This window comes from Perna viridis, chromosome 4, assembly GCF_037379345.1.
Source record: "Perna viridis isolate PV_CMFRI_1.1 ecotype Kerala chromosome 4, ASM3737934v1, whole genome shotgun sequence".
NCBI classification, from domain to species: Eukaryota; Metazoa; Mollusca; class Bivalvia; order Mytilida; family Mytilidae; genus Perna; species Perna viridis.
In genome coordinates, this window is record NC_142448.1 from 41,009,845 (window position 1) to 41,081,933 (window position 72,089).

General features: G+C 31.9%; 2 protein-coding genes across 3 annotated transcripts; one reads left to right on the forward strand and one right to left on the reverse strand.

Annotated features, from left to right (window-relative positions):
- The first annotated feature begins 353 nt into the window (after positions 1 to 353).
- LOC148620099 (uncharacterized) lies at positions 354 to 11,160 on the forward strand. 2 transcript variants are annotated; one of them, XM_088580680.1, is made up of 11 exons: positions 354 to 589; positions 1,540 to 2,121; positions 2,789 to 2,857; positions 3,780 to 3,944; positions 4,798 to 4,879; positions 6,013 to 6,197; positions 6,686 to 6,868; positions 7,372 to 7,496; positions 8,326 to 8,503; positions 9,021 to 9,188; positions 10,989 to 11,160. In XM_088580680.1, the coding sequence occupies exons 1-11, from the start codon at positions 526 to 528 to the stop codon at positions 11,084 to 11,086; spliced, it is 1,899 nt and encodes a 632-aa protein (XP_088436806.1). In that variant the 5' UTR covers positions 354 to 525; the 3' UTR covers positions 11,087 to 11,160. The 2 variants fall into 2 exon arrangements, with proteins under 2 accessions (XP_088436806.1, XP_088436807.1); XM_088580681.1 differs by having other exon boundaries at positions 354 to 583.
- An 866-nt stretch (positions 11,161 to 12,026) lies between these two features.
- LOC148620100 (uncharacterized) lies at positions 12,027 to 28,348 on the reverse strand. The gene is made up of 13 exons (XM_088580679.1): positions 28,201 to 28,348; positions 27,234 to 27,350; positions 26,068 to 26,235; positions 25,103 to 25,687; positions 22,805 to 22,873; positions 21,707 to 21,874; positions 21,059 to 21,140; positions 20,061 to 20,239; positions 19,629 to 19,808; positions 19,093 to 19,217; positions 14,943 to 15,114; positions 14,308 to 14,469; positions 12,027 to 13,435 (listed from the first exon to the last, which is right to left on the reverse strand). Exons 1-13 carry the CDS (start codon positions 28,247 to 28,249, stop codon positions 12,426 to 12,428), a joined length of 3,066 nt encoding a protein of 1,021 aa, XP_088436805.1. The 5' UTR covers positions 28,250 to 28,348; the 3' UTR covers positions 12,027 to 12,425.
- Positions 28,349 to 72,089: the final 43,741 nt, after the last annotated feature.

Genomic DNA, 72,089 nt, shown 5'->3' on the forward strand with positions numbered 1-72,089 from the left:
TGTCGCGATTCTAATTAAAATGTCATAAAACAGTTGCAGCGTTAATAAAACAATTAAAGTACTGCTCCGTTTAATAATCGTGGAGGGTTTTTGATTGTTATAAAATTTAGACTATCTATATTATATGAGATACATGTACGCTCGAACAAGAAAAGGTGAACATTTATGCAAATCTTACAAATGCATTTATCTTAAAAACAAAATATGTTTTATTTTTACAGATTGTTGCTTTCTGCGTAGACAACAATCGACAATAACTTTTCATGATCTCTATAAAGACCGATTACTGTTTTATATTTTAACTTTAAACCATGACTCCATACATGTCAAATCGTTAAGTTATTACGTCCAACTTCAACCAGTACAAAATTAGTCACAGTTCTATTATTTAGATTTGACCAGGCACTAAAATATCATTATCATGTTTATTTCAACGTACCCTTCCTCTTACAGTTCGATTGGTTATGATTTAGAGCTTTCTACCTGAACCAAACATCAACAATTCTGTGGATTGGATTTTTACAGATGGAATATTTATTACGTTACATTGTTCTCCTCCTCTGTCATGCTGAAATTTTTTACTGTACGGGTATGCAGAATCGAAAATTTAATATTTTATTCATTCGATTTTTTTCTCATTATTTTGTTAATTGATTGTGTTTTCAACGAATTTCTGATATTAAATTATGAATATTAATTACCTAATTAAATTGTATGTCAGTTGCTTTGTAAACTTGAAATCAATATGTTTTGCGGGTTGTTAGAATACCTCAACTATAATTTAAAACTTTATTGATCTATTCCGCATTTCATTATATGTTATTTTTATCAAGGATGGTGAGTTTGTGTATTGTTTTCAGTTTTTAGTATGGAATAACATAAAATAACGAAGCAAATTTTCGTCGTTCCCTCCGCGGGACTCGAACTCATACCGCTGTGACATCTATGGCAACACCGCCTGCACTAAGTCCAGCGCCCTAGAACACTCGGCCAGCTAAGCTATATAAAAATATAGCATTCGCTGGCCGGGTGATTCTTCCTCGTAGGATTAATCTAGGGCTGTAACTTAGTAACTGTAACTATATTTTTATCTGGCCGAGTGGTCTAGGGCGCTGGACTTAGTGCAGGCGGTGTTGCCATAGATGTCACAGCGGTATGAGTTCGAGTCCCGCGGAGGGAAAAACAAAAATTTGCTTCGCAAATTTGACAGTTCTAACATCGTTGGGAATTTTTCAGACCCTTCTATAAGTTTACGTTATCTTCCCTATATCAAATTGATCCGATGGAGCAGTGTAGAGAATAGAGTCGTCACATTCTGAGACGTTATATATATATATATATATATATATATATATATATACCTGAATAAAAACACATGTAAACAATACATTTTTTATTGTTGTAACACCTTCTTCTATTTTTTTTTCTATTGTTTGTGTATGTTTTGTTTTGCATGTTTTTTCTTTTTTTTTTGCGATGACCTTAATAGAATAAAGGAACGATGTACTCATCTGTTTCATGTATATAAATATCTTTCAGAGAGATGTGCCCCAATTCGTTATGACATTGCATTTTACTTCAATCGCCATCGACAAACAGGGTCCTATACATATTATATCAGACAAAAAAGTTTTGCAGAGGTAATAATCGACAAATTTCCAGTAGGCTACATGCAGACTAGATTTGCTGCACATATATACGGGGGAACTCATTCTAGATTGTTCGACTTTAAAACCAAAACAACTAAAGATGCCGTAAAAGCAGGCTTTCCAGAAAATGCAGATAAAACAGGGAATTCCGAAACTAAAGAGAACATCAGAAAGATCTGGAATTCGATATTTCTCGAAAGAGAAGGAGACAGAAGCGATGTTCAAAATTACTGTTTCATGTTCGCTTCTGTTGAAACCAATCTGACGTACGAGTCCAAGGGAGAGAAACCAAGCTCCATAGATCTATGGATAATGGATGCTCAGGATTACTTTAATCCTGATGAATATTCTGATGATAGAATTGATGAGTTTGCTAATAAGTACAAAGTCATTTCGGACGTTTTTTCCACGACAGTATATAACGATATTGCTGCGGAATTTACTAGTAACTCGGCTTTTGATTGCAAGACAAGTAAATACATAATATGTAGAAACCTTTAATCAATCACTTTCAGCCATTCTTTACGTACAGGTGATTATTCCCTTAGATTGTTGCCTTTTCACAGTTTGATAATTTAGTATTATCCCCTTCACCTTCTTTCAGGTTACACAAATGTTTTATAATGCTTATCTTCCAAAAATGACCATATTACGAACTGTAACTGCGGCTTTTTTTTTTTTCAAAAGTACATTTTTTTCAGTTTTTCAAAATACAAAAAAAACTACATGTGTATTTAAAAAACGATTAATGTAGTAATTGCAATTCTTTTATATTTGTGTAAACAATCGATTAGTCAAGTTGAAATTCAATGGCATATTCAGAGAATCACCTACATGTAAGGGGTTCCACTAGGGGCACAAAGCAACCTTGTATCTCTCGCAGAGGTGGTTTTACGTCATCAGGTTCTGAGGCCCGCTCAGAGCAAAGTATACGATATTACTGATAGAGCCGATATCATAAAAAATTGTAATATTCTTTTTTATTTATAGTAACCTAGATAACGTATAAGTAAACGATACTTTAACTCCAAAGAGTGTTATCTTTTTACAGGTTATTGCATACATGCAGTAAAGAATTATTGCAAATTATGTGTTACTATTTTAGATCGCCACAAACTGCACTTTAAATGTCGTTGTAGTGTGCGGCGAGAACTTCTTTGCATATGACTACCCGTCAGAAATAACCAGCACTGCTGATACACAGCAAGGTACATTCCGGGGGTTAATGTTTGGATAACAAAATACATCGGCATCATGCAAGCAATGCTTTTCTATAATTATTTATCATTCTAATCATGAAATGCAAAGTAGGCTCATATTAATATTTTCTCCTAAAAATATAAATCTAAAACATAATAAAACGGTGTTTAATCAATGATTTAGGTCAAGTCCTATAATTAAAGGATACATGTACCAGGTGGTATCAAAAACGTATTCATCTCAATTGAAAACATGCAATGTTGTAGTAAGTGGAAATTAAGGAGGAAGACGTAAGGTATGGGACACAACTCTTACAAATCATTGGAACGTTTGTATTCTAGCTGTTTTTTTTTTTTATAAAAATCTCATGTAAGCATCTGATACTGTTCTGTTTTAGAATGAAAGTCTTGTGAAATTGAATATGACACAAACATATCACTGATTTCAAGAAATGTGTCCCCTACCTTAGGTCTAACCCCTCTACGTTGTCTGTGAACTGTATGTAACACTCGGACGTACAGTAAACGTACTCAGTTGTAAACGTACTCGGTTGTAAACGTACTCAGTTGGACTCGATAAGTACATGTAGGCCGACATTATGAAGATTGTGTAATTTAAAGATCAAATTAAATACATGTAAATGGAAAGAAATTTAAGATATAGGTTAACTTTTATGTTAATATTTACGATAATATCGTAATTAGTTCAATTCACTCAAAGCTTGGAGATGTTTCGCCGAAAAGTAATCAAGCCACCGTGACAGCCTTGTAATCATAAAGATTGATATTTTACATTTGCGGACTGTTCTCCATTTAAAGACTTACATGTAAAAAACACATATAAAACCAGTCCAATACTTCAATTAACACGTTATAGGGTGTATTTAATCTGGTGAAGTAACATAATTTTATTTCTGTTCGTTATCTTAAGGGGTCATGACTGTTTTGATGGATACAGCCTGGGATATATCCTGCTGTGCAGTGGTTAAACAGTGGAGTTTCTGGGTGAAAGCCAGTGGTTTATTAAATATTGGAGTTTTAAGACCTAACGGAACAAACTATTATGTTGTCGGTTTTAATGAAATCATCATACCTGGTAAGTAAATGCATAACTGCAACTCTACAATGGTATGAACTTTCCATTTATACATGTGCCATATACTATTCCCAATTCCACACTATCGAAACACCTCAGCCTTTCTAGTTACATGAAAGAAAACTTCGGAGGCACTTGGCGGATGGATGTGTTCGGAATTTGACCGATCCGATTCTAAAATTATAGTTAAACTGGTAGAATTTTTACCATATACTTTTTTTCTTAGCTCCTCGCTTAGCGCCAAAATTCTTCAAAGTTGGAAGAGATGTTCTTTATTTCTAGTGATATCCAACCAAAATTTATAGCGCCACCTGTTGGATAGAACTACTTTGATTTCGGATATGACTACAATGCTGGCGAATTTTTCAAGAAGAAATTCTTTCTGTCTAAGAGGTTATTTTAAGTGTATCGGAAATGGCCGAGTAGTTCCGATTGCATACCCAATAAAATCCCATGTCATTTTCTTTCAAAATAATTTTCATTATGGTATGAAAAAAAAATCATTTATTTTGATTGTGTAATTTGACTTTTTGCACCATCAGAATAAAGGAAAACGGACAATATTTCCCTTATCATGCTGGATCATTTTGTTGCAATTTCATTGAATGCACTGAAAATGAACATTTCAAGGGCAGATAACTATGTCAAAAAACCTAATTTTTCTAACATTCTATTGGAAAATTTCTGAGCAAAGCCAATAATGCAGATATTAAAAAATGACTTTTCAAACAGAGAAAGTATCTTTGAGTGATATTACATTGTCAGATCGGTGGTGTTTTGACATGCATGTTTCTGATTTTTCCCATTTTGCCTGATTCTTACACACACTTACACTTAAATGGCTTTCAAACAGATTCATCAATAAACAGAGAAGTTGTTTTTAAAAATGGAGAAGAAGAAAGGATTGCAATAAAGGATGGAGATAAGATAGCATGGTAAACATACACAACTGTACTGATTGGTCTTTGCATTTGCAAAACAAGAGCAAAGTCATTAATAAAACGAGCAAGCTAAAGATAACACGCAAACAGAAAATAAATCAAAGCAATATAGGTATAATTTGTTGTCAAGAACTTTCGTGTTATTACAGAAATCGGAGTTCAAGATACAAATTATTTCATTTGTAAATAAAAACGCAATACCGCATGGTCGCTAAAATTGTCGATTTTAAGGCAAACAGTTATAGGATGAATTTTTGTTTTTCTAATTGGGCGGATGCGTAGTGGTGTTCTGGTAATTAAACCACCACTAAATATCTTGCGAAATTTATTTTTGCGCTTTTAGCCTGACCGATAAAATACATGTAAGCCAAAATTAACATCACGCGAAAATAACCCGCAATACTTTATATGAAACGACACAACCATAAATATGAGTATAATTGATTAAGGTTAAATGCTTGTCTTTCAAACTTCGTAACTTACGGTTCTTAGCAAATTCTTGTATATATATATCCAGGAAATGTCTGTATTTTATTGCTATGTTTTCCGAAAAGTAGGAATTGGGCCATATGTATTTTGTTTGGTATTATTTGAATTGCAAGTAACGGTGAAAGCGCACTTGACGTCACCTACACATGCTCATGTGAAAGAAAGTTCCTACTTTTTCTTAAAGACATCGTTTTCGAAAAAAAACATAATTGAAATACTGTGAATGGGAAACACAAACGTGTGTCCCGATTTTGTTTTCTATTTTTCACAATAAAGTTGTATTTAAACTAGTATAAGACATCGACCTTTTTTATTAGCGAAGAGGGAGGGGTTGATTGGATCATTTTGAGAAAAAAATGTTCAAAATTTTAAGGAACAATTCTTATTTACTTATAAATTGCAAAAAAAAAAATAATAATAATAAAAACAAAGATTCTTTATTTTTCTCACTAACTTACAACAAAGATTTTCAAATAAAAACATTGATTTCAGTTGCTGATGAACAACACACACAACTTTTGCGCTTGCACGAACAAAATTCCTCTCCGAGATTAATTCCCAACCTCCCCCCTCCTCAGGATAAAAATTGATAGGTCCATAACTGCTGATCGGAACTTTGCTTTGCTTCATATTTTCAGGTATTCCTCTGGTCAAAATATCATTGCATACGAGAGCTGTTCGACGTCGGATCGGTCAGACTGCCCACAGAATACAAAACAGTTTTTTCCGGCCACTGAACCACAAGCAGGCGACAACATTGACTTATCAACAGCAAATACTATCACTAATAAGGCGTATTCCATCATGTTGACAACAACTGAGAGTATGTAGTATTGTAAAAAGGGATTAATTTTAGGACGTATGAAAATATTGTATGGTTCCATTGAACAGACAACAAGAAACAATATCCATAAAATAATCCTAAAAGATAATTAGTCTCGAAGTTTATTGAGTTGGGAACAATACTAAACACTTCCATCGTAATATAAAAAGCTTGGGATATGTCTGTATTATTTGGAAATGTTAAAAAGGATAAACACATGGACCAAGCTTGTTCATAAACACACATTTTGTGTCAAAGATAGACAACAGAAATGACGAAAAATGCACACAGAGACGAGAATCACGAATCTCACTAAGAAATAGGGGCTGGGGGATTTGCTCTGGAAGTTTCTGCTTATTGCAGCGGCTGTTTCAATTCATTTATTTCTTTTGATATAATATATATGTTCAGAAAAGAGATGAAAACAACACAGAAAGTCATAAGTCATAATATAATATATTTTAAATAAAATCTCTTAAAACTTAAAGATTCTGCCCAGACACTAACTTCCGGTGAGACAGAGACGGATTTGGAATGGAACACTGAGATTGGTACTACAGCTATCTTCCTTACTAATACGGATTTGGATGCTTTCGAGGAGTTTACATATACCATGACGGAAACCACATCTGCTGGTGCTACCTCTTATTTTGAGTTGAACATTCCAAAATGTATGTTTTTGATTTATTTAGTTTAAGACTTAAATGTTTTAAAAAGGTCAACAGGTAGATTAATATTATTTTAGTTTTCCTGGTAGTGGAGGTGCTGCCTAGACTTTTGCAACCATAAAACTGGCAAAATATCACAAATAATCGCAAACGGATAATAGGTTAAGCTTTGTTGTAGCTAACTGAACACGTACCTTTTATTTTTTTTTAATAGGACATAATGTATTGGCCATTTTCTTTGAACAGGTATAACGTCTTCAGGGGACAGTCGGAGACTGACCCCAGCTTACGATTTTTTCTGACCGTTTATGGACGGCATATAGTTTGCCTTATGCTTAATGTTGTGGAATTAATTTTACCCCTTTTGACACAATCCCCGTTTTCTCTTTCTTCTCTGTTGCTCGTATAAAATTGACAGGTTTTCCAACCTTGATGTATGTGCTTACAACATGTAGGGACATGTTTAAGGGGTTATTGTTTTAAATTAGAAGTTTGTTTTGTTACAGTAACAATTGACCTGAAAGCAAAGCTCCCACTGCAGGACAGTGGACCATATATTATAACTGTTACAAATGTGGATACATGTGAACATACTTCAAGTGTCACAGTTACTATAGGAACTTACAATGCCGTGAGTACCAGATAAGTCTGCATTTGTATCGATAAGCTCATAATCTTAAAAAATATTGAAGTCTAAGCATAGTTCATAAGATTTGTTTCTACATGTAGATTCCTCATGCACATTGAGAAACAAATAACTCGATGAGCATTGTAAGTTTGTGATTTTATTTTTTCCTTTTTTTTGCTATTGTCGTGCTTTTAAGTAGCTGTCTTTGTAAGAATCATGCAAAATCTGAAAAAAGTGATACACCCCAAAAAAGGCTACATTTTTTTATTTTTGTAATAAAGTTGTTTTATAGGTCTATACTATGAAATGTGTAATTATTCATTCAAATGTTCCTGCTCTTAGGAGATAAACAACATTGAATATCCAATAGATTCTATTGTATTTGAGTGTCATTCACAGAGTTATCTCCCTTAATTTTGAATTCTACAGTGCATTCTATACGTTCTTTATCTCCTATGAGCACAGGTTATATGAAAAAACCAAATGTTAACTTGGGTTTACTAAAGCATTTTAAACAAAATATCAAAAATAAAAATATGTAGGCCTTCCAACCATGTATCACATTTTGCATGATTCTTAGCTGGAGTGCTACTTAAAATAATCTTTTTTTTTTATTCGCTTATTCCAACTTGGTTTATATACTACTTTATGTCTAAAGGTTTGTTTTGTTTTTTGTTTTTTTTTTTTTGGCACGAGAACATGCTCAAATATCTTCCAGTATAACTTACCGTTCGGACTACAAATATATTTTCGATGAGGGAATAAAATGAAAAGTATTTCTAAAATTTAATGCATAAAATATAGAAGTCATATTTTAAACTTGTATATGCAGCCGCCAATTGTTACCAATTTACCATACATCTTAGAAATTATTGAGACTACAAGAGAAGCACTTCCGTTGTATCAAATCAACGTAATTGATGCGACAAATGACCCTATATGTTGTACGATGCCCTACTCGGTACCGGCCTCCTTCAACTTCGAATTAAAACAATTCAATAATTCAGAAGGTAAGTCCAATACAGGGGGCACTAACTTCCTGGAGTTAGAGGAAGAGTCAGGCGAAATGATAAATAAATGAAACAAATAGTTAAAGAACACTGTTAAAATGAGGTAAGTTTTTTTTCTGACAGTGTTTTCTCAATTGCCAGATTTTGATTAGGACTGGTACTTAATTTATAACAGTCATTCTGAGCCTAGACAAAATAAAAATGACTAAATATTTATATATGTCAGTGTTTCATATTTAAATGTGATTTTCTTTGATCTTAAGAACTGCAGTTATTTTAAATATTTAACTGCTTCTCAACATAATTGCAAATTCAGGACAATTCCAACCAAAACTAAACATTTAATGAAACTATTACACGCAATTAATCAATTCATCTTTGATTTCCGAATTATATACAGATAGAAAATCAGTAAAGTATGCAATCACGCAATACACAAAGCGAGGAATCTATATATATCTAAAATTCAATTATTCAATATTTGTCATTGCTCTATTCTTTGTTAATCATCGTCTAGGAGGTATAGATCTCTGGCTGTATACACGTGACAACCCTGTGTTTGAGTACAGTGATATTGACTCGTTTAGAGTTTTTGTCTGTTGTCAGGATGCTTATGGGTCATCATTCAGTTACCTCGTTCTGAGATTGATAGAAGTCAAACAGGAAACTCCATACGTACCTCCAGGTAAGGCACAACTGCACGTTATGAAAAGAGTATGGTTTCATTTTTTGTGAAAATGACAAATACAAGGACATACATAAAGTAGGCACACGATAGACAGGTATTTTTGACATGTACATGTAACAGAATATATCTTCCCCACATCGATTCCTCATTACATTTTTGCCAAAAAGGGACGAAATCCAGATAACTTTTCATTTTGGAGTTTCATATTGAAACGCAGGTCAAAAATTCGTGCAATCGCACAAGACAATAAATACATGTACATGAATGGAGTTGCTAGTTTGAAAACTATAGAATATTCCTTGAAAAGCGACTGCAATGCAATCATAAATTTGATAGTTTTAAAGAATTACTACATGTTAGTAGAGTAACCAACGTCTTATCTAGTTCTACTGCATAATGGTATTTGCACACGATGTAATTTTAGTTATACATGCATGTACTGTAATATTGTACATTCAAAAGTGTAGGGTACACATTTCCTCATATACATTTATTTGATGTCCGTATAAAGTTTTGGATCAAACCATGTCATAAATGTTGCATTTTAATATGACGTGCTTCAAAGTTCCTTAGACCACAGTAAAAAAAGTGATGAACACACGACCAACATTTCGTGCAACTCAGGCTGCGTCTGTTAAAAAAATGAAGAAAGTTATCTTTTTAGAATCGAAATAAATCACGTTTGTTTTCTCATTGTTTTACCACTGACTGGCAATTTATGTCGTTATTTAACCTTTATCGCTTGGAGTAAAACAACGCGATGTAAATGGCCCACTCGACATGGTAAAACAATGATAAAGTATACTGTCCGTGATTTATTTGTGAAATTAAAAATTGGATGTGTATGGAATTGTATTTTAAGTGTAGAAAAAAAAATGACAAAAAGAGTATGCATTGGTGATATAACACCCATTATGTAACTTTCGAGTTGAGGATGACTTAGTCTAAAATGTATGGTGCACCGGTTCGAATGACTACCTGTACGTACACTGAAGACGACTCCAGCATCTGCATAATCAAGTTGCAATAATTTACGTACGGTTCGACTAGTAATTGGGTTGTATAAATAAATAGCATAATTGAAAGTAAGATATGATATGATACAGGTGTATTATAACCTGTAAGAGGACGAAATTGAATACATACATAAAATGTAGATATTTATCTAAAAAAGAAATCATATTGCTATTTTCCTCCTCTTGTCGTTTTTTCTAAGCAATTTGATGGCTTTTCTTGACCCTTCTTTACACCTTTTGGCGATATTATTTATATTAGTGTTCGTATTTCGGACTTCCTGGCAAAAGCCACAAAGGCTTACTCTCACATCATGGAAACGAAAAAAGAATCAGAATTAAGGAGGTAGACCTAGGGTAAGGGACATAACTCATGAAGTCAGTGATATGTTTGTATCATATTCGATTTCACCAAAGCCTATCAAGCTTTCATTTGACACAGAATGAAATCAGTCTAAGTTACTTTGACACTTACATGACAGTGGTGTAAAAAGCTGAAAACAAACATTCCAATGATTTTTAAGAGTGATGTCCCTTACCCCAGGTCTACCTCCTTAAAATGTATAATAAACGCTTTTTAGTGTAGAAGAATTGAAAATACCAAAGTTTGTACATATATGAGATCTCCCACTGACGCGACTTTCTGTCAGACGTAAATCAGGCTCCCAGTGTTTTCAAGCTGCTATGGCTTTATTTCACATGAAAAACCGATATGGAGCCTTTGTCCTTTATTATAGTCAATAATGGAACTAAAATACCATTATTTTTCTGTTTCATTTTACAGATTGGTTCTACAGAGCCCTGATTCTGAGTCTAACTCCATTATCACTTATGACAGCAGTTGCTTGTATTGTCCTCCTGCTGACTGTTTTCTGGTTTTAAAAAGCACAAACATTGAACGATCAGTTTTGTTTGTCACCATACATGATATAAATAAAATTATAATATTTACAAAATAGGTTTACTGTTTATAATAAATGATATCATCAATACATGTATATAGGAACAAAATATGTAGCCTAGCAACTGTAGGCGACAAGAAGTTATTTTTAGATTTAAAGAGGTTATTTTTACTGGATTATTGAATATTTATTTCCCTATAAAACTCAATAACTGCTCAGTTATTGTGTAGTGGATGAATAAATGTACATAATGTTCCCGATAAGGGTACATTCCATTGGTCATGTTGGTATCATCGTACAATCATTTAGATGTTGATAAAAGGGCAACATGTATTACACGTGAAAAGTTTTGATTGGTACGAAGCAATCAAGTGATCTGAAGTTCTCACTGCGTCAGCGAAATACTCAATTCAAAGTCTGTAAAATCGTTTTGAAGTGAAACATATTTAAGAAAGGCGTTGTTTCGTCGATATTGGAATTTTGGAAATGACTACTTAAGTACCAGTCCACATAAAATTCAAACACTGCAAATGGTAAAGTGATTCATGGCGCAGAAAAACCCACCAAACAAACGATGCTTTTCCAGGCTGCATATGCTGTAATTTCATATAACGATAACCTTTTCTGCATTCAGATCTGCACTTATTAGAAAATCATACATTCATCTTCCACAAAAAGCAACCAAATGAAGCTAAATCAAGAACGATAACTCTTCCAATGTGCCAATTACATGTCCAATCTATATGATTTTTATATCAAAAGCGCAGCAACGTAATGAAAAACTAAGACTGGTTATGTGACCAGTAAGTGTTTCTGAACAAGAAATAAGACTGAATTCAGTGGGTTTTTAACATGCTTGAATCATCTTCTGTCTGATTTTTAGAAAGACTTATACTTAAAACCAAAATAAGAATCAAACGATGAGAAAGACGTTAATGTATTGTTGTGTAGCAAAGACGATAAATGCAGGAGATATCACCCTTATTATAAGTACATATATATAAGTAATATATTCGCTAAGTGCACAATTCGAATCAAAACAAATTAAATCTGTAGGCGGCCAGAAGTTTAAACAAGCAATGATTAAGGCAGTCATTTTAAGGACGTAGACCTATGGTAAGGGACATAACTCTTGAAATCAGTAATATGTTTGTATCATATTCAATTTCACCAAAGCCTATCGAGCTTTTGTTTGAAGCAGAGCAAAATCAATCCAAGTTTATTAGATGCTTCCATAAGGTGGATGTAAAATGTTGCATACAAACGTTCCAATGATTTTTAAGAGTTGTCCCCCTTACCTTAGGTCTACCTCCTTAATTCTACTGCGTTCCAAGAGGAGCATTGCCTGCATCAATGATCTCATCGAATACACTGATTATTTCTTCATCATGTACATCATCAACATTGGTTATGGCATTATCATGAGAAGAAGTTCTTAAGTTATCGTCATTATCGGAAAAAACAGCAGATATTACTGATTGACTTCGTTCCAATATCACTTTACAAGACAAATCTTCGGTTTCATATATTGGCTCTTCCGGATTTACAGAGTCTACTGAAATTTGTGCTTCAACATGGTCACTTAAGTCAAGCGAGTTTTGTGTGGTTTTTATCTGATCGTTTGAATCCATCAATTCCATATTGTTTGTGTCGGTTTGTTCGATTTTACTCTCCATCAGTTTCTTCAGTAACTGTTTTTGTTTTTTTACTTGCTCAGCCTTTGCTATTGTTTCCTGCCATTTCTCTTTAATTTCATTCTTTTTCTGAAAGATTGCAATTGCACGTTCGCGATCGGGTTTCTTAATCATTGGTTTGCGTCCATAGTGAAATAAGTTCATTTCGACGCCAAACTCAGTTCTTGATTTTGAGCCAAGATCTTGAGACGTAGAAATATCTATTTCAGAGTTTTCATTTAAATCTTGTGCCACATCGTCGTGCAACATAGTTTGTGTAATATTTTGAGGTATGTCAGACACTTTGTTTACGTTCCTAGATCTCCATACAGGAATGAAGAATTCTTCATCGGTGTACATATTTTTGAAATAGATTGTGTCTCCCTTTGATTTTTTATTTACTTCTGTTTTTTCGCGTTCAATAATAAACGAGTCTGACGGCTTAGACAATGTCTTAATATCTGTTTCCATTCTTGATTCTAAAGTGGGCGGCAATACATCGTTTGTTTCGAATTCTGCCTCAATAGAATGTCTTCCATCTTCTATGTCTTGTGTTGCATCAAGACAAAACATAGTTATAATAAGTATTGCAAAAGTTAAAATTGTCATAACTGATATAGGTAGCATGGAAACAACTATTGCTCTCGTAAACCAACCTGAAAAAAAAAAAAAAGAACTGCAAAATGTTCGATCTGTAACATACATTATGAATAATCAAAGATTCCAGCTATTTCTTTAAAAGTACTTGTTACTCCAAATTAATGACAAAGTGACGATTTGAATGTCAGACCTATATTTCTTTTTATATATTATATTATTATTATTATTTTTTAAATTTTAACCGGACTTCTGACTCATGATCGCCATGTGCGGGGCGGGGAGGTCGGTATGTGGTATTTCCCTCGAGGTCTTGTTTTATAGTCACTGATTCTCTACCTTGTTCACTGAATACATTATAATTGTGTAGGAACCAAAACAAGGTGTAGCAGTTGGATATGTGTCTTAAAATACAGTAGCTTTTAATGAACAATTGAATTCTGTGCAGTTTAAATTGACCCCATATTCGTGTCATAATAGAAAGATATACATTTGTAACATTTTTTTTAAGTACACCTGTGTACAATGACAAAGCTTTTTATTGATCTCTCTCTTTGAACTCTCTTAACACGACTCTTAGGTAATGCGAACAATGAATGGCGATCTGAACGATACGTATCTAAGATGAAAAAAAAAAAAAAACACAAAACAAAAAACAAAAAACACAAAAAAAACAATAAATACAAAACAAAACAAAAAAATAAAGTCGTTTGTACCCTTCCCGTAATACATACAGTAATAGTTGAATTTGGCTTGATTGGTTCTCTTTCAGCAAGGCAGGTTATTTTGTATAACCAGTTTTGGTACAGTGACGTCATTAACGTCGGTTAGTCCACACGCCGCGATTCAAATGAAGAAAAGCGGTTTATAAGTGTAAACTGTTGCCAACCAGGTAGATGGGTATAACCTGTTAAAAATATGTTGAACATACCCGGTGGAGTATAGGTTGTTACTGTTTTAGTTTCTTTAAGCCTGATGATAAGATACCCAACTGAGGAGCCGTTAAAATTATCCTGACAGCAAACAAATAGTCTGTAGGAATCGACGTCTCCATATGAAAAAGCTGGATTATCACTGGTCCATAATGAATACACTATAATAAAGGAGAGCATTTTTTTTTATTAAGTATAAGGGTGTCTAAACATTCTTTGTATACATTGGCTACTTGTTTACTTTATAATCCCTCAAAGATGCATAAATAATAAAATGAATCACATCAATTGCAGACTTACTGAAATGATTAAATGGATACGATGAGGACGCAATGATGTTTCAATACAAAACACCGGGAGATAAACTTAGCACTTTTGACACACAATTTTGTTGCCGTTTCTAATTAAAATAAAACACCCAATTTAAAAATACAGTCACTACTATTTTTTATGTCGTTGATAGCACAATGACAGAATATGATTGCGAATTTACTTTAAACACAGTTCCTGACTATATCAACATCCCAATACAGCCAGAAGTATAACAGGCACAAAGTATACAGAATCATGGTATGATAAACTAAGTTGGTGTAAATGGAAATATTACTTTATCAGAATCAGACATAAACTGTACCTCCATTTTCGTATTTGATCCGGAAGTTCAATGTATGTGGAAGCGTATATGGCATGGTACAGCATATTGGATCGTTGGTGAAGTCAGATACGTTGAGGCTGTATAAAAACATTGGTTCTTTTACGGTTTCGCTGATTTCCATGATATGTGGTAAATTGTGCACCACAGGAGGCTGAAAAGAAATACAGGTAAACCTGTCTAAACCCAACAATATTTTAGAGGTTAAAGTTGGATCAGTTTAAACCGGTGTTTAGTTTGCGAAGTTTCAAGATATATTTAAGCTAATACAAAAGCGGCTAGCGTACAGGAATTTCCATATTATTCAGGGTTTGGTTTAGATAGGTTTCTTTGTGATTGATTTAGTGTATCGTTGTTTTATTGTTCGACCCTTAAGATTACAATTTCGATTGGTTAAATTCAACCGGGAAGCCAGTGACACAGGATAATTCTTTCTTAAGTCCAAAGTCACGTGATTTCAAGTCCTAAATCGACGTCATTGTTATCGTTTCAACTGCACGATTAAAAAACCGTAATTTCAATTATTTATCGCGTTTCAAAAAAAAAAAAAAAAAATAAACAATGATATCTGTAGCTACCTGGATAATTTATATTTTCCATACTCTTTATACATTACGAGACGAAACTTATTTCTAATATTATTTTGGAGAAATCCAACGTAATGTAGAGAGTTGGGTGGTGTTACGCGTCGATTAAATCATGAAACATGTCGTTCACAAATCGAGTAATGGGCATTTATGTGATTAAGGTGATGAACAATTCATATAAAATGTTAAATATCCACATGAAAAGAGATACAAATATATAGGATGCAATTGTGTCAGTGACTTGTCCATAGACGTCATAATATTCGGAACGTTTTGGGCTTTTCGAATGGAAAAAAATAGTTAATTCTAGAGAAGTGTTTCTTAAAATAGGAAAGTTCATTAGATGGTTTGAGAAATTAATATTTTGTTTGTAATTATTAAATAAAAAAAAGTCAAGACCATGCATTAATGGATGCAGAGTAGGGAATTTTCGACATCAAAATAGAATGTCGAAGGGTTGTAGACCTATATTTTTTTTTTTAATTTACACTTTTCTTGTCAATTAACCAGCAAAAAAAAATGCATTTTACTGGTATAATGTCGTGTGTACTAGAGGCAAAACTATCACGAACAACCTCTTGACATCTATCATTCAAACAGTCTGCAATCCACTGGACAAGATTGCGATGAATACCATAAGACTTAATTTTATGTATTAAGCCTCTGTGCCAAACCTTATCAAAGACTTTAGATCTATCACAGAAAATAAATCTGACATCTTTGCCCTGATCAGGGTTGGAAATAATAATATTATAAATCCCAAGGAGCTGATTCACAGTGCTATCACCAGGTTGAAACCCTGATTGGTGTTTATTAAGTAGGTTCTTAAACTTCATGTAGTTGAAAAAGGTGCTTAAATAGTATCTTCTCCATAATCTTCGAAACAATACTAGTAAGAGAAATGGGTCGGTTGTTTAAAGTATCATGATGACTACCTTTACCCTTATAAACAGGGGTAACATAAGGAAGTTTCCAAGCGTGAGTTTTCCGTTTCAAACGAAGAGAGCAATTAAAAAGTTTTGTGATCGGTTTAAATAGCCTCAATTTAACCTCTTTCAATACACAAGGTGAAATACCATCTGGACCAGCCCGTTTGTTTTGGTCTAAAATCTTCAATTGGTCAAGAACTTCATTTTCATTAATGATAAAACTAAATTAACAGGCTTAAGATCGGTACTATTTAAAAAAATACAAAAAAGTGGACACAGTTGTATTATTCCTTGATATTTTTAATAATTAGGGGAATTTCCATCAAATTATAGTTGGAAATTCAAACTGTTATTAATAGGTCTTAGTACTATTCAATCATTTATACGGTATGCAGATTTATAGTATGCATAGGGTTGGACTGCTTTATGAACATAGGATTGAAAAAATGGAAGCACCAAGGTACATAGCAAGAACTTTTTATATATGTAAAAATGTATTAAAGTAAAAAATTCAGCAGTGTGATTTATAAATCTTTCTCCATAAATCAAATTGTCATATGTAAGCTTACTATAATACTTACAAATATATCACACAAGTTTCAAGACTAAACAGCTTTGAAGTGACAGATCTGTATTATTTCTTCCAGACACTTACATGTAAAACATATTAAATGTAGTATTTTCCTTGTATGAGGGAAATTATGTGGTATGTTTTCCAATTTTTTTAAACAAGTTTCTTTAGGAATATAATAGAATTTCCAAAAGGGAAAACAAAGTATATGATAATATGAGGGAAATTGTGTTGTTTGTTTTCCAATTTTTTTAAAACAAAAATTTCTATAGGAATATAATAGAATTTCCAAAAAGGAAAACAAAGTAAATGATAAAAATCTAGAAATGGTTGAATCCTATTCTTATTATATTTATATTTTATTTTCTTTTGGTCTGAATTTTTCTTACAATAAATTCTGATTACTAGATTGGTAAAACAAATCTGTTCAAATCATCTGAATTTAGGTTTCTGCCTTTAGATGTTGTGATATTTTAGCAGAGGAATGAAACTAATTGATATTTGTGTATGTGTGAGAATCATACTTGTGCTACCACCTGCTTTGCTGCTTTTTATTTATTATTTTGAATTTATCAAGGGGCTAGTTTGTATACATAAGTACACTCCCTAATTTATCTTAAATTCAAATTAAAAAACAATGTCATGTTTAGTGTGGGGCTAGTTCGACATACATTGCTGTTGGACTCAAACTTCTAAAAAAAAATTGCAACGTATCAGACCTCGTGTAGAGTAATACATTTTTTTTTCAATCCAGAATTTCAGGTACAATGAACATTTATAAACTATCAACTTTAAATGACTTCATCATGCATGGCCATCATCCGAACCTCAGTATCAAGTTTACTAAACTCTTATTAATAAGAGTGACAAGCAAGTCCCTGAATCCGACAAAATTTCAGAAATTTATTTATGGCAGATTCGGAATATCTGATATATTAGAAACATATAAAAGAATGCATAATAATTTCAATTTCCTTCCATTTTTTCTTCTTTATATTCACGGATCAACTAAATTTATTCAAAGTAAAAGTAAAAGGATCTAGCCAAACGATATTCTTTCTTTCGGATCAGATCAGCTATAAAGTCAGCCTCATAAGAGTGAAGGAATAGGTCAGCAAGTAAAGGAGCACAATTTGTTCCCATTGGAATGTCGACCGTTTATTGAAAATATATTTGGAAGATGACTTGGAATTATTTCTGACAAAGTATGAGGAATCTCTACCAAGAACTATATATTTGTATCTAGGTGTACCATCTTTTTTTTTTGGAAAAAAACAACGATGTATAATGTTTTTAAGTCGGGGTTTTAACTGAGTATGGGGAATAGAAGTATACAGTATTGACAATTCATAGTTTTTAATGCTATTATATTCAGATAATAGTCTTGAACTGTTGTCTCCAAAAGATCTTTCGAATTTTTCAGTATCCACATTGAATTAATACCACTACGGGAGTAACAAGTGTTGTGGTAGGACTGCAGACCCTCTTTGACAGTTGTGAGTATAGACGTTAAATGTTTTGCAAGAACAGTCAGGTGGTTTAGCCTTGAAGTCCTCAATCTCGAGGTTCTGCAGTAGCCTTTTATAATTGAAAATTTTGGATGCAATGGGTGAAGTATAGGAATATTAAATAATTGGTATGGATTTGTCTTTGAAATATGGGGGAATTTTGTTGGTAACGTTTTTGTGATGGAGAATGTTAGCCAACTTAATTGCATCTATACCTTTGTTAACAAACGGTAGTGGAATAAATGATCGTTTTTCTTCATCTTGACTTTTCACACAGACTGGTTTAAACGTCCTTAATGTTTAAATTTGATAACGATATATACAGTCAGAACTGATTGAATTTAATATTACATTTAATAAATTGAAACTCTCGATATTTTTTAGATGCTCAGACACGAGCAACTTAGTATAAATTTATTAAAGTTATTCTCTCTTGCCATTTAGTGATTGTTTGCAAAATTCTTAATCAAAATTGCAATATGTCACAATAATTTTAGATTAATAATTAAATATATACTATGACATTTAATCACTTACAGCGTTGTACGTCGACACAGTTACGGTCGTGGATGCTGAATGTCTACACGAGTCTTGGCCAATGACAGTTAGTATGTATGGACCACTAGGACCTTCTGGTAACTTCTGCTCTAACGTCATAGTCGCTGTAAGTATAATTCGTTTAAATGAAGCCAAGAGCAAAATATAAATGCAAAGAAGAAATTACATTCACTTTTGAATTCTGTGGAGTCAACTTTTACAATGTTTTGTAATTGACAACATGTCGCCACATGGAATGAAAATTGTTTTCTGTTGCCTTTTTTATTGTGAAAAAAGGAAAGAATGCACAGACCCGGCAAACCTGACAAATTTTTAGACCAACGTTTTGGCTCCAAAAGTTGTAAAATCTCCATGGCTCTACTTCTAATTTGTGGAATATCGTTTTTTGTTTATGTCAATGTGTCATTTTAGTGGATTATGAGCAGGCTATTTTACCTGCAGACAATTATCTTTGTAATGACCTATCATTATCATTGATATCTGTTTCGATTTTTATTGATACAGTTAAACTCTACCTAGTTCGTATTGCACGCTACCCATGGCAAAGTAATGGCTGTTAACACCAGTTAAGGACATGGTAATATTATCTGCAAGGTCGGTATCTGTTACCCGGAAGTACATCACCTTAAATCCGACAGGAGTATTCTCTTCTACCTCTGTTTCATTTTGTATGGGAATAATATGCAGCTCTGTGTCTTGAAACAAACACAATGGAATAAATACAATAATTAAAAAAAATCAAAATTCATTGAACTAATTATTTGATAGAAAGGCGATTTGATTTTATTGTTATATCGTGAAGATATATTAGAAGTAAATTGTTATGAATCCGATCCTAAAATAAGAAATAATTATTTCTTCAAATCTCTTCAAATTAAGGAATATTAAGGAAAAGTCGGCCATATGTCATGGGGTACATATATGACATTTATGAAAGGTAAACATACTGTCAGTAGCTGCCAGTTTAAGCGAATACCCTCGATTTGGAACAGTAGTTGCGTTTACGAAATTCAGCGTATCTCCGTCAACAAAAGTATCACGTGATATGCGCAGCATTTTGTTGTTTTGTGGACAGTTATCACCCGTGCAATCAGCATGTCCAATAATATTTGCTGCTGACGTGTGCCTTAAATAGTTCAGATATTATTTTTTTTTAATTTTAGGGTTAGAGATACATACACTTATTACATAATGTTTGTATATGAGTGTTTATTTATACAACATTTATATGTAGACTTTTCTATATTTTTTTACCCGTTTACAGAAAATAAATTGTTTAAGCAGCGAGTACATATGTATTGATCTGTTTACTGAGTTAAATTTACTGATATTAACAGTTGGTAATACCTGAATCTTTTTATCTAGATTAATTTACTTTGAAAAATACACAGGAAACACAGAAACAATTCTTACCCCCCTAAGTTTTATTTAAATTCATTTTGCTTATTTGTTTATTTATATGTATAATATCTTGTCAACTGATTGAGACAAATATCCCTTACTTAGACAAGTGTATTTTAATCACAGATCATTAAACTATTTGGAACAAATTCATGAAATGACAGAAGGAAATTTGACTTAAACAAAAGTGGACACTTACCCTATCGATGCTTTTAGTCCACGATCAAAGTTTCTAGTTGACTCTTTGTTCATATAATTTTATGTCAATGCATGTGTTAGTTTGATTATTTCATTTTTCTTGTTGTGTGAGGCTTTATTTTCGTTGTGTATGTAGTGGTTATCCCCGAATTATGATATTTTTATCATTGTTCGTGTCACGGTTCCATTGATTTACCTTTTGAAAGCAAAGTAAGGTTGAATATGTATTAAGATAACATAGAGACAATGGAGGATTCTCTTGTCTACATCTGAGAACAATATGTCATCTATTACATTATGTTTTACAATACATTATCTGAATATAATAGCATATGTTTTTACAAACCACCCTAAAAAGTCTCCTTCCACAAATGCTACCCTCTCTGACGCAAGAAGGTTGAACGAAACTGTTTTACCAACGTATGCCTCTGAAATTAAAGATCATAATATTAATTAATCATGGAGTTATAAGTTTATTTTTTGCATCTTTAAGATATGCATTTATATGGAATTTTTTTTTTGCTTTGGAATATTACATAAAAAATGATGTCAAATGAATATCCCTTAAACTCTAAGAGAATATGAAACCATCTTCATGCTGCTTTTATCATATTCATCTCAACGTCCTAAAACAATGTTGAAAATATTTGGAATATTTTTCATATTTTAAACTTTTCGTATTAAAAACTGTATTGTTCAACGATGAAAGTTAATCACTTTACATGTATAAATCATGATACAGACACTGGGTTGAAGAAGGTTCTTCAATATCTAGAACGTCATTTGCCAGTCAACATGCTTAGTTTTTATGCTTTTATGATATTTTGAAGTATATTTCAAATGCTGATATTTAAAAAAAAACACACTGACCCATCTATTTTTCTTTCAATATTGTTTTAGCGTAAAAGACCTTTGAAAAGATACAACCCTTAGAGACCCATGTTACTATCAACAAGAGCACTTAACATCCTTAAAATTCAAAATTAAAACTCACCTGGTACAACGATTCGAGTTGATCCTACCAAATAATAGCTGTAGCGGCCAGTGTTCCGGAAAATCATGACTTCAACGACCCCGTGGTTTACTGCATAAAACTCCCATACTGATGTTGCTCCACAGCATGTCATTTGGTAGGCAGAGTCAGTCATTAGATATAGATAGCCTTTAATTATTGGACAAACTCAAGCATTTGATGATGCAGGTGATATTCTTATATGTGAAAAGGAGAACAAGTTGCCATACAGATCTTTCAAATATCTGATTTATCGAAATGAGTCATAATTAACTACCTTTGCTTCATTGGGCTCCGCCAAAGGCTTAATTGCCCGACCCACTTCTCCCTATTTCCACTGATAATCAGCATTTGTCGACCTCATTATCCTTGTGTCCCATCCCATTTTTTATTTCATCATCATCTTATGGTCATTTTATCAACCATTTCATGTTCGTGGCCTGGATATGACTGGCCATGGAATATTGCTGCTCAGGCGTTACACCCCAATAATCAATCAATCAATCATTGCTTCTTTGTTGAGCGCTTACAGGGTAAGAAATGATTATTTTTGTGAGTCTAGAATCAACATCAACGACAGTATACATCTTGTATTTTAATATAGTTTTGACACATACAGGCACTTATCCATACCCAGAAGGTAACTGTACATTACATTAAACTTGAGTGGAAATGACAAGTGATTCTAATTCGAATCCGGGTAAATCCGGAATGTGAGCATATATTCCCTCTGAAGATCCCAAAGTTACATATGATATAGCATATACTAATTCATGATAGACGACATTTAATACCGAGTAAAATAAACTAAATAAAAGTGAACAGTTATTGTTGTGGTAAGTATTGATGAAAACTCACCAACAACTTCGAATGAAATCTGTGTGACTTCAGATACTGATTTAGTAAATCACCGTAGACAAATTATAAAGAATAACAATATTGTTAATAAAATGAATATAGATAGCCCTAAGAAGAAGTTCATTCCTTATCTACATTTATAATAGTATGATCTTTAAATTTTAGACAGGTTTCTTGGAGTACACGGATTGATGATTTATTTTTGTGTGCAAATTTGTTTACCTGAAGAAGAATCATTGCCGCTTCCAAGATTTTCAGGGGAGTCCAATGCAAACACCGATGTGCCACAGACTACAATAAAGATATCTTTTATGTTTTAGTTCATTGTCATATAATAATATAAGGCATGTTTAACCTGTAAAAGGACGGGATTGTAAGCCAGTAAGGGCTTATTGATTGGTATCAAATATTAAATATCATATGTTGAGAGACGTTTTAGGTCCTAGTGCACCTGGGATGACTTGTTTGTTAGTCGAGTTGTTCGACTTCCGTATCTGCAACCCGAAATATATATGTATATATATATATAGTAGCAGCTTAATTTCTGTCCTAACGGTATAAACGGTATATCCCTGAATGTAATTTTATATTTATTCGCGTGATAAGTGTTCGTCGTCTGTAAATCTGCTGCAAGATAAGAAAGTAAAATCTTGTGCAATGATAAAAATAAACCACATGTAAACATGTGAACGAAACAAACAAATGGAGACATATCAATATATTAATATTGATTTTACTAAATTAATCATAAGATACTTAGTAATTGAGTAATAGCGAGGGAAGATTTGCCAAAAATATGGCCTTGTATATTGCACGTGTATATGTATATGATTTAATATACCTTTTATAGACAATAGAATAACACCAAGGTCCTTACGTAATTTTTTTTTATCGTTTTAGAAAAGACATAACCCATGTAAGCTGTAGTTGTGTTTTTGCTTACACATGGGTTGGGTCTGTATCTTCAATTATGATTATATAGTGCTTTAATTAATCCATATTGATTAAATTGTTTCATTTAACGTATTTTCCAACTAAGATACAAAAAGTAAATGGTCAATTCCATAAAAAAGTAATAATGGGACTGAGAAATGATCGCTATAATGTTTGTCTTTCAGACTTCACATAGACGTTTGATAGATGGACCAGACAGTTCATTTAATGCCGACACACTGACGCAGAATTTAATGTACCAAGACTGTGAAGCAACAAACCGCATGCAATCCATCCTACCAAGTGGCATTGTTCCTTGACAACAAGATGCTACTTCATCTTCTATATAAATTCGTTTGCGAATAAACAGTGATTAGGAAAACCATTGTTTTTAAGTTTCCTGTTTTACCTAACTGGCAGCAAATATGCTAAAACCGGGCCATCGAGGCGGTTTTTGCAGCGCACAAAATGAGATAAAGTTTTATTAACAGCACCTCATTGCGTTGGTTGGTCGTTATAATAGAAAAAAATATAATGTATATACAGTCGAACCTCGATGTGTCGAACTCAGGTTTGTCGAAATCTCGGATAACACGTAATAATTACAAAGTCCCAGCAAAACCTCACTTACTCCGATGCAATTTTACCTCGGATGATTCGAACTCGGATTAATTTGAAACCTCGGATAACTCGATGTAATCAATAAATCCCCTCGATAGGACTTCGATGTTAATTAACCCTGATGTCTCGAAGTCAACTAATTAGTTGGAAAACTGATTGCTTATTACAAACAATTATCAAAGTGTGTTTTAACAATTAGTGTGGCTTTTAAAATTAATTTGTTCACACTCTTTATGGTTTGATTTGTTTATTTAATATAATATAAAATTGCGCGTGTTGTTAAAAGAAACGAATTGTATTAATAACACGTCGGAATTTACATTAACAGTGATATTGGACATTTTGATATTTTGAAAAAAAAATACAGATGAATTGTAATGGTATCTGACTATTTAATGAAACATCAAACCGACGTAGGGTATTTCAACGACTACATTCGTTTCGCTAGTGAATCTGATTTTTTTATTGTAATATTGTAGAGCACATGGTTTGATGATAATCCTGATTGTGAATCAAACAAAGCAGCATGTTATGAACTATAACGTTTTTGACATAGAAAAAATAAAAAGGAAATTTCACTAAAACACTCGGTGCCATTCAGTATTTCAAACATGATATACAACATACAAGAAAATGTTTTCCGATATGAAACGCATGACATAATGGAGCACCGTGTAAAGTGAAGTACATGTACATGTACAAGCATAACAAATAATGTAAATACAGAAACAATGATGGACCAAACTAATAGTATTTCCGGTTTATCCTCGACCTCGGATTACTTGAACCTCGGATAACTCGAACATTTTTGCATGGTCCCTTCGACTTCGACTTAACGAGGTTCGACTGTAGCTCATCTTACTCAATAACATATAACAATATTCTGTCCATCTTGTTTATTTTTGTTTTATATTTTGAATGTTGTAAATATAGTTATAAAAGTATCATTTTCAAGCTTGAACTTACAGTAGTTGCACGGAAATCCAGACTGTATCTTGCCGAGAAAGTTGTTCTTTTCACCTGCTGTAAATGTGGAAAACGATTCATAGACATTTGCAATACTTCCAAACTCTGATTGTGAGTTTCCTTCGGCCACAAGTAGATATACCCCGTTGTCTTTCAACTTTTGTGCGGCCTCTTTTGGTTCGTCATCAATGAATATTTTAATGAACCAACCGAAGAAACTGTTATAGGAATATGAGTCATGGGTGACGTACATGATGACGACATCACTAATATCTGATCGCGCACCATTACCTTCGGTGAGGACGTCACTTCTAATAAATTCTAAAGCTGATTTTGGATTTGAAGTAGCAGACGATGTCGAAATTCCATTTATAGCTGATTTAATGGCTGACGCCGATGAATATTTATTGAAGCCAAACAAGATACTCGTCGTGGACGACGAAAGTACAGTTGAAATACGTGTCGCAGTAGGGGAGATACTGAACAGATCCGTTATTTCGTTGAATAATGCTTTGACATTACTAAATCTAGAGTAATCGGTAACATCAATCAAAAACACAATGTCAAATACTTTTGGGGCACAACCTGAAAACGTACAAAACTATATTTGTTTTTTATATTCATACACGCGCACAAAACTTAAAATTAAAGATAAAATTTGCATTTATGATAATTCATCCGCTGAAAAATAAAATGCTACTGAAACCTTTAGCATATCTTGAAAATTACTAACGGAAACTCTACCATAAATTTTACAGTAAAAATAAAAATACCAAGCAAATACATCAAAGAAAACAAGACGAAAAATCTATCACGAAAACCACCTATACCCACAAAAAGATAAATACTAATTGTAACTGAAAAGTGTGAGGTTGAAAAGTCTATGATGTAACGAAAGCAATATCACTGTAGTCTTTCCAAAGTTTTTACTTGATAAAAATATCAAAATGCATGGTAGTCCGTACATTCGCCAAGATTACAAGCTTCTAAGCCTTCGGTACTTCCGTCGCAATCATCACCATTTTCACCTGGAGGAGGGTTGTCACACACACGATCTCTGTAACGGGTTCCTGTTCCACAATGAACGGAGCAAGAAGTCCATGGACCCCATTCTCCCCAGTTGCCATGAATAACTTATGTAAAAGAAAACACAAATTTAATTGTACAAGGAACAATTTTCATTTATAATATGATTTTAGGCTATGCCTATGATGGACAGAGCTCATTCTTTGTTTACGATGCTCCGCCATGTTGCTATATGTGAAGTCTCATTTTTTAGGAGAAGTTGTGAGACTTTCCACTGGGAAAATTTAATACATTTCTACGCAGCCATGAATCAAATTCCAAATTATTTTTTAATAAATAAATATATATAGAATCATATCCATCGGCGTATTAAAAGACAAAACAGCGCCTCCACACTTGCCGATTACTGCCGTGTCTGAAATTTTTGTTGGAATATGTTTAAGACATAATAATATCTTTTTTTCAAAAAATAGCAACGATACAAATCATATTTTGTAGGTTTCAAACGAAGTACCTTATACTTTATCTAAACAAATGGGCGGCAATAATATGCCGTCGATATGAGTACAGCAGAGAACAGGTCATTGTAAAGAAATGCAAGCAAACCATGCTTGCACAAAAAGGTATCGACATTAGCTAAATTAACTTGAGCAAACAATGAATTTTCTTTTTCTGTACTTCTACAGTTGGTCATTCTTTTTTTCATATGTTTTCACATCATTTGCAGGACGCTTACCCTACCGGTGCACCTGGTCCATGTTCCCAGTTTTTAGTGGAGTCCGAGTTGCTCATTTACTTTTGTTACTTTGTATGTATGATTTTAGTTACTTTATGTTCTTTGTTGTGTATGTCTGTTTTCCATGTCTGGTCTTTGTCCCTGGATTACATTATTTTGGTTACCGCTATAACCTTGGTTCCCTTGATTACTCTTGCAACGGAACTATTCTGAAATTGTATGTTGCATTGTACGCGAATGCTGCTGCAGCGCAACTTTGTTTATGAGGACTGAAGTTGAATTTTTGAAACGGTCCATTTACACTCTTTCTGTGTTTTTTTTAGTCTGTATCTGTTTTTTGTATTATTATTTTTTCTATTCTAAAGTTACCTGTTGTAACTTCTATTGTTGTTGTACTGTCTTGTATTGTTTCAGTAACTGTCGTATCTTCTATTGTTGTGCCATCCGTTTGTATATCACCAGATGGGTCCTTGATTTGACAGATTACTGCACAGAAGATAATATTTAAAAAAAATAAAGATACATTGTAAATGCAATAATATAATGTAGAAAGAAGGTGTATTCGTTATTCTAAATTTTTCTATGACGAAATGATACATAGTGGTTGTATGATCGGCGTTGGGTATTGCCTTTTTTGTTGACGGCATCAACAGAATAGGTTGGAGGTGTCAACCTATGGTCGATGTTTTCATACCTACAGCCTTACCTTCACTATACTAAAGAAACGTCAATTTTACGTTACTGAAAGACTGAAATAACTCTTGTTTAACAAATTATATGAAATTGTAAAAAAACAGGTTGAGTGCCAGTCTCTGTAAAGATTGGGCAGTGGGTGGAATATGGCACAAGAAACACCATTTTAAAAGTGTATTGTGACAATTCACACCATCAGAATGAAATAAAAATACAAGATTACCATTATCATTTTGGTAAAGTGACTCAAAATGTCATTTAAATGCACTTAGAATGACTATTCTAGGAACAGATAACTCGTCTATAACTTTATATTGAAATATTTTTAGCAAATCCAGTGATGCAGAGATCAAATGGGGATTCTTTCAAATAGAAAATCATAGAGTGAAACAACAAAGTCAGATCGTTGGGTTTTTTTACTTTTCCCATTTTGCCCGATTCTTTCAAAAACTTACACTAAAAAAATAAAAACTTGTACCATAAACGTACGCGCATTTTTTATAACCAACAACATTGATTAGTGAACAATTTTTTCGGATTTGATTATAAGTAAAATACCTGATCTTGAAAGCAGTGCACTAAACTAATAATCACGCTTTTTTTTTACAAGTTTCATATCAAAAAGACAACATCAAGTACTCACCAAATGCAAAAAGAAAAACGCAGACACAACAGGACAAGATGAGATTCATGTTTCTAGCTTTATAACAGTAAACCCATAGCCATCTTCAATTTATCATCTGATATCAAACTTAACGCAAACAATTAGATGGGTCATTTTGCATGTAATCAATTCTCCAAAGCCTTCTTCAATATATCATCTGATAGCAAATTCAAAGTCGCCCTATAACAATAAGATAGGTCACTTTACACGTTATTAAATCTCATGATTAGTTTTGTTCTTTTGTTTTGTGACTTATAAAATATCTCACAAAATAAATCGCAAACTATAAAACTAGTTGTAACGAATTGTCTAATGGGAAGCATCAATGATTAAAAGAAAGCTCCTTAAAAAATTATGCAGGGAAAATAAAATTGCAACATCAAAACCAGGAATTAAAGGCTAAATTTTACATGAGGATTCTCTTTTGCTTTTTACCTGTTGTGTTTTGTGTATTGCATTTGTTTAACTTCTTCCCATTTGTTAGCGTGAAATGTGTCTGTAACATACGCTATATATTTTTGTTTGTTTTTACTTTGTAGTTTTTGTATTAGCTCTTGTCTTGTTCATTGTCTTTTTTGTGTTTTTTGTGTTTTGTCTTTTGTATTTGCTATTGTTTTGTTCGTTGTTTTCTTTTTGTGTTTTTTTTTTTTTGTGTTTTGTGTCTTTTGTGTTTGGTTTGTTTTCGGCATTCAGCATTATAAAGGTATTACTATTTCAAAAAATATGAACATAAATAATAAGATAAACGTTCATCTTAAATGATCCTAAAAAATGATCATTTTCTTACTATATCTTTTCGAAGACTAATATCATTTTGATTGTTGATTTATAAACCATTGAACTACCCAGTAACATGTCAAATTGTTAAAATATTACTGTCTGACCAAATTAATTTTTGACGTCACTTCAACATAATTGTCATTGTATCGTCTTAATTTAGTTGAAATATAATTTATCTTGAATCTACCAATACCCCTCCTGTAGGAATGACTTATTGTTTTTTTGTCATGTCAAATTTAAACCTGAAAGATAGTTGTAAGTAGCAATCTTTATAAAAAGCAGACAGGAGATGATTCATGCATGTCAATTTTATTTCTTATTCAGAATCAATTGCACACCCCTTAACCAGTCGTTCTTTTTTATTTAATTGTTTCGATTTTCAGATAAAATTTTGGATTGTACATGAAATTTACACCTTGCAGGAGCTATTGTTCTTGATTTTGTTCGGTTAGGTTGGTTTTAGTGGGAAATAAATGTATGATTTTCTCAGTAGCATAGATCTGAATATAAAAAGGACAGATGTTACGTAAAAATGTTGCATATGAATAAAAAAGCATAGTTTGTTAGGTAAGTTTTATTCACAATGAATCATTTGAATATGGACAGTGTCTGAACTTTATATGGACTTGTACTTTATAATCAATATTATACAATCGTCAGGAATATAAGGGTCATACAAACTATGGATATTTTTATTACATTTTTATTGCATTTTTATCAAATATTGTCAATATCAACCAGATGAAGATAATATTATCATTTTGAACTCACCGAAAGTAAATTGAGAATTATTAAATGTACTTTTAAAATTAGAGTTATCTCGCGTAGAAGGAAATGTCCATGATTGTCGTACCTTCGTTCAATGCATTCACCTGTAATACCCACATGCGTATATATACAACTCTATAGTACACTATATACATCCTGTTGTGCATTTAAAAGTGTATGTATTACACAGCTATTACATATGAAGATTAATTATAGGACAATAACGAGTATGGTGAAACACGACAAATATATCAGCGTATAACCTAAATACAAACAGTACATATTTTCAGAGATCACCTGAATGTCTTCAACAAGGTGTAAATACACCTTTTAATAAACTCTAAAATGACCTAATAAGAAAAAGTAGTAAAATCCACGGAATCCAAAGGATGGCAATTATTCAAAACAGACAAAAAAGGAATATAGCATCACAAGGTCACATTAATAATCAACACCTCCTGACTGTGGACAAATACATGAAATCTGCGATGGGATTAAACTAGTTTTATAAGGCATTAACCAATCTCTTATATCATAAATGAACTAAAACAACAAACAAAAGTGCTGACTATAATTGAAGTTCTTCCCATAAATGCTAACATAAAATGCATTGCCTTTTTAAGTAAGACCGCTATGAATCAGAACGTTTCAATTGCCTTTCTAATGTTAATTTGATAATTAACAATACCTATAGGTTTTAATATAGTTCCAAGCTTCGATTTATTGAGATAATTTGTTCATAGCAATCGTGACTCTTGTTAACTATCACTTTTTGGCGGAGACACGTTAATTGCAGCTGATGTTTTGAAATTATTTCTAAATCTGTTTTTATTCAGAAAGTAATTTATTTTATTCAATGTAACATATATCAAAAGATATGTAATCACGTTTTATTTACACTGACATATATTCGAAAACCTGTTTTAATCTTTTCGAGAACATTGTATTAACTGTAACATGTATTAAAACATATGTATTCATGTTTTATTTACTGAAAGATATATACAAAGATTTATGTAATGTAACATGTACTAAAATATTTGCATTCACGTTTTACTTTGACAGTACTCAGTGATGCTAGTCCTGTTATCAGAGCGTATTTGTTTTACTAATACATAGTTCGCTTTTGAACTGAATAACTGAAGAAAGAGTAATCAAGGAAACCAAGGTTATAGCGGTAATAAAAAAAATGTAATCAAGGGACGAAGACCAGACATGGAAAACAGACATACACAACAAAGAACATAAAGTAACTAAAATCATACATACAAAGTAACAAAAGTAAACTTGGACTCCACTAAAAACTGGGAACATGGACCAGGTGCACCGGTAGGGTAAGCGTCCTATGCTTACCCTACCGGTGTAAACTCATTTTAAATCATTAAAACAAGCGAAGAATGCAGTAACATGTATATCTAAATTGGTATAAAACATAAATCACTTTAATTTGTTTGAAATTATTTGTTTTAACAGAAATAGCAAATTATTTGTTTATCAAGCTTTCTGTTCACGTAAACTAGCAGCTTAAAACGCACAAAAATCAAATTTTAAGACCAGACAATCCAATTTAAGGATCCACTATCTGTCAACTACAACAATTTAATGAATAATTTTATTGTAAATCATGTACAATATTCCCAATGAATGTCACAACAAAAAATAACAAGAACAAGAAAGTGCTTCCTGGTTAGAGATACAATTTGATCGTCCCGAATATAACTATCATGATATATCTCTCAAAGTTTTCTTTAAAAGTGCTTTTCTTCTAGTCTTATCAGTTAGGGGATATATATTTGTGTATACAAACAAAGACAAGTCTTCCTGGTGTTAAATGACCGAATAAAACAGTAAGAAAAAATACAATTTTTATAATGTTTCAAGCTACTTTCTAATCTCTCGGATACACGATCAATGTTATTATAATCCTCCGATTACATTGTGCATGATTTAAATTGACAAAACAAGTTGATGCCAATGCAACAGTTGGTTTTAGGATATTTATCTGTTTTTGTATTGTTTGATTGTTGTTGTTGTTTGTTGTTTGTTTGTTTTCTTATTGTTTGTTTGACTTTTGTGTAGCCAGAAAATGGAATGATATGGAGAATAATGTACATAGAAGTATAAAACAAGTCTAAACGCATCTGAAGTCAAAGACGTGTCCTGAATGTTCATGGTTGTGGTACGGTTAAAGTATTAGTGTTATTCGTCCTTGTGTATTCTTATTCAATATGATATGTATTTTTTTTTCTTGACGCTTTATCATTGATTCGACATGCCAGATTTTACTACCCGAACCAAGTTTCTACTCACGTCTTCACCCAAATTTTAAACTTTTACACCAATACAAGTATGTATTCATATTACATTTAAGACACGGAATAAACCTTTAAGAAAGTAAATTTTAATTTACGAAAATAAGTTGAGACTAATTTTATATACAGTATATATAAATGTGACCTGTTTTAATATAAATCTACCGCAGCGTTTTGTGTTCAAGTACATGAGGAATAATGAGAACTACGATTCTGAGGAAATCAAAAAAAAACAAATAAATGTAGTCCAAGGACAAAGAAAAGACATAGAAAACAGACACGCACAAGAAGGAGCATTGGATAACTAAATAATATGTACCAGCAACAAAAGTAAATAATTTTTAAATAGAATTCACTAAAAACTGAGTGTTTGGAATAGGAGCAAGCGTCCTCTGCTTAACCGATACAATTTATAACTTAAAACTCTTACATGTATAACATAGTAACTTACACTACATGTATCTACATAATTTGTAAATATCAAGATAAGGTTTTAGTACTGCTTTTGAGGTTTTAATGGCCTAGGGCAAGCCTGAATCAAGCCAGACAAAATTTCAAAATTTGAAGACCAGACATAAACAGCTTCTTCCCTTTTTATTTGCCCTATCGTCAAAATACCAACAAGCATGTCTGTTTAAACATTGATTTTTGAAGGGGTTTAACAGAAAACATTGAATGATAGGGAAAATGTGTTTTGTGTCAGGAGTCTTCAGTAATTTAAAAATCTCATATTATTTATTTGTTCAGACGTCATCTATTAGAAAACAAATCTTATTTGACGATACTTGATTTTGTAACATTTCTATGAACTATTTTATTAGAGAAATCCGATGTTTTCTATTACAAATAAGACGATATTGCTACTGGTGGTCTATTTACATTTTATTTTAGAAACTTCAATGTCTTCCATGCATATTAAATGAGAAGATATAGGGATTTTCTTGACCTATTTCGTTCAGATATCCTTGTTTTGTATCAATCCTATATCTATAGATATCTGAATCAAGAATGACTCATATTTATAACAACTGTTCATATAATTGTGAGCGGTAAACGGTAGTGATTGTCTAATGTTTCAGATATACTTTTCAACCAAAATGTATACATAAAATTTGAACGCTAAGAATTTGGAAAGATTTCGGCTTTTTAAAGGCACAAAACGGATTGTTTGGAACATTTTATATCTCCCCGTACGTCTTTTACAGCGCAAGTTAAAACTTAAGATACATTTAAATGAAACAGTCGTGCTGTTATTTTCTGGAACAGCGATGTTTCTAATGTAACAAATAAAGTTAATACAACATGCGAAATGTCTATTACATGCATCATTGTGTTGATGATATGGAATGCAACACCTTTATTCACTTTAAATAACTCCCGAGACTTCGAAAAATTTACTGGGATTTGGAGGATAATATTGATAATATTGTCCACAAACAGAAAACGTAACATGCGTCTTCGAATGTTATCCATGTAAAACATTTCATCATTTTAATTCACACATGCATATAAGGTAAATTACATATATGTAGTTTCTCGCTCGGGATCTTTCCCACCAAAAGGAGAGAACGCTTTTCTCTTTCAAATAAGATCGGTTACAATACAGATATCGTATCGCCGCCATCTCTGAAATTGACGGTATGTTTTTACCAGAGACTCAATATTGGAATAAGATAGAAATGCAATAACAAACTTATTGATCAATCAGTTTTCCTATTTGTAGAATATACAGATAAAATATTAATTTTCATTCAAAAATATTCAAATAAAACTCCAATTGATAAAAAATTAAAGTACTCTAGATCCTGACAACATAGATAATTAGTAACATTGCATAATGTTTTTTATATGTGATTGATAACTTCCTCGAACATCAGACAAGAAGAAGCAGCGTCCTGATGTTTGAACTAAATTTAGAAGCATTTCAAATAATTAAGTTTATGCTTGACTTATTAAGTGTCTGTGTATCGTTCATGCATTACCAATGAATGATCTAGAGCAATGAAATATGCTCCGCTTTATGGACATGTGTATCAAATAAGATAATCATAGTTGAAAGAAAAATAGATTAAGACTTTTCATTAGCAAAACGATGTTGTAAAGACATTAAAAGTGTTTAATAAAAAAATGTTGTCATACATGTGCCTCCGGTGTTGGCAACGGCTTTTCCAAATAAATCTCATCTTTAAATTAAACTATTGTAAGTTAAATCCATTTTCGGAAGTCTTGTCCTTTTTCAATGTATGCACATGCTAAAAAAAGAAGTTTCATGCACATCAATCTTTAATAATTGAATTTAGAAACGTATAGGAACCATATAATTAAAGTATAATGCATGAACGAAATGTTATAACATTAGATAGTCGCAGACGTCTTAAGGCATTCTTATACAATTTTGACTATCCCGTGAAAACAATGTGCATGCGTCACGATTTAAATTGATTATCCAAACTACATTAAGCTCTTTTTAATAAAGGAGAGTCTTTTATCTACGATATAATATGTTACATCCGACTATTATGACATGTAATTGCTTGCATGTCTAAATCTATATTGAATATAAGACGTCTTGTGTAGCTCTTTAAATAATACCTGGTATGATTAGTTAGAATGAAATGATTCATTTTATTTGACCCTATCCTTGAAAAGTACTTCTGTAAAGAACACAACGACAATTTCAAAATACTAAAGCAGGAGATGCAGAACAAACGGTTGGATAATTAAACAAACAAAAACAAAATCAAACAAACAACTACACCAAAAAGGGGGAACCACTTGAGTATACTTAATAAATGAACTCATGGAATTTCATTTGAAGTAGTGATTTATGACCATTTTGGTAAATATAACTATTTGTCCAAAAAGGGAAGAGATTGTTCTTATAAAATAATTTAGCGAGTTGTCAATGTCATTTCTGTTTAATAAACACATAAGGAATACATGATAGAATAACCACCTTAATATACAGGTGTCGATTTCACAAAAAGTCGTAAGTGTAAAGTTGATCGCAAGTAATGACGTCACACCTATAATAACATTGTGAAGTCATAATTTACGATCCATTTCACAGTTACGACTTTTTTGTGAAATCGACGCCAGGATTAGAGGATTAGAAGAAATGAATGAATAATCAAACAATAGAAAATTTCAAATGCAATATCTCAAAACCGAGCAACATCTATTTTTTTTCCATTATATATTCTTATCATCATGATCATGAACGATCTTAAAAAAATCACAACCATTTATAATCCTTGTTATTCTTATATATAGATCCAGCGAACTTCCTAAAATAAAAAAGACTAGTATTCCGTTTAATGTCTTGGAGCTACCTTTAAATATTATCACTTTTCCGATTACGTCATATGTGCAAAGTCTTTTATATTTCCGTCATCAAGCAAACTGCTGTCATTTAAGTTTTAATCAGGAATTTCTGTAGACAATGAAAGAAAAAAAAACAGTTATTGGAACTTTAACCTTTAATTTTCTTATGTTTGAACATAAAATGGTCATATTGACATGAAAGATCAATTGACATGGTTAAATTACTAAGGAACATGCGTTATTGGTCTTTATTGCTCAATAAATAAGTAATAATTTCAATTTTACCTAGTATGCAGTAAAACATTATTTCCAGGTCAAAGCAATAAAGAACATTGTTTCTTTAAAATTGAACATAAACTCAATTTACTGTTTCATTATCATTGAAAAAGTAACGTCAAGATGAAGACTGTTATCAATAAGGCCATACCAATACATTTACAATACATATGCAGCAAAATCTAATTTTTATCGTGAAATGGAAAGCCCAAAAAAATCCAGATATGGATACTCAAGCCGTCATTTAAAAATGACAAAATATATCAGAGAATGTGCTAACCAGTTAGTAAATTTAGTCTAGCTCCTTTATCATTTAATAATGAACAGACTTTGTTTATTTTTCTCCGTTCTTGTTGGGGAAGTGAAAATCAAATGACTTCAGAAGAAAAGTAAAAGTGACAAAAACACACGTTTCAGTCCAATGTGACATGGGAGTAAATATAAATGTTATGTTCAAATTATTTTCAAAGAGCCATGCATTATCCAGCAAAACCTATCTAAAGCATTATATTAAGGAAGTAGACCTGGGATAAGCGACATAACTCTTCAGATCAGTGATATGTTTTTATCATATGCAATTTCATCAAAGCCTCTCAAGCTCCCTTTTAAAACCGAATGAAATCAGTCCAGGTTAATTTGATGCTTACATGAGATTGGTATAAAATGAATAATACAAACGTTAATACGATTTGTTAGAGTTGTGTTGCTTACCCTAGGTCTACTACCTTAAATAGAGAAGCTAAAAAAGCTAAACATATTGATAGAAACTGTAAACCTGTGCCTAAATATTGTCAGTTACATGTAAATGGGAAGGGAAATAGAGGGTACGAGATAAATAGTATGCATATTATAATATAAGGAGAGAAATACTAATCATGTTATAAGTAAGCTATAACGGACAGACTACTGATAAAAGTGCAATACATGTATGAGGTGCAAATAAGACAACATGTAGGAAAAACAAATGATAAACGTTAGTAAACATTCAATAATATTGAATAAGTAACGGACGTGAAAATTGAGGAACTAAACTCGAATAATGACCATGTATATGGAACAAATAGTAAAAATAAGAAAACAGATAAGTTTAAGCAACTAATAATAAATTATGAATGAGTAATAAATCAGGACCCTCTTTATAATTAATTTTAAATTAATGTTAGTAGAGTTGTTAATTAATGTAAATACTATCTTTATAATCAATCTTAAATTAATGTTAACTTGACATTAACTCTATTTAATTATTCAGTTCCTTCATCGACAAATGATTTGTCGTCATTCTGATATCTTTTTCTATCTTGAAACTACTCCAATTTAATTAAAAAATATATGTGCGTCTTGTCGATTAAATCAACAACTACAAAACAAAGTACTTATTTTACGCCATTGTATCATTGTAAAGAAAAAATAATGACGTTGTAATGTTTACTGCCGCTTATCTTTGCTGTTTATCACTGTATCGTTGTTTATTTTAATTTTTTTTTGTTTGCCTCGGCAGTGGCAAAAAAAAACCTTTATAGGATGCCATACTATAAATATTTACACTGTTCCACTTCCTAAATAAATCATACATAATCGAAAAGTCTTTTTTAACATGTTTGTTTCTATCATCAAATGTACTTTGTTTGATGGGCATTTGAATAGAAAAGAATTAGATTTTATTCTCGATAAGTCAAATTGTTAATGATAGTGTCACCAATAAATCTCTCAAATAAATGCCATTTTAGAGAAATTCAATGCACGTATTTCCTGAGAAACTCCATTAAGTATTTTAGAATCCATCTCTGACATTAAAACAGTGTGTCTTTTATTTTGTTTCAACCGAAGCAACTAAACATTTTTTTTTCTGTTGTTGTTGTTTTGATTTTTGTTTGTTTTCTTGTGGAAAGTCTATATTTGGTACAGACATAAGAAATCTACAAAATATCAAAAAAATATAATAATTAGAAAATGAGGTGACTAAGATATTTTGGCTTTCACCAATAAATTGTATTTATTTTTAATAAAGTATCACATTTCTGTAAAAGTATTTGAATAAAAACATATATGGGTTTTCATTCCGATTTCCGCTAGAATGTTGATTCCCTTCATTACTCATATAATATCATAGATGGCTATACTGATGAAATGACTTCCTTTTACACTTTCCCGTGAAAGCTTAAATTACTCTATTTTTAGGAAAATGTACTAAAGACTACAGAACGTTAAGTTCGAAGATGCAAAATGATTGCATGAGGTTTAAAACAAAGAAAAGAAAACAAATACAAAAACAAAAATAAACAAACAAACAAACAAACAATCAAAGCATAACATTAAAAAAAAATGTACAACTTCAAAAAGCTCAATTCCTGAAATTGTTATTACCAAAATTAAATCCCCTTGAATGGGACAACTAGGACGCATAAAGCAACGCAAGAAACAAGACTACTAAATAAACTGATATGTAAGACACTTTTAAGAGTACTCTGTTCTAGTCTGTTGCGCTATTTGAAATCGGATTTTGTCTTTTCTAATTGAAAATCCTTAGTACAATACCCATGCAAATAAAAGCTCTAAATGTAGATCACGAAAGCAACGCCCCGTAGGTAAGTATATGTCAGAACACCCGTGTACGTTATTGTGACTCTGAATTAACCGTTAGTCACTCCGTTTAATACTGAGTGCTTGGTGGAGAAGAAAATACTATCAGTTTTGCAGTGTTTGATCTGACTCGGATGGGGACCAAACCAATAACCTTCCGCACACCGAGGTGATTCTATTAGAATCCGCTATCAAATGATTTACCAATCTGTAATGGCAAGATGACTCAATTCTCTATTTAGCTATCCCTTGATGTCTCAATTCCTCAATCATTAACAAGACCTTGTCATATATCTAATGTATATCATATGAGAAATATATACTCTACAAACAGATGCTGAAGAAAAAAAAATAATATCTCATGTGGTCTCCAGTATTCATTTCCTGGTAAATGACCAGATAAAGGATTTGATAAGTTGAATGAATCATACGGTCGAATATCAATTCTCTGAAATCACCATACAGAATGTACTATATGCTAGAAATCACCATACAGAATGTACTATAGGCTAGACATTTCCATGCAGCATGTACTATATGCTAGATATCACTATACAGAATGTACTATGAAAGCATATTTTGGTGATTTGGTCTGTTTCACTATAATTTCACCTTATAACAAATTTTGTATTTACTGAATTCATTTATTAATTTTTTTGTATATTCTATAAGGTTGAAATGACAATGGGTCAAGCTGAAAATCGTCCGACTGGTAGATATGGTTGGGAAAATATATCATTCGGTACATCAGATTAAAAGTATATACAGTTGAACTTCACTCGCTCGAAATCGGATGGCTCAAACACCCGGGATTTCTGGACCACAATTCAAAGTACCAAAATTTTCTCCTATATAATCAATAAAAATAACCTTGGATTTCCCGAACTTCGATTTCTCAAACACTCGAACTGACTAGTCGGTTCGTTCGGTAATAAATCTTAGAGAATAACCCTCACTGACTCGAACTCTTCAGCAATTTTGTCAGGTAATAGAAGGTGTGAAAAACTGAAACCCTATCATTAATCAGTGTCATTTTAGTTAATTACAGGTAAAATTTAAGTCATTACTAATTTGGTAGTTTTGATCTTTAACATAACACTGATTAAGTTCGAGAATGTTCCGAAGTCGGTATGATAAAAGCATGAACGAAAATCGGATGAAAACAAATAATTGACCAAGGAACTCGAACTATGAACGTTTTTAAAAGCGAACACAGCAGTTTTAATGTCCACAAATCAACATAATCTTCCGAAAGCGAACGAAAAAAATCCACGAACTAACACAACTTCGTATGAAGTAGGCAATTTCTAATGATAAAGTCAAACTCGGACTGGCACTGAAAAAAAACCCGGAAATATACGTACTTTAATTTCTCGAACTCCCGATAACTCGAACTCCCGATAACTCGAACACATGTCAATGGTCCCTTGGAGTTCAAGCTACCGAGGTTTGACTGTATATATACCTACAAATTGATAAAGTAGGTCATGTACTATCAGAATAATTTATGCAACTTCATTAAAATAAATATATACGTAATCCCTTTACAACCTTAGCCAAAATCATACATATGCCTTTTTTTAAACCAAAATACATGTAGTACTTCTTTGCACAATGATGATATTTATTATTAGAACTTACATGTATTTTATTTACTGATACTTTTGTACACACTCTGTTGTAACTGGTCAAGTGCCTTTCGTAGTTAGCATTATCATTTTGAGATGTGTCATAACGTCGTCATATCATCCCTAGGAAAAACATATTAGCAAAGCGTAATTTAGAGATAAATCATTCTGAAATTCATTGGCTTGGTTTCATTACGAGTATAATTCTGTGTTTACCATACCTAAAATGCTTTTCTGTCAGTGTATTAAACCAAAGCTACGACAGGTCAAAGTATAAATGGACATCATAATTGGGATCCATTAACTGGTCTGAGCTAATTTTTATTACACGCTTTATATCGTCTTTATAAAGACATCCGACCGTATAACGTAGACAATACAAGAAATTCAGACGACCAGACTTACGAAAACAACGGATCATTTATCATGAAATGCCTCTCATGAATAATACATGGATGGAAAATAAGAGTTAATGCAAATTTATAGCATCAATTTAGAGTATCTTGACAAGAAAAAGTGTGTATGTGTAAAACGGCAGAATTAAACATTTTGGTTTAAAATATAAACTAATGTACTACTGTGACGGGAAAATGAGTAAGACATATAAAGCGAGTTAATAATAACGTAATTGAAAATAAGTTTTTTTTACTTAGTTATTGATATTATCGTATTCTTTCACATCATTCGATGACAATATTTTAATTTTCATCGCTTTTGACTAGTGTGGTTTAGGTTAACATGATTATATAATGATGACACTATCGTTTACCTTAACAGATTGTTCATGTCACACAGCATACCTGGTTTGCCTTTTATTTTCACTTTGTAATACTTTACCCCAGGGTAAACGCTTAAAAATAAAGCCGTCACGTTAAAATAAACATAGTTGCCATCCCGCAGAAAGTCGATCTATAATGTTGGATTCATCTTATCAAATCATCAAATAAAAAATGTATGTATACTTCCAGGTTTGTTTTCAAACATTCAACCTAATATATAGACAACAGTAAATTGTCGACTGTTTTTTGCCTATGAAAATACTATTCACATGTGATATAAATTCAATATCCACACTTTCGATTTTTCTCCCGCCAAAACATAAAAAAAGTCTGTCCCTCATGTGATTACAAATAATTCAAATGTATTGTGAATTATTAAAAATATCTGAATAATGAATGAGAAAATAAAGTGATTATGATTTAAGGTTGAAATAACAAGGAAAGATGTGCTTTTGTCTTATTATAAAGTCGAATATTGTTCGAGGTCTTACTAGTACCGAAATTGAAAATGAAAATGAAAATAAAATTTGTGGTTCCCGTGTCTTATTTACACTTTGATGATAGTTTGATACACGTATCTATGACATTGTTGCTTGTTTTTGGGACAAAACTAATTAATTGAAACAAACCCAAAAGTATAAATAACGAAAAATAAAAGAATTCATTATGGATTACGCATGCATAAGGTGTACCTCTAAACCCATTGGTAATACACTTGCGAAAACTTGTGCAACACGCATTATCTTAGCCGTATACACAAAATTGATTTTAAACCAGTATTAAACTCCACATTTGTTTCATGCGAAGTTCATGTCCACGAATATGCTGATTTGAACTAATCAATGAAAACAATTTACAGAATTTGATAATAAAATAATTAAAAAAAAGAATACTTCCGGAGTAGAACATTCTAATAAAATAGGATGATTATAATTACAGAGAAAATACCACACATTTAATGTTCCATTCAGTTGTTTATTCTAAATGAATACTTGTTTCATGTCTGGATTGACGATTATTTTATCTCTGAAAATCAAATATCGGAAGAAAATATTAAAAATAAGCTAATATGCAGTTAATTTGACTAACGCATCCAGAGAAAATTACAGTTATTTTCGTTCCAATGTGATTTCGTTACAGTATTGTAGGCTTCCTTCTAACCAAGTTGATGAATAGTACAAAAGTATTTTATTGCAATTGGCTCGTATGAAACTCTGAGAAAGAAATTAATAAAGTCTTCCGGAAAAGAAGGATAGATGTCTTGTTAATTTCCTCTAAAAGTCTACATTCTGAGAATTCTAGCATGTAATTGATGCTTGGATATCTGTTTAAATCATAAGTTTACTCGGCTGGTCGCAAACTCTGACATAAACATAAATTACAATCAGCATATTTTCGTCTGTCTAACATGTAAGAGGATATATATATATATATATATATATATAAGGGTCTGACAAATTCCCAACTATGTTAGAACTGTCAAAGTTGCGAAGCAAATTTTTGTCGTTCCCTCCGCGGGACTCGAACTCGTACCGCTGTGACATCTATGGCAACACCGCCTGCACTAGGTCCAGCGCCCTAGACCACTCGGCCAGCTAGGCTATATGACCTATAGCTTTTGCTGGCCGGGTGATTCCTCCTCGTAGGATTAATCTAGGGGTATAACTTAGTACACGATGCATGGTAGTACGGGACAGTTCATGTAGGTGTTATTATGTAGGATAGAGGATATGAGTTTACGTTATCTTCCTTGTATCAATTTGATCCGATGGAGCAGTGTAGAGAATAGAGTCGTCACATTCTGAGACATTATATATATAGTTGCACATTCAAACATACAGTATTCAAGAATTGCCCATGTAGAATGAACTATTTATGGTTCGTTTTTTATTAATAAAGAGAAAAATATATATTGCATTAACTTTTAGTATCGCTACTATCTGAAGCGTAAAATCAAAACAGAAGGAAAAATTCAGAGACATCTAAATTCAAAGACACGACCAAAATGTGAAAGCAGGAACAAAATCCGACTAACAGACAGAATGACGACACCATGAACATTCAGCAAGGTTCCCTTGAGTATAACTTATTATGATCACGTTGCATAAATGTGCGAACGGTCTATTGCAATGAGAAAAACATACATAAACTTAAGTGGTTACATTTTGCGTATATGTTACTTTAATCTAGGTTTGCAATATTTTTAAAACGATTGAAGTTAAACCTATCAACTGTTCCATTCAGTAACTGCTCGTAGGATCTAACAACTCCCCACTGTGCCTTCTGGTCAGATGACCTTACTGTTCAGCCAATCAAATTCCACCTGTCATAATTTTAAGAACATAAATCAAAGTGAAAAAAACGACAATTCTGAAAATGTCACGTACTTATATTCATTTGTTGTTAAATTACGACCAACAAAGCGTTTGAGGCTAAATCTAACACTTATTGAATAGTGGCGTTTTGGTGTATCACATTTTCGACTTATCATAAAAAGTGCTGCGCATGAAGGCAAAGTAGTTATATTAATCCTTTTGTGATGGAATGCGGGAAGAACATATGCGTTCATTATCGGCGGTTCGCGTGAAAGACACATGTGTCCATATTATACGATTTTTTAAATAAACATTTAATAGTCGAAACAATTGTGAATTATTTGTCATATTTTAGGTCATGTTTTTGTTTCGCCGTTCATAATAATAGAGCTTTAATTACAAGCAAAGTTTTACGACGTTTTTAATGTTTTTTTTTTGTTTTTTTTTTTTGTTTTTTGTTTTTTGCAATGCTTTGAAATAAATGCTGTGTTCTTATTGTTACAGCAAAATGAACATAGAAATTGATAATCTTGATTGTTTTTTTTCAATGAAAAAAAATGTTTATGCTCCCTTTTAAATATTGAAAATAAAACATATACAATTGCTGTTGTCCATTTTGTCAAATAATGCACCTTAATAACTGTGATATCAGCAAAACGCACATTGAAATGTGTTTGCAATAATGGAGTTTTAATGTTTGTTTTTTTTTTTTTTTTTGTTTGTTTTTTTTTTTTTGTTTGTTTGTTTTTGTTTGTAGAATGAAAGAACACAGTCGGAGCATTAACTACTGTGAACGTTTTTTTCATCAATACGTAAGCCATTCAACATCCCAAGAATAACAACAGTTCGATACGTTAATATACTGCAACGTCTGCAATGTATTGATATATCACTTGCTTTGTAACAAAATACTCCTTCTGAGAAATAAAAATGTCTGTTTAATTTATAGTATCATGAAACGATATTTGTTTTTTTTTTTCGAGGACACATGCACCACAATGGGCTCTCAAGTCTGTTATTCTGTATGTATGCATACAGTTACATATAGTACCAGTCCACATAAAATTCAGACACTTCCAATGGTAAAGTGATTGATGGTCAAGAAAAACCCACCAAACAAACGATGCTTTTTCAGTCTACATATGCTTTACTTTCATATAACGATAACCTTTTCTGTATTCAGATTTGCACTTTTGAGAAAATCATACATTTATCTCCCGCTAAAAGCAATCAAATGAAGACATTTCAAGAACGATAACTATTGCAAAGTGCAAATTTCATGTACAATCTATATAATTATTATCTCAAAAGCACAACCAGATGAAAAGCTTAGACTGGTTACGTGATCAGTTACTGTTTATGAACAAGAAATAAAACTGAATTTGGTGGGTTTTTGACATGCATGAATCACCTTCTGTCTGATTTTTTGATACTTAAATATTAAACAAATCGATATTAGGTATGGAATCAAAATATCAAGAAAAAAAGTAATTGAACGTAAATATTGTACACAATGGGAGTTGAATATAAAACACAATAAGAAGTGATAATCGGCACAATGAAGCTTCACTACATTACTGAATCAAGAATTAAGAATTAAGAATCAAGCAAATGAGAAAATCAGAAAAATGCATATCAAAACCTCACCGATTTGTCAATATAATTTCACTCAAGGATACTATCTTTTATATAAAAGGAGCATGAATTAATCTCACCAAAGGAGTATGTTCAGAAAATATAAACATCAGCCCCAAAAACTAAAGTATTTCAAATAAATTTGGAAATTGCATAATTTACTAGTTGAATATGTGCCTTTCGTGAAAAAACAAAGATTCTTTGCAGTTAATGTATGTTTTGCACTAAAATTGTTTAGGTAAATAACGCAAAATTTCAAAATCTAGCCGAATTGTATTAAAATAGCTTATTTCATGAGACATTTTTATGTAGCAAATATCGAGCGCATTTATCGAACTCTTTGATATTTCTACAAAAAATAGCCTTCTATACCATTTCAACTCCTGACAAAAGATTTTGTTGTTCATAGCTTGCGCTCTATATGTTTGGATTAAAAAAACTACCCATAATTTTCACATTTTTGTGACAATTCTTCGAAAACTGTGTAGATGTAGAGTTTTGTGCCATCCTTATGACAAAATGATCACGCAACAGCATGAATTTTCTGTATATTAGTATTCAGATAGTAATTTAGCTTTAAAATAGCCAAATAGTAAATTTGAAAAAGTAAGTTGAAACTTTGGCAAAATAGTAGGCCAGAAACTAGTGTTAGTGAATTTACCCGTTTGCTCAGAAATTCTTCAGTAAAATGTTAAAAATGAGATTTTTTTAAAGTAGTTTATGCAGAGCATTTTAATGAAATTTTAACTGAATTCACCAAAATTATATGAACAACCTTGTCATTTTATCTTGATTTTAATGGTACAAATGGTCAAATAGTCAGACCCCACCTCGGAATATATTTATTATATTAACTTTCGACCTATATCACTCTTCGCTGCGGTAGCCCTTTTGGGCAAAATAGGAGTTTCTGGTTAATAAGCCAAATGAAATAAGCAAAAGCGGTATGTCACAGTAAGCTGTAAACTATTTAGCAATGATAAGTTTCATCAAATTTTTCGTAAGGGGAATTAAGTTTTGAAATAAGGCTTTTTTCTAATTGCATGTAAAAATGAGTAAGCTAGACATGCATTGTTTCTCATCTTGTTTTATATTGGTTCTCAGCATGTTTATATAAGAAGTAGATTTTTAGATTAAAATTCATTCTATCTTTGTTGAATATTAAAAGAAGGGTAAATGTTTTGCTGTAAGATATTCATTTCGAAGACCAAATGGGTAATCTTGTATTCTGCTAGATTTTTTTATATTTCTAAACACATTTTCATGCGTCATAATATTACAATTTTTACGACAATTTTTATGCAGCCTTAAAACTTCCGCTTGTTTAATGTCATTATTTAAATGAAGCTTGTTAGTATATTTCCATTGATCCATTCTTCAATGCTTGTGGGGGTATCACCGGATTCAAATTGTGTTTGATAGGCTAAATTCGGGTAATTGATTTTCAAAAGTTTTCAACATCATAATTGCCCCAGGTTACGCGAAGTATGTGTTTTTTATCATATGAACGTCTATCATTAAGTTAAAATAGATTCGTAGGAAAAGCAATGTCTTTTCAAATCAAACACTGGTTGACATAATTTGGTGCTCTAGGTTTTTGTGTGACGTCGTGTTTTTAATATCTTCTTGTAATCTACTTTATTCGGCTCGCTACATTATGCATGTAAATCATCTTTCTTTTGTTCACGTTCAAGCCATGTTTTTTTATTATCATTTTGACGTATTTTAAAAATCCCATAACTGGCGTTTCGTTATTTTTTGCCAATATTTTTTAACTTCTCTGTCGATTTTAACTACATACGGTATAAATTAGCCTAACGACATAGATTTTCATAAAAAAAAAAATGATTTAAAATCCATTTTGACGACGATATTTGTGTAACATTGAAGCTGGTCTAAACTTGCAAAATTGAAAGTCCTAAACGGGGTTCAGTTTAGAAAAATATTACAATATATAAACTTAAAATGATAAAAAAAAGAACACAAAAATAATTTTGTTCCCCTGAAGAACCAGATGTAGTCTAACGGGTACATTTTGAAAGTTGTTTAATGAAATAGATCCTTGTAGTAAGTTGCACAGTATACGCTTCGCGAGGTAGGGCTTGAATGCAACAAAGGAATTTTCCTCGCGGAATTGTATATTGATCATGCCCTACGCTTGCTCATCGTCTATTCTACAGTTAGCACAAAAGGGTCTATTGAAGGTTAATATATGTATATGGCATGTTATTTTATATTATCCTGCAATGAGGTTATTTGTTATACGAATAAAGATATACGGTTATTTATTTTTGCTGTTTTCGTACATTAGAAGGTTATCGACTTTGTGGCTCCTCCCACCCACGTGATCGGCAGAACTACTTTTTTCTTGTATGCGTAAATTAATCATGGCCGCCACCATAGATACGATATAAACAAATTACGATTGCGTATCCGGTTAATCTTTTTTTTACTGTTTTGTTTCGTTTTCACCTGAATAAAATAAAAGATTTGATGTAAACCAAATAATGATTTTGTTTGTATTTTTTTTCACCGTCATATATATGGCAAATCCCAAATCTCGATCAGATTTGATTCATTATCAGTTTGCAGACGACTTCCCCTGTCATTTCAGTCATGTCGGACTCGGAGCCAGAGTGTCCGTCAAATTTTAACATAAACTGGTCCCCACTTAAAGAAATTGAAGCATTACAATATGATAAAACTCTTGAAGAGACAAATGAAACAGGAAACTGTTATGGTCTTGGATTTATTACTGTCTAAACCCCAAGATAATGAATCAGAGGAACATTACATTATAGATCTGCCCGTACAACTGCCTCCTCTTCTTCAAAAACCTCAAACAAATATTTCAAATCCCAAAGAAACTAGTGCACAAATTTCACCCCTGAACTCTACTGCCATATACCAAACAGAAACAAGTCAGCTTCCACCTTCCTCCCGAAATTCAAAACTTAAATGTTCTTAAAATCGACTTTACAACATTCAAAACATTTGTATATTTGTATTTATTGTTCATTTTACTTATTTGTCTCTTGGAAATAAATAAATTTGATACATTGCTTATTTTCTTCAAACAGCTTTGACGGAGTATATGATGCGGATTGAATTTCAATGTTTACTGAGTCATGCGCCATGCGTATTAATTTTTGTCTTCGGGTTTAACGATCGGGCTCCTCAGGGGATATGCAATTTAAAATTTTATTTTAAAAATGTATACACGCACAAAACTATTGATATAACAGGATAAAAACAATATAGGTACATTGTCGAAAATTATTGAAGATATGTGTATTCGGCTTGGAACGGGGAAAATAGCTCGGCGGAGCCTCGCATTTCCTACTCGTTCCGTCGCCTCATCACATATCTTCAATAATTTTCGACAATGTACCTATATTGTATATAAAATAACCGTTTCAAACCTCCTTCATATTTAATGTGTGTAGTTAAAATAATAATTGCATAATTTGTTTTGAGCAAGCGTTCAGTGACTGTGATCATTCCTTAAGTGGATATTCCATTTTTTCTATATATTGTAAATTGGGGTATTCCATGGAGATAAAAGATATATTATTAGTTATTTACATGATATCAAATTTTGTTGTTTAAGTTCATTCACACCTTACATCAAAGGGGTCTTATAAAACAATTTAACCTCAAAAAAGATTTCCATGGTCGGAGACGTTCGTCATTAATGTATTTTTGTTTCTTTGTATTTTTTTTCATATTCTAATTTTAAAGATTTGTCAATATTCTGTGACCATGAATTTAGTTACTTTTTGTTGTTTGGGCCTTCTAGAGCATACTTAAATGTTTGCTTCCAATTATTGAAGACTTTCTGAAAGTATTTACTTTATATGCTGATGCATAGGTTGCGTTGCACAAATCCGATTTTTCATCTTATAAATTTTACAGAAAAAATTGCCTAGCTCTGAAAAGGCAATTGTGTGTTTACGTTAATGTACCTACTTACTTGTTGAGCATTTGCATATACTACTTGATTTTTTCCGATCGAACGCCAGTGTTAAGACAAATAGTTCCTTGAAATTTGTATATTCACTTTAACAGCTTTAGAAACAGCTCATGCTAATTCAGTAAATAACAATTTAATTAATTTAACGAATTGATAGACAATACGTCTTCTTGTAATTGTGAAGATAAATGTGATGATGCATGTTTTTGTGCCACATTAACATCTATTAGGTTTCAGTTTCGAAAATGTTGCCAAAGTTTCGTTTTTGGCAAAATAATTCATGTTCAAGTACAACACCTTCTTTGTGCTTAAACCCTATTGCGCTGCAACAATTTTAATGACACCCCCGTTGGACATGATATGCAATGCTTGCCTATTTTCTAATGAAAAGAGAATAAATGGTCTTCATCACAGGTTAGAGACTATTTTCTTTATATAATTAAAGTGATTTATTACAAGTTTGAAAAGAAAATTAAAATAAGACCGGGGAAATTTTCAAATGGTGCAAAATCTCCAGCTTTGACACGTGCATGTATGAAGGAGATTGTTGAATTTGTAATGAAATATATAAAGGCTTCGCCCGAATGACATAATACCTTTACATTAAGTTTTTTTTCTGACGCATATTGATCTTTTAATGAAAATAAATTAGTATGTTTTAGGCGCTTCTTGTATATTATACATAAATAATAAATGGTAACAATTCAAACGCTAATCGTACTAAGTCAGTACATTAGTTCTATATTCATTTTGCAATTTCTAAATGTTTTGATTTAATATCAACGGAAGATTGAAGTAATAAGTTTGTCTAAAGTTTGTACCATCTCATACTTTCAAGCAAGTATTCAATAATACATATCTTAAGTGTAAGTCTCTGTAATAATCAGGCAGTGGGTGAAACAAACATTTTTGAAAAGTAATTTGACTATTTGTACAATCAGAATGAAGGTAAACGAACAAGATTTTCCATATCATTTTAGTAAAATAAGTTATTATTTCATTTAAATAAACTTACAATGAACATTTTAAGGACAGTTAGCTCTGTTGAAACCTCATTTTTTTAACATTAAAAAAAAAAACAATTCAAGAGATGCAGAGCTCAAATGATGGTGTTTTCAAATAGAGAATTAAAGGACCAATGAGTGAGTTTTGCCTGATTCTTACAAAAACGTATGCTTAAGATGTCTGCTCTCTTTTGTACTCGAGACTTGATTGCCTACTTAACTAAGGTTGATAATTTATTAGCCGTCAATATTGTCAGATAGTTCATGACAACGCCAGGGTAAACAAGATGTAAAGAGTACAAACAAGACTACTTACTTCATTTTTCCAACTTTTATCATGATGTATATATTAAATTATTGAAAAAAGTAACCAATTATCATGACGACTTCATGTTTGATTCGTAGAATGTTCCGGAAATAATGTTTTGACAAACAAATTCGTCATATTACAATGAACATGAATAGTACGGAATAAAGAGACATGTATTCAATCGACCAGGTATCGGAAACCTAAGCTTCCCTGCTGTTTTTTTTTTTATTACTTGAATTGACAATCTGTCTGAATTTATCCAGTTCCCATTAATCACCATTTTATTGTATTTGTGTTTTTAAGACTGCATTATCAACGTAGAATATATATTGTAAAATTCTTCAACATCCAACCTATCATCTTTTTAACATTTATATAAGAGGAATCTGTGAAAATCTCTGATAGATATTTTAAACAAATATCCTTACTCCAATATCTAACCTTCATTTCAGCAGTTCTTGGTACATGTAGAGATTTCTCATACTTTGCAAAAATAATTCAAAATCATAATTGCTGACCTATTCCTTCACTCTAACGAGGCTAACTTTATATCTGATCTGATTGGAAAAAAAATATCATTAGCTAGATCTTTTAATCTCAGTTTTCGCTGTATAGATGATGTATTATCGTTGAACAATCCTAGTTTCGGGGATTTGATACATCGCATCTACACCAAAGATATAAAAGATACTACAGGCACTGTGAAGTCAGCCTCATATCTTAACCTACACCTAGATATCGACGGTAAAGGAAAACTATAGACCAAAACTTTATGACGAACGTGATGAAATTTTATTCAGAATTTTTACTTTTGCTTTCACCTGTCGCAACATCCCTTCAGCAACTTCGTTTTGAGTTTTCATATCACCACTCATACTTTATGCAATTTTTTACGCGACTTTTTGTATCGCGCTCGATTTCTTACAATTAGGCTTATGGAACAGGGTAATTTTGCTACAAGATTGTAGTCATCACTACAGAAATTGTATAGTCTCTATCTTGAACTCGTGGATCATTACGGTGTATCCATGTGCTAAATGGAAACTGTTTTGTTCAACGTGTCATTGTTTTCCTTTCCTCTTTCGTCTACCCCTGACTTGACTTCTTATGAGCAACTCGGAGGGTGTATCTAGAAAAGAAGAGGACGCTTACCCTGCCGGTGCACCTGCTTCATGCTCCCAAATTTTAGTGGTTTCCGAGTTATTCATTTACTTTTGTTATTTTGTATGTATCATGTTAGTTACTTTATGTTCTTTGTTGTGTTTTTCTGTTACCAATGTCTGGTCTTTGTCCCTTGGTTACATTTTTTTTTATTTTGACTAGAATCTTGGTTCCCGTGATTACTTTGTATCAGATTATTCCCAATTTGCTTCCAAACATAATATTTTAAAACCTCAAAGCGTATGTTTTAAACAGTAGCAGAAAAACAGTCACTGAACAAGCATTGTTTTTATGTACTTACAAATGGATTAGTACGAAAAAATCATTACACTTCGTATTTGCATTTGAATATACACATTTTCGTTACCAAAACTCCATTACTGAAGAATAATGGTGACACTGCATTCATTTCAAATATATAACTTATACCAAAGGTATATGAAAATTAGTATTAATATATTATTTTGTACAATAAATACAAATCATATTAAATTAGAAGTAATGGAGAGAAACTCAATTACAATACAATATCTTAATGTTGCTATTGTTATTTAAATGTACTTAATCAAAGGAAAATTAAACACAAAACAACAACTTACGGGCAGTTAAATCTAGCGACCAATTATAAAAAATCAAATTGACTCCTGCTGTGCGTTAAACTGTGTATATTACCGAATCTTATGTTCAAGTACCATTCTGTGTAAGAATCAGGCAATTTGTTCTTTTTGTCTAAAATATATTCAATAGTTGTAGGAAACAAAAAAGAACTGTTTTAAATTCATATCTAAGCATCTGTGATGTAAACACTTTTTCCGCCATTTTTCCATAGGAGATTTCACTAAATTGGACCTATCAATACATCAGAAGGCCGACTTTAAAACAATGATAACTTCTGGATGTTATGAGGTAAATTAGTTGGATGATGCAAGAAAATCTCTGCGCTTTTCTTTCTTCATGTATCATACCTTATATACATTTTTACTTGATTCTTAGACAGAGAAGTATTTAATTCAAGCCTATTTTTCATTCTAACACGAATTAAATTGATTATCCTTTGATTCCACTATTTTCACCTCGAGCACAAGTTTCAATTACCCAATGCAAACTTTCGAATTACAAATCCATAAAGGATTGTGCAACTGTATTACAAGTGTCATTAAAGCTTGTAAAATGTTAGATAAATTGAACTGAATTGACAATTTCCAGTAAAAATAAATGTTTCGTGTCAATAAAAGGAAATAAACGCTTAACGAAAGATTATTGCGGAAGCAACATGGTTTAATGTGCATTTACAATTGATTACAAATTTCCATTTTAAAACAAAATGCGTGAATGTATTTCTTTTCATCTTGCAAGGCTCTTCATGACGTTTGTTAATGTTCTAACAATGTTTAATTTGAATGAAATGGATCATTTCTACGAATCTACACTATGGTGCCATATATGTGGCGACCTGTTTATATTCCCAAAAAATTACTGTGAAAGTTACATTTTCCCAAATATAAAGCTGTTCCAAGATTAATTTCCACGCATTCTTTTACTAAAAGAAAAAAAAAGAAAGAAAGAAATTACCCTGACCAAAATTGTTTCCTTGGAGTATGATTTTTCATCAATTCTTTTATGATTCTAAGGTTTTAGATTACGATATGTTATGATGTCACGATGCATTATTCAATGTAAATCAAATGAAAATTGTATGTATAAGTAGTATTTTAAGGGTGTTGCATTAATTTCAAATGCTGGATATTGTTCAATGAAGAATGTTATCGAACGATATTTTTAGCAATGAAATACCTTATCAGATAATTTTTCAACAATATTAATTTAAAAACTTAGTGCATAAGTATGAACATTTGAGGCATAATTTTATGCTTGTATGGATAGTTGTTTTCTCATACTGAACTAGTTCTATGATCAATTAAAGTTTTATATTAGTTCAATAGCAACAACAATTCCTATAATAACTCGACTTACTCCACTTCAGTGAAGCTTTATCATCACGATGGATCCCTAAATTGTATATCAATTGTGTAATCCTAATAATTCCAAACCCAATATATCTGAAATGTATTTGTCATTTGTTTTCTTATAGACTCATTCAGTAAAATTGGTATCCAAAACTTACATTGCAAATTAACCGACAATGTGACATAGTTGTACAATCCAATATTCGTTTTAAATAGGGGTAATTGACCATTCCCTATCAAGATTGTTATTTTGAATATATGTTTAATGATAAAAACAAAATGAATAAAAACAGATAATACCGTTTCACACCTATATAATAGGCTTTATATTTACTCGAAGCGACGGTAGCGATATTTGTTAACGATACGTGCGTGGAATTTACACTGTTGAGAAAACTGTCTTTAAAAAGGTAAAAAAATACCAATTATATTTCACGAAAAGTGCACATGCCAGACTGTATTTATTACTACATATAAAGTAAAGTTTATTGATATCCTTATGTTGGTGATATCCATAAAACAAGACATTCAAAACATTCTACTGCGCAATTATAAGACGTCGAGCGGTTTTAACAGTATGTCCATTTGTTTACATTTTTTAAATTCATTTAATTCTTGCGTCTATTAAAAATGAAATGACACGAGCAGCGTACTGGATGATACTGGAATGCGGATGGCAATTATCGATCCTTTACAGGCGATTTCACCATTGATTTAAGATTATTTGCCCGTTATGATACAAAGAAAACGTTTCGTTAAGAAAGTATTAAAATAATTAAACGTATACTCCAAGCCTTTCTAGACATAATACAAGTACACGAGCACAGACGACGCAAATTATTTATCACTTTTTTGTGTGTTGCCAACAGAAAAACAAATGCATCGTAGAAGAAAAAAAATAGTAATTTGAAGCGACAATCCTTCAATTTAACCACACAAACTCCGATGAAAACAATGTCTTACTTATAACAAAATATACTGTTAATATGTCGTCTCAATTGATATATGCAAATATGGGATTTTAGGGAAAACTTTGTCTGGAGTTTACAAATTACATACAACTTTGCAATTATGAGAAAATACTGGTATGTTTATCCTTATGGGACACTAGAATTACTGTATCTTAAAGATCTGATTGAAGAAAACCGTATGCCTTTCGCATTATTCCCCGATTCCTAATTAAATAAATCTCTACATCTCTGCAACTCATTTCCCAGACATTTATACGTGCTGTGCCAATTACAGAGTTTACCATTGTTTAACCTAATGATACACTTGTAAAATTACGTTTCATCGTGACTGGAATGGTAATTCGGTTATCAGAACCTTATATGACATCGGTAACAGCTTAAAGGGACATGATTTTCCAAGAGATTTTATTAAATGGTCTTGTCCCAGGCTTTTCAGTACGATACAACCTGTCTTAAGGTGGCAGACCTAAGGTAAGGGGCATAACTCTTGAAATCAGTGATGCGTTTGTATCGTATTCAATTTCACCAAAGACTTTCTAGCTTTTCTTTGAAACAGAATGAAATCAGTCCAAGTCACTGATTACGTGATGTAAAATCATGAATGCAAACGTTCCAATGATTTTCTAAGATTTTTAAGTCCCTTACCCTAGACTTATCTCCTTAACTGAACACTAACAAATATGAAAACTGTTTGTTCCAGATATTTGTAAGGCCACTTTGATTCAGTGTTAAAAAATACCTGTCTACACCAAGTTTATTTTTTTTAATTCCGAAAGGGCTCAAATTTAAACAGGTTTTACCGTAGGTAAAAACGCATATACACCGATTCAAACATTTTCTTGAAATGATTTTATACATATTACTAACATAGAACGCCGAAGAAAAAGGAAATGTGGTGACAATGAAACAAGAATGCATGCTTATCTAAAGTCGTTTATCATTGTACTTGAAGGAAAATTGGTCATTGATTGCCTTTTTCGTATGTAATTTGTTCATGACTAGAATTTAAAAGTTAAAACTGAAGTTTTACCCAGTCGGACAGTGAGTCAGGTTCTGGTTCCTGTTCTTCGTCTTTCTGTTTATTCACGATCTTGCATAATCTTCAACTGCATCCATTATGATTGTAAATGTATGGTCCTATTTACTTGTTGCGGTTCTCTTAACGTCGGGCCGTTAGAATCTACATTTCGGAGATCCCCATTTTCAATAATATATTAGATTACCAATGATGACATAGCAAGAGGGGTTGTAAACAAAAGAAGATTTGGAACAGTCACAAGTCTTTCAAGAGGGTGTTCGATGTACTCTTCTACACTTAAGTCTGCCAACGCTTGTTTAAAGTTAACCAAGAAAATTAAACATATTCAAAATGGCTGTCGAAGATTATGAACAAAATTCATAAAATAAGTTAAGTTTACAAATACAAATTTTTATGTAAACTGAACATATATCAGTTTTTCTTTATTCTCAAGGTCTTGAAGGGGCATGTACTAAACTAACTGAAAAAAGTGTAATATTACAAAATTTAATACCACAGGGACTTTTCCTCCCATTTTTTTTTATCGTCGCCAAAGTATAGACAATCAATGTACAACACAAATGCTGATACAAAATTTTGTTTAAGACACTCTACAGAAAAACGAAATATCTAAAGGTAAATGTATACATATTGAATTTTAAAAATGTATTATCTTTACATGTATATTTTAAAAAGAATAATGTTAAGTCTTTGTTCAATTGAAACAATTATACCGATTTAATGTAATAGCAACAATGCTAATGTTTGGAGATAGATATGAAGGCGTAATCCTCTTTAGTCTAGTCTTGGTTGCCAGATATATAAGTTGAAGTAGCGAAATTTTAAAGCTGATTAATTCTGAGATTATTCTAGAACAAACGTGAAATCTAATTTGATATAAAGATGTTCAAGCTTTTTCTACAAAAATATAAATAACGACTGTATATTGATTTACGATATACGGATAGGAATTAAACTCGAGGTAAAATGCAAGGCTCGGCCGAGATTTTTTTCCGATTCGTGCCAAATTTGTTACCAGTCAATATTCTGTTATTGTCATTATGCTGCATTCTTTATCATTATTCAAAATCAAGTTTAATATCTTAGCGATGTGTTTATTACATTTGTTGTCCCAACAGTGGCGCTATGATTAACATGACTTATGATAAACATGACCGGTAATTCATGTAAGGGTACATATAGGAAAGGAGGCGGAGCGGAATTGTTTTATGCCCCATTAACCGTATATTAATAATAGATATACTGTCTACACATTTTTATGATCAAATAGAACACTTGCAATATAAATTCAGGTTGTTTATCTTATTGTTTCTTATTTTTTAATTCCTTTTTGTCATAACAGCGCTTGTATAGTGTCATTCCTTGCGATTTGAAACATCAACGTGTGAAAAAAAAAAACGTAAATTATCACTTGCCATTACAATCGCAAAAAAGACATCATTGATTTTCTAAAACGTTAATAGTAATTGCTAACTTTGTATATGACAAAAAAAATTGGCAGCACAAAATTTTGAATATTTCTTAACGACCATCCTCTAATGTAAGCATTTTTCACAAGTTTCATTCGATGTCTATAAGAACCAATCGCTTTCCCCAAATGTGTTTTGTCAATGATTGCTTTATATTTGATCAATGTTTATAACTGGTACGTTACCTTAGAAGGCGATGGAATTTGTATTAAAAGCCGACAGAAGAACCAAAACAACAGACAATTTGTAGAAAAAAATACTGATACTGACTGCATGGCGATTTCTGTGGTTTGGAAAAGTCTATGTATTTATAATTTAGTTCATGTTACATATCTTAAATATTTGATATTTGAACTGGATGATCGGCATAATGAAGAATTATCTTGGACTACCATAGTAATGCATTGTTAAATAGTTTCTATTTATTTTTTAGACATTTAACAAAAACAAAGTAAAAAGATCTTTTGTAAATACAGAAGATACAACATTTTTTATCTTGTTTATGAAAGTTTCAACCTTGAAAACAAATCATGCAATTTTACTGTCTACAGTATATAAACAGATTTTTAAAAATGCCCAAATTAAAACATTCCTGCGTCTAGTTGAATGAAAGATCATTCGATACACATTTAATGGATTTAACCAATAAAACCAATTAATATTGCGACATATCATGTATCATGTGTATACAAAGTGAAAGGCCTGCAGGCGCAAAATGTAAACTTCTTTCTTCATTATATCTAAATATTTTCGTGTAATCCAAGACATTATCTTTTGTGGCCTTTCACTGATTTATTATGTCCCTTGGGTACTTATATCACTGCTTCAATATAAATGGCACCTGAATGAAGCCAATAAAATAATCCTGTGGGGACATCAAGGTCGTAAAACAGTGAGTGATCCGAACGACGATAATTACAAGAGCATACGAACTGACATGTGTATGGCGATTGTGTTATTAATTTTTGTTCTATATGTAACCATTTAATGAGTTCGTAAGAGACGATTGGCCAGATCTCGAGTAAATGATAGAAACTAATGAGAAAATAGTAATCTTTTAGTATGCCTAGTTAATGAAGAATCAGCTTTAGTAATTCAAAACCGAAATAAAGTTGGGAAAACTGTGGTAAAGTGTTGTCAATAGAAATGGCTATTCGCATCGTACCTAACAAAATCTTAATACTTATCAAACACTTCCCTATTTAATGAATAGGAGTATATAAATGAGCATCGACATGTGATTTGCCTGTAAACTACCTATGATTACAACATATACAAATAAACACACCAAAAACAAACAAAAAACAAATAAAAACAAGCAAACAAACAAACAAACAAAAAAACAACAACATTTAATATAAAACAAACACAAACAAAATAAAATAATGCAAACAAAATTGTTATCATATTTTGATTCGAATTTGATAACGGGAAATCGTGTATGTCTCTGTGTTTTTTTGTTTTTTTTTTTTTTGTTTTTTTATATTTCTTTGTTTTTATTATGCGATATTTGTTCTATGCATTTGATAATGGAAGAATTAAAGGTTCGTTGTTCTATTCCGTCAGTTCTCTTGATCTTACAATATAAATAAGTTCATTGATACTATGATAACATTTTGTAGAACAAAGGACAGAATATTTACGATCGTTTAACCAAATGAAGAAAAAAAAATACCACGAAAACTGACGATACATGAAGTAAATATCAAACATTACATAAAAGAAATACAGGAGACTAATATACAACCCGTGCTTTTGGGCATTAGGTACTCATGCACTAGTAAACAACACATTCTGTTGTTTGTAACAATTTCTTGTTAAACTTAAATGCAATTTGTCTAGAAGAGGAAATAGATAAAAGTAAACAGACGCGACACAAAAAAATAAAAACACTTTCTCGTTAGGCTGTTGTTATCTAACAAGGCTGGTGTCATTATAATTTCGTTTAAACCCTTTTTAGGTTAAATACTATATAAGTAAGTTTAAGTGTTAGAAAGTCATTTGAGAAGAAAACGTTAGGCAAAATCTATACAACCTGAGCTTAAAAGGAAGCTATAATCGGATGCTAGTATTATTTTCTTAGTTGACTAGGTATGTAGACAAGCAGACACAGATAAGTGCTTGGTTCGATGAGAGGGATATTGTAAAAGAAGCATAAAATAACAAGATGATAATGAAAATGTCAAAATGCTTTTAGATTTCGACAAAGGATTTTTCTTGGAAAGTATATAAAATTTGCACAGATTTAGAAGTAAAATGGAGGGTTGAAAAACACATGAAAAAGGATTTAGAATTACATATGTGTTTCATGGTGTAGCAGCAAATATGATAATTGGATGATTAGTAACAGTACAATAATGCAAAATACACCAACTGTGCTCAAAATATGTATGAAATGTTTTTTTTTTTGTTTTTTTTTTTTGTTTGGTTTTTGTTTTTGTTTTTGTTTGTTTTTGTTTTTGGTTTTGTTTACTTTTATTTTTCACATGGTCATACAAAGTGAACTCAATGCACAAACACGTTAATCACAAGTCCCTGTCATTTTCCATTTATAAAGTATTTTGTACATGTGGTTAAATTCAATTAGTAATTGACAATTAAATCTGTACCAAGGTAACCATTCTTTTTTCATTTTCCGTTACGAACCGACTTCCACTAGTTCTACCCATGGTTCGTGTCATGTAATGCATAATGGAATGCACCTAAAGTCTCGATTTTCAACATTTTCTTTCTTTTTCTGTAAAATTATCTTGACAACTCGGTCAAGGATCATTTTCTGCTTTTGTATTCTAATATTTTTGTATTGTTTCTTCGTTTTTTTGTTTTTGTGTTCTTTGGTTTACTTGAAGCGAATTATTTGGATTTAGATTTAAAACAAAACATAATGTCATACATGACCTTTTTGTTTGCATCGTGACGTCCAAATGTAACCAAATATAGAACATAACTGTTTCATGTACTGATTGATAACCTTAAAAACATACACCAAATCTGAAGCTTGATATATATGTATGCCCATAACATAATATCATAAAAAACACTTAGTATAAGTTTTTTTAAGAAATATACACGGCGTATATATGGATATACATTCAATTTAATTTAAAAAAAAATGATTATTTTTTTTTTGCGCGCGTCTTATCAAAAAAATTTAAAAAAAACAGTGGAATTTGTCCAAACTATATCATGATTAATAAAACTACCTGCTGTCTGAACACATTGGAAGTCCCTTTACATCAATTTAAATGTATTTGAATTTTCGTAAACCGAACATCTTTGTAAATCGACCCAAGCTGAGTCAAAAAAAGGACTTAGTTCAGACATATTTCACTGTATATATGTACTGTGTAATGCTACAAAAGGACGGAAGGCATTGGGGATACTACGATAAAACAATTAAAGAAATAGCAAAATAGTTCACTGAATAAATACGCAACTTTGTTTCAACATTGTATTATTACCACAAGGGAAAGTAATTCATATTATATATTTTGTATCACATTTCCCGTGGGAAAACATTCAAAGAGCAAGGTTGAGGAACCTTCGTTTGAAACTATAAATCCATTACTCAATGCAATGAATAGAAAATACAGCTCTTGAATGGTATAAATTTCCAACTTATACCAAATAATCTCATTCCCTGTTATCACCATTCCCATCCCCCATTGAAAAAAATCAATGTAAACATTATCAAATTAAATTCTATATTTTAAAATCTTCAACATTTAACTGTTGCTTTTAATATATTTGTCAATACAAAAATACTTAAGAAAAACTTATTCCCCATCCTCCCTATTCTAAATTGCAATTTCCCCATCCCAATTTCCCAATCCTCATCGCCCAACCCTCTAACGGGAAGTTTTTTTCCCATACAAGAACTGTATCGTAACCTTTAATGTTTAGAGTCCTGCCACCGTGTCATTCATCAGTCGTTTAATCACATCTGTTTACTAACGTGTACATTTTAATGGAGTGACTCTTTATTTGCATTGTTAATAGTAATTAATTAAGCTTTTAATTTTTATGTAGGTGTTAATTTGGTAAATTGATAATAGAAGCATAGAATGATTCATGCAATGCATTTCAATTGTCTCAGAAAAAATGGTGACATTTACAGTAATACCAGAGGAGAAATAAAAATAGTACTAGCTTCATGTGGGTGTGATGGGTTAAAAATTGATCTCTATATGGGAAAAGTGTCTCCAAGATTCAAAGAAAAATTGTTAGAGCATTTCCTATTAGCGAGTTAGCAAATAAGTTGACACGCAATTCTGCAATAACTCATTTAATTACATAACACAAATTGTTTGTGTTAGTTTTGGTGCAAAATGCTATTACGTAAAATATGTTTTATTGTTATCGCGGTAAGAATTAACTATGTGTTATTATAGAACCGTCAGTGTCAAAGGAATTAAGAGGTTGTCCATATAAAATTCAGGCAGATCTTATTGTCTGAGTGGCATAGGGTAAATTTAATCCTACTGCATATTTTTTGTGCCAATGTATTACATTATGTATGTCATACTGCATTTTGTTTTTGATAGAAACTTTATCACGATTCATATCTGATGAGCTCGTATTGATTCTATCAATACTATGCTTGGCCACGTCAAGACTTATTTTACAAAATAGACGGTTGGGATAATACATGATGCTCTCTTTCCAAAAACCATACTTTTGTGTACTTGAATATGTGTGTGTAATAAACAAATGTAAATTTTAAAAGATGCTTGGGATCATCTCTCTCTCACAGCGGTATTCTTTTTGTTTTTGCTTTTGTTTTTGTTTTTGTTTTGTTTTTGTTTTTGTTTTTATTATTTATTTTATTATTATTATTTTTTTTGGATTTATTTATTTTCTTTGTCTTTTTATTTCCAATCACTATGTCTTGCTCTAATCATAGTTCCTTTGTGTGTACCAGACATGGAAAACAGACATACAGAACAAAGAACATAAAGTAACTAAAATCATACATACAAAGTAAAAAAAGCAAAAGAGCAACTCGGACTCCACTAAAAACTCGGAGCATGGACCAGGTGCACCGGTAGGGTAAGGTTTTGCCATCGTTTATTATTGGTTGGGGTGGTAATTTAAAAATGATATACTATTTTTTACAGTTTGTAAAAAAGCTCATATAATACGTAAGAAAGCAACTATAAAACACTGCTTCAAAAGCAAAAAAGCCTTTGAAGGTTGACTGAGTGTAATTGAATTCGTAGTTGTGCATATCAGGATGCACAATTAAACATATAGATAATAATTTCTTTTAAAAAATGTTTTTTTCGTTTTGTTTTGTTTTCTTTGGTGACTTAACTCGCATATCGGGACAAATTTTCATTTTTTTCCCAAAAATGTCATAGTAATTGCATGGTGATGCCTTTATATCAGGCTCATTATTGATTGCTCATATTATGGGACGAACTTTGAAATATATATTAACAACTGTCAGTAAATTAGATATTGTTTTGTTGAGTTCTTTAATAATTGTTGACAATTATTTGTTGCTTTTGTCAAATATATAGACATTTCCTTTGAAAACAATTACTTTCAGTTATATCATATGTAAATTGGAATACTGGTTTCCCCAAGCGTATAGTGACTGCATTGTTTGCAGAATAACTTATACAAATATGTTGACTTGGCATTCGTCGATTTTGTTTTAAAAAGTCCCTCTATTATTTTTGTTTGTCTGATGAGAAGCGGGGAGTAGAATAAAATCATTAAAGTAGCAGTTCTTATGAAAAACAGACAGGAGGTGATTCGTGCACCGATTTCATTTTTTTCTTGTTCAGAAACAGTAATAGATCACATAACCATCTTAGTTTTACATTTGGGGCTTGCGCTTTTTGTTGGAGATAGAAGTGTTGTTTTCACAAAAGTACAGATCTAAATACAAAAAAAGTTATAGTCACTTAAAAATATAGCACATTAGACCAATTAAGCATTATCTGATCCATGGGTTTTTTTCTACACTATAATTCATCTTACCAAAGAATTTTATAAGAAATGGTATTTGAAACTGCTGTATTTTACTGAATAGAGTGGCCGACACATGAAATAAGGAAATAACAAAATTACTGAACTAATACAAGAAAGAAGTCCAGTATAATAATTTGCTGATCAGGGTATACAACGGAAAGTTTGAAACACCACAATGACACTGGACCTATACAGACGTTTGCAATATGAATGGTATATTAAACCAAGGTTTATAGCTCATTTAACTTCACGCTATCATTGCAGTTCATTTTGTCAAGTATATTTCATTAATTAAATAAAAAAAAGTAAATCAAAGACACAAGTTTCGCAATAATTCTTGAACTTAAGAGAAGACCATGTTCAAGATGAAAATGATAATAATATATATATATAACTAATGAAAAAGTAATTTTAAAAATTTGCCTTTTATAATCCTTTTGCCAAAAACGTGAAAAAATAATAATAAAATGATTCAATGAAAGAAACATATAGCTAATAAAACTTTTTAGGCAGCGTAGGTGCCATATTTGTTATAGTATTGGTCCAAATGTCTGTCTCTCTCTCATGTAATGGTGACACCTGCAGGAAACAAATTTTTGAGAATTTGATGCACCAGAATATAATTCGGCTAAATTATATATCAATGGAAAGCTTATTTCAAGCCCTATCGAAGTAGCAATGTTTTACGCATCGATTGTGGTCAAGTCTCTATACAAATGGGGTCCAAAGTCAATCATGATTTTTAAGAAAAAATGTTGTACCATTTTGTATGACTATTCCATCTATTCCAGTACAAAAATTATGACTATTTTAAAATTATCAAACCATGTTCCATCATATTTGACTACAACTATGACGAACCACATTATACCATATCAAAGTGTTGTATTAAAAATTGCAAAACATGCAACATTTTTATAACCGACCCTTACTTCTCCAGTTCCATTACAAACAAAACCTTCCATACATGAAGTCACGATGACTTATGATGCAAATTAATGAACTTAATATATGGATTAGAATGCAACTTATGTGGGTTAATATATGTCGGAGAAACGCAAGAACGATTAAATAAAATAATGTGCGGTCATCGTTCGGGAATTAACACCACCAAATTCCTGACAGCTTATCAACACTTTCATCAACAAAATCATTCAATCCTCTCCCTGAAAGTTCGTATTTTAGGAAAAAAAATTTCCATCCTACGAACAGTCCCGTTTTAAGTAAAAACTATCGTAGGGAAAGAGAGGAGTACTTGATACGCAGACTAGATACTGCAATACCTTACCGATGCAATGACAACATCAAAAGTATAGGAAACCTTTCAAGCCAATATAACAATAACATAAATGTGAGGAATTTATTTGACAAAAATCCAACACGCAAAAGGAGTCATGGCCATCGCCACTATACGGCACCTAAGTTACATGATGTCTCCATAGATGGTCTCCTTCCTTTCATACAAAAACCTCTTGGACTTCATCACATTAGAACCAAACTTTATTCTTTACCTCTCACTCTACTACACTCCCTTTACAAATCAAGTCTTGAAATTCCTGTTTCTGACCCCACCTTATCATTATACAGACTTGTTGCCATCATTTTTGATATTGGTTTCCACAGACTCTTTAAACCAGTTTGTGTGAAAAGTCAAGATGAAGAAAAACGATCATTTATTCCACTACCGTTTGTCAACAAATGTATAGATGCAATTGATTTGGCTAACATCCTCCATCACAAAAACGTTACCAACAAAATTCCCCCATATTTCAAGGACAAATCAATACCAATTATTTCATATTCCTATGCTTCACCCATCGCATCCAAAATTTTCAATTATAAAAGGCTATTGCAGAACCTCGAGATTGAAAACTTCAAGTCTAAACCACCTGACTGTTCTTGGAAAACCTCTCCATTCAAATATGGTCTTTCTGGTCACGCCGTTACGGGAGATTTAACCATTATCGAAAACGAATCTCTGCGTAATATCCTTTCTAAAGGTCCCAAGTGCCGTGAACAACGCTCCATTATTGGAATTATAACGTTATAGTTCTTATGGATGCCGTCGAGGACTATACAAGAAAATGGACAAATCGAGAACAAGAAGACAATGATTCTCTGTCAGAGTGCTTAAAGGCCGTGAGGTCTTTAATTTGAAACGAATGAAAGTTTTAAGTAAGTCAATGAGTGCGAAGGCTACATCAGTTTTCAAAGACCCCGATGTAGCAAAAACATTGTCTACTATACATGACAAATATGTTGTCGTACCAGCAGACAAAGCCCAAAACAACATTGTTTTTTGTCTGCAAAACGTATTATATCCAATGTTTATTATCAGAGGTAGACGTAGAAAAAAATAGCAGTGATAAGATCTATACTGCTACCACAGAGATTGTGGAAAACCATAAATCTGTGCTATCCTCTTTTGGTATCTCTACCAGGGACGATGATTGTGATTTACCGTCGATGTACTGGATTCCTAAACTCCACAAGAATCCATACAAACAACGTTTCACAGCTGGATCTGCAAAATGTACCACCAAACCTCTTTCAAAACTTTTAACTTCTATACTCACAACTGTCAAAGAGGGTCTGCAGTCCTACCACAACACTTGTTACTCCCGTAGTGGTATTAATTCAATGTAGATCCTGAAAAATTCGAAAGATCTTTTGGACACAATCAGTTCAAGACTATTATCTGAATATAATAGCATTAAAACCTATGATTTTTCAACACTGTATACTTCTATTCCCCATACTCAGTTAAAATCCCGACTTAAAAACATTATACATCGTTGTTTTTCCAAAAAAGATGGTACACCTAGATACAAATATATATTTCTTGATAGAGATTCCTCATACGTTATAGGAAATAATTCCAGATCATCTTCCAAATATACAGAGGAATATGTTTACAAAATGCTGGAATTTTAAATCGACAACATATTTGTCCAGTGTGGTGGACGTGGTTTTCAACCAATATTCGGCATTCCAATGGAAACAAATTGTGCTCCTTTACTTGCTGACCTATTCCTTCACTCTTATGAGGCTGACTTTATAGCTGATCTGATCAGAAAGAAAGAATATCGTTTGGCTAGAGTCTTCTATCTCAGTTTCCGCTATAGAGATGACGTATTATCTTTAAATAATCCTAATTTCGGGGATTTGATACATCGCATCTACCCAAAAGAACTTGAGATAAAGGATACTACAGACACTGTGAAGTCAGCCTCATATCTTGACCTACACTTAGAAATCGATGATAAAGAAAAACTATTGACCAAACTTTACGACAAACGTGATGACTTTTCATTCAGAATTGTCAACTTTCCTTCCATCTGTGGCAACATCCCTTCAACACCTACGTATGGAGTGTGCATATCACAACTACAGTGTAGAACTAGTAAGCTAAAGTCGAAGTGTAGAATTAGCAGATACAGCACTTCGTAATTTGCCAAAGCTGATATTTTGCACATAAAGAAACAGTGCGTTATTGTATCCTAATTGATTTTTTTGTAATTCCATATCGCCGATATTAGTCTAAAACACGTCAGTGTAAGCTAAAAGAAAGAAGCAAAAGGACATTCATTTTATTGTATAGTGGTACCAGTTTTTAAAAGTCATGAAATGCGACCAAAAAACATAATAATAATAATAAAACGGAACCATCAAGATACTTTTTTTCTGAAAAGTTTGTTTATTTGAGTCAGCAACAAGTTTTTTTTTCTCTGTTTGAAAAGCTTATTAGCCATTGACTTGGAATACTTTATTGAAAAAAAAAACATAACTTTCACTAATAGTAACCAGGTGTCGAAAGGACATGTTCTGAACAGCTTTAAAGTACACCTAAAGTATTGAACATTCTGGCAGGTAAATTCGTATCCTTCACACAGACTTGTTATAAAAGTACATTTTGTGACTAGATACTAGGGTAGAATTTGATTTGAAGCCTGCATTTCATTTAATGAGAATATCTTTGTGAAAAATAAAAGTATATTTTTATTGCACCGGCCGCTTGACAGGATAGTATTGATGCTAGCGATTTGTTCTACCCCTTTGTATACCAACCTGGCATATATCATATTGGAATAGTTTTTTTGTAACATTGCAGGTTATTTTATTTATAAGTTTTCCGCTTCAAACGAATTAAACAAAGAAAGAGGCTCCGGAGAGGCTTGGACTTTTGTTGAAACCTAAAAATCAGTAATAAGATATGAATACTTGTTACTTGGGTGTGAGTTAACATAATAAATATGAATATTTAAATGTCCTAGCTAGTTTGGCATTGCGAGTAAAGTTTATGTTCCCTTTGAGTCTAATGATAAAGCAAAATGGCGTTTACCACATGTAGCATCAAGTGAAACAACAATATTACGAGTTCAGCCTGACATAGATCTGTAATGTATTAGTATGGTCATTGATTGTTGTGTAAAGCGTTCGTTCGCTGAGGTACAAATGTATATCACGATCGGTTACTGTATGCATAAGCGGCAGAATATTTTTGAGTCACCAAGACTCCTTGTTTCCTTTTTTATAGATTTAATAATAAGATAAGGCTCGGTATTATGGTATATGTACAGTTATACATGAAAATACAAATTTGCAGCACATGATATCATCTATCCCTGATTTAAAATATATGGAATCCCTGTTCTTCGCGGGTTACAAACAAAATGTATTATAGCGAAAGGGAGGAGGCTCCCAAGAGAAACAGATAAACGGTGAATCATAAGAATAACATCAATTTCCTTCTTATACCACTAACGTAGAACAATAATGAAACGACCTTTGGAGTCAGATATCCAAATCAATTGGAGCCCCGCATACGACTGGACACATTATTTATGAATTCCTAGTTTTCTGGATATAAAAGATATGTTGTGGGTCGAAGAAAACAATGTTTTATCGGATCTATACAATTAATGCAATGTACTCATTTTCAAATGTTTGGGCACACTTATAATTTCATCTTTAGCTTAACCACTGGTCAAATCCCTTTTAATATGCCTTAAAGTTTTATTGACTGAGATTTGTTATAACCCTCATTAAAATCATCTCTTAAATTTTCTAGCCTTAGTACTATATGTCGAAAGTTTGAAAGTCTTCGCATATTGAATATTACAATCCCGAAAACCACGGCAACATCTGTTGCACGACAATATTTTATTCAAAATTACAGCTTTAGGTAATTCTTATAGCTTTCTTTGAAAGACACATAGATCTTTAACAATTTGTTTTTCATGTTTTTATAATCAAAATTCTAATTTGGAAGAAAAATCATTTTTATAAAGCATGATGCCAAAAACAGCCGTATTATATTTTGGTACATTAAACTTCGTTATATGAAGATCTTTGAAACCTCTGCTATCCTACCAATATAATTTTGTACTCGGATAACTAATAAAAATGACATTAAAATGATGAGTTGAGATATTATGATGTGTGAGCTATTCTTATGTTCTCACAAAACTATATTCAGAGAACCCTAGAATAATTTCATTAATTTTTAATAATTACAGGCAGATTCAGGCTTCAATCATGCCATATAATATAACTGATGTTTAAGGCTATTTTTCTTAAATATTTTTTTTATGGTTAACCACAGTGACCATATAATGCAGATTTACACAAACCAAATCATGGTTGATTATTTATCATTCGTAATTTCAAAAGCAAGGTTCATTAGTCTATAAGTTGTGTTGTTGGTTTTTATACCCCCGCTTTGTATGATATACATGGTGGTTATTGTGTCTGTCCGTATGTGATCCATACACGTGTTTGGCGACAACTACTTATAATAAACAAATGATATTTTTAGAAGCTTTATATACACATGCCATATCGTGAAATACGAATTTTGACGACTTTATGTATATTTGCATTACATTATATGGTTACTGTGGTAGGGATCGTTGTAAACATTTAAGGGCGTTCTTCCTGTTGTTTATTTTCAACTATATATATATATCTTATATACGTCATCTTCCCTGTATCAATTTGATCCGATGGAGCAGTGTAGTGAATAGAGTCGTCACATATTATATATATATATACACTAGGTATAAACGAAATGCTGAACATATGATCATTAACAGCTACCATGCTACAAGCATGTATTCTGTTTTGATGCAAACGTAACAATCATTAACTATTTATTATTCTACCTCACCGATACTTTGAACCCTTGGTTGTAAGAATTATTATTCTACCTCATCGATACTTTGAACCCTTGGTTGTAAGAATTATTATTCTACCTCATCGATACTATGAACCCTTGGTTGTAAGAATTATTATTCTACCTCATCGATACTATGAACCCTTGGTTGTAAGAATTATTATTCTACCTCATCGATACTTTGAACCCTTGGTTGTAAGAATTATTATTCTACCTCATCGATACTTTGAACCCTTGGTTGTAAGAATTATTATTCTACCTCATCGATACTATGAACCCTTGGTTGTAAGAATTATTATTCTACCTCATCGATACTATGAACCCTTGGTTGTAAGAATTATTATTCTACCTCATCGATACTTTGAACCCTTGGTTGTAAGAATTATTATTCTACCTCATCGATACTATGAACCCTTGGTTGTAAGAATTATTATTCTACCTCATCGATACTATGAACCCTTGGTTGTAAGAATTATTATTCTACCTCATCGATACTATGAACCCTTGGTTGTAAGAATTATTATTCTACCTCATCGATACTTTGAACCCTTGGTTGTAAGAATTATTATTCTACCTCATCGATACTATGAACCCTTGGTTGTAAGAATTATTATTCTACCTCATCGATACTTTGAACCCTTGGTTGTAAGAATTATTATTCTACCTCATCGATACTTTGAACCCTTGGTTGTAAGAATTATTATTCTACATCATCGATACTATGAACCCTTGGTTGTAAGAATTATTATTCTACCTCATCGATACTATGAACCCTTGGTTGTAAGAATTATTATTCTACCTCATCGATACTTTGAACCCTTGGTTGTAAGAATTATTATTCTACCTCATCGATACTTTGAACCCTTGGTTGTAAGAATTATTATTCTACCTCATCGATACTTTGAACCCTTGGTTGTAAGAATTATTTTTCTACCTCATCGATACTTTGAACCCTTGGTTGTAAGAATTATTATTCTACCTCATCGATACTTTGAACCCTTGGTTGTAAGAATTATTATTCTACCTCATCGATACTTTGAACCCTTGGTTGTAAGAATTATTATTCTACCTCATCGATACTTTGAACCCTTGGTTGTAAGAATTATTATTCTACCTCATCGATACTTTGAACCCTTGGTTGTAAGAATTATTTTTCTACCTCATCGATACTTTGAACCCTTGGTTGTAAGAATTATTATTCTACCTCATCGATACTTTGAACCCTTGGTTGTAAGAATTATTATTCTACCTCATCGATACTTTGAACCCTTGGTTGTAAGAATTATTATTCTACCTCATCGATACTTTGAACCCTTGTTTGTAAGAATTATTATTCTACCTCATCGATACTTTGAACCCTTGGTTGTAAGAATTATTATTCTACCTCATCGATACTTTGAACCCTTGGTTGTAAGAATTATTATTCTACCTCATCGATACTTTGAACCCTTGGTTGTAAGAATTATTATTCTACCTCATCGATACTTTGAACCCTTGGTTGTAAGAATTATTATTCTACCTCATCGATACTTTGAACCCTTGGTTGTAAGAATTATTATTCTACCTCATCGATACTTTGAACCCTTGGTTGTAAGAATTATTATTCTACCTCATCGATACTTTGAACCCTTGGTTGTAAGAATTATTATTCTACCTCATCGATACTTTGAACCCTTGGTTGTAAGAATTATTATTCTACCTCATCGATACTTTGAACCCTTGGTTGTAAGAATTATTATTCTACCTCATCGATACTTTGAACCCTTGGTTGTAAGAATTATTATTATAATGTGTTACATTGCAACAGTTCGCTTGTAAAGCATATATATTTTTACATGACAGACGTAAGAAAGATAAATGAATGTTATAATTTTATCATATCCACTTGTTCTTTTTTCTTATGATTGTAATGCTTCCCTGTTTTTGATCTATATGTTTTATTTGCGTAGAATAACTATTTCACGGATCTACTTAAGTACCAGTCTTTGTAAGAATCATGCAGTCAGAAATATGTGTTACACCCCAGCACGTTTTCATTTTTGTTGTTAATTTGCTTTATATGCCTGTATGATGAAATATATAATCATTCATTCTATCTGTCTGCTCTTATGAGATGATTCACATTGGTTTCTACTGTATTATAGTGTCATTTAAAGAGTTATCTTCCTTTATGTTGAATTCTACAGTACATTTTTTTTTCTCTTACGAACAGGGCTTATATGAAAAACTTCATGTTAATTTCTGTTTACCATTATGTTCTATACAATATATCAAAAATAAAAATATGTAGGTTTGACCACGAATCACATTTTGCATGATTCTTAGCTAGAGTACTACTTAAAGTATCTGTTGGTTGGTGCTCTTGATTATTATCTGTGTATTTTTTATAATTATTCTTATACCCCTTTTTACAAACGATTCATCATTATTGTTATTGTCGTAACCCAATATGTTTTGATAAATTTAGCGTTGATCTATACTTATATGTTACTTCTGCACATTATATAAGGACGAAGTTTTAATTTTTTTTTCTATTGCTTTGCATGCTCAATTTGTTTTTGTTTTTGTTTTTGTTTTGTTTTTGTTTTTTTTTGTTTTACTTTTTGTTTTTTGTGTCTTGAATTTTGTTTTGTCTTTGTTTTTCATTGTCTCGTTCCACTTTAATTTTCGTTCTCTTAGTAATGCATTGAAAATTAAATTTTAATTTTGAAAATATGTTCCTTAATTTCTTCAAATATACTTTATACATCCTATGTTATGAAATAGATGGGAAAAATGTGTCGATTCTATTTGCCTATCAACGACCAAACAATATCAAACACAGGAAGATAAAATATCGATTAAATACATCCGGGTATGTTGTTTTAGTTCGGATATTTGCTGAGCTATACAGAATAAACATGTTAATCAGCGAAGACTCTGTCTTGCATGTAAACAAACGTACCTTTTTATACGATAATTATCTTAAACAGATGGCAGCATCATCGTTTTTCTACACTATTTACATTCTTTGAAGCCAAAATTGATTATCGAATAAATGATTATTTCTATACTCTGACACTGGTGTTGTAAGAAATTTACATTCTGTTTAATTACACTTCGATGTATATTTCATTGGCAAAACAAATACAGCGCACCATTTGTTTAGTTGTTATGTGGAAAGTGTGATAATAAATCAGCCACACTTCTACAAGAAATTATTTTGAAGACTTGTGATGTATAGTATAGTTGATGTTAATTTTATAACATGTTAAGAGTTTTGAATGGTACTTCATCAAGTGAGCGCGTTTTCTAGCATAATTTGGTTCATTATCGAATGTATCTATAATTTTTTACTTTGAATGAATTAGATTGTTTACTTTCATTCGTTATACTCAAATGCGGTGACAATATGTGATACCACTGGTAAATGTGCACATTGTA

Excerpts from the sequence above, each read along its gene's own strand:
- LOC148620100 (XM_088580679.1), bottom strand. The coding sequence starts at position 28,249 with ATGAATCTCATCTTGTCCTGTTGTGTCTGCGTTTTTCTTTTTGCATTT. Across the intron at positions 26,236-27,233 it reads AACAATAGAAGTTACAACAG|TTATTCATGGCAACTGGGGA; the intron begins GTAACTTTAGAA and ends CTTTTACATAAG. Across the intron at positions 20,240-21,058 it reads GAAGGAGACTTTTTAGGGTG|GCACACGTCAGCAGCAAATA; the intron begins GTTTGTAAAAAC and ends GAACTATTTAAG.
- LOC148620099 (XM_088580680.1), top strand. The coding sequence starts at position 526 with ATGGAATATTTATTACGTTACATTGTTCTCCTCCTCTGTCATGCTGAA. Across the intron at positions 2,858-3,779 it reads CACTGCTGATACACAGCAAG|GGGTCATGACTGTTTTGATG; the intron begins GTACATTCCGGG and ends CGTTATCTTAAG. Across the intron at positions 8,504-9,020 it reads ACAATTCAATAATTCAGAAG|GAGGTATAGATCTCTGGCTG; the intron begins GTAAGTCCAATA and ends ATCATCGTCTAG.